At 43.4% G+C, this 57,674-nt stretch overlaps 1 protein-coding gene, 1 non-coding gene and 1 pseudogene across 2 annotated transcripts; 2 read left to right on the top strand and 1 right to left on the bottom strand.

Annotated features, from left to right (window-relative positions):
* Positions 1–215: 215 nt before the first annotated feature.
* LOC127221879 (cofilin-1-like) lies at positions 216–774 on the top strand (annotated as a pseudogene).
* Positions 775–32,777: 32,003 nt separating this feature from the next.
* Positions 32,778–55,556, top strand: Bbs5 (Bardet-Biedl syndrome 5). The gene is made up of 12 exons (XM_051184530.1): positions 32,778–32,860; positions 34,347–34,429; positions 39,352–39,417; positions 40,921–40,970; positions 41,083–41,210; positions 43,055–43,190; positions 45,563–45,658; positions 48,194–48,256; positions 49,911–50,045; positions 53,351–53,434; positions 55,220–55,243; positions 55,409–55,556. The coding sequence occupies exons 1-12, from the start codon at positions 32,802–32,804 to the stop codon at positions 55,508–55,510; spliced, it is 1,026 nt and encodes a 341-aa protein (XP_051040487.1). The 5' UTR covers positions 32,778–32,801; the 3' UTR covers positions 55,511–55,556.
* LOC127222919 (small Cajal body-specific RNA 4) lies at positions 37,715–37,844 on the bottom strand. Its single transcript, XR_007834599.1, has one exon. It is a non-coding gene; the product is annotated as a small Cajal body-specific RNA 4 (non-coding RNA).
* Positions 55,557–57,674: the final 2,118 nt, after the last annotated feature.

Below are 57,674 nucleotides of genomic sequence, written 5' to 3'. Positions count from 1 at the left end.
CTACCTCCTGAGTGCTAGGATTGCTAGACTCGCCCAGTCTAGGTAGTGAAGGAGATGGAATTCAGGACTTCAAACAATCTACCAATCGAGTTACAGCCCCAGCCCCTGAGGCGAGTACTTATCAAAGCCTTGCCTGAACAGTTAGTAAGAGTGCTGTCCTGTTCCTGCCCCCTACAGTGTCCAACTGACTCTATCTGACTTAAGCAGAGAAATTAATGACAGCCAGGTCCAACAATTGCAGCAGTTGGGATCTTCCAAGGTTCTCCTTGCAGAAACATGGTTTCAGGTGTGTGGCTTTCTCTGACTGTGTCACCAAGGTATTAAATGACTTGAAGGTGTACAAGTCCTTAAATTCACAGAGGAAATGAGGGAACATGGGAAGATAGTGTTCTTCCGCCTGAGGACAAGGAGAGCATCATCCTGGAGGAGAGCATGGAGATCCTAGGAGGTGATATAGGGCAAACTGTGGATGACCACACATTCCCTTTTGTCAAGACACTGCCAGACAAGAAGTGTCCCTATGTTCTCTATGATACAACCTACAGGAGCAGGGAGAACACGGAGGACCTGATGATCATCCCTGGGGCCCCTGAGAGTGCTCCCCTCCAAAGCAAAATGCCAGTTCCAAGGATGCCATCAAGAAGCTGACAGGCAACAAACATGAATTATGAACAAACTGCTAAGAGGTCAAGGGCCACTGCATCCTGGCAGAAAAACTTTGCCACAGGCAACGCCATCATCTGCCTGGAGGGCAAGCCTGTGAGCTGCTTCTAAGCCCCTCCCTGGAGCATCTAACAGCTCTAGACTCACTCTTGGGTGCCACAGGATGCCCCTCTCCTGTGATACCCCAGCAAGTAGCAGACAAGGCCTTCACCCCAATTAGTAACATCTCCATCGTTCCTGCTCCATCCCTGATGGTTCTTGCCCTCACAAACTGCTTTTGATATGATTCCTCTTGGGTTGAAATAGGTCAAGGTCCCCTCAGGCATGCAGTTTGGGAGAACCTGTGTTTTTTAATTTTTTAAAGACACGGTTTCTCTGGGACGCTTTGGAACCTGTCCTGGAACTCACTCTGTTAACCAGGCTCACAGAGATCTGCCTGCCTCTGCCTCCCAAGTGCTGAGACTAATGGCAGCCAAGCCAACTTCTAACTGCTATAGTGATCCTGTACTTGTCTGTTCTGTTCTGTATGCACATGGAAGGTTACAAAAATGACCCTCTGTACAGTCCCATAGCCTTTTCTTTTCCCCTGGTCTTGGCCACTCATCGAAGCAAGACTGTAAAGGACCTTCCACATATACTAAGGCTAACAAGGGAAAAGATTAATGAAGTAGCAGCGGGGAGGGGGAATAAATAGGTATGGGTCATTAGAATTCCAAAGCCAGGCATGGTGGAGGCAGAAGCAACCAGATAGATATTTGTGAGTTGGAGTCCAGCGAGATCTACAGAGTGAGCCCTATGACAGGCACAGCTACACAGAGAACCCTTGCCTCAAAACCCAAAGGAAAGAGTTCCAAGGAAATGGCTGGTATTCACTGATCCTCACCTTACAGTAGAAAGATCAAAAGGACTGTCCCAGTCCTTCACAAGTTTTGCTTTTCTCAGTGGGACATCTTTCTCTTCCCAAAGCACTCAGTGTCCTTATCATGCTCAAATCAAAATCTGTTACTAAATAGGTCTGTTCTCATTAATATGTAAAAGGCCATGGAGTCCCAATGTTCTGTTTCATAGAATGTTTGCACTTGCCAGGACATTTAGGTTTTATGGAGTCAATCTTCAGGTACAGGATGTCATGTATGAGAGTCAGGACATCAGAGCCTCCTCTGGACAAGGAGCAACAGAATACATCCCATCAGGAAGCCATGAAGGTGACCAACCCTTCACAATATCTGCGGTTCCATTTGTTGAGCACTTGCTCGCACCAAGCTCTGCAGAAACATTCTTTATTTCACAGAAGAAAAGACAGTATCCAGCCTTCTAAATAGCCAGTCTGATCATGGCCAATATTGGAAGTTCCTGGTCAAAACCAGAGTCCACAGGGTCCCAGAGCAATCCCAGAAGAGGACCCATTCTTCTGCATCGCTAATAGGAGGGTGCTGAGAGGCAAGGCCACCCACATCCATGCTCCTCTACTGGACCCTGTCAGATGTCATACTATTACTCTCAGGGCCTGGGAAAGGTCAACAGCAGCCAGCTCTAAAGGCAATGAAAGAACACTCCAGAAGTTCTACAGAGCAATGTGCCAGATTGACCCATAGTCACTCCTGGCTAAGATGTTTTGAAATTTCTGAGGTCAATGTGGATTTCATCTACAAACCAAAGACAACATCAAAACATGCCATCTGGTGTAAGGTACATCACTGTACAATCCTGACCTCACAGGCATTGCTGGTCACGTCTCCTAATGTTCCAAAATCAGCGCTCCAGCTGCTTCAAAGAGATTTTTAGCCCATTCTCTCTCTCTCTCTCTCTCTCTCTCTCTCTCTCTCTCTCTCTCTCTCTCTGTGTGTGTGTGTGTGTGTGTGTGTGTGGTCAACTTGGAATTCACTATTCATCCAGGCTAGACTCAAACATGCAGGGATGCTCCTGCCTCTTCTCCCAAGTGCTGGGATTACAGGCATGCACATTCACATATTCTGAAACTGCTCAAAAACCAAATGAATTCCTAACCTAGGTATAGCCCCTACCATGCTTGGGTAAGGGCAGGATGTTGAAAAGTAGCAGCAATGGAGGCTGGAGAGGTGGCTCAGTAGTTAAGAGCACTTGCTGCTCTTGCAGAGGACACAGGTTTGACTCCCAGAACGCACAGAATGACTTGCAAGTGTCTGTAACTCTAGCTCTGGGGGATCCAATGCCCTCTTCTGACTTCTGAGAACACTGCGTGTCTATGATGCATGACACACATGCAGGTACTCATACACATAAAATAAATTTTTGTTGGAAGGTGACACATGCCTGTAACCCCAGCACTCAGGAGGCAGAAGCAGAGGCAGAGGCAGGTGGATCTCTGTGATTTCTAGGCCAGTCTGCTCTACCGAGTTCCAGAACAGTCAGGGATACACACACAAATAAGAGAGAGAGAGAGAGAGAGAGAGAGAGAGAGAGAGAGAGAGAGAGAGAGAGAACCTTTATAGAAAGAGAGCAGAAAGGAAGGAGGGAGGGAGAGAGAGAAGAAGGGAGGGAACAGGGAGGAAGGGGGGAGGGAGGGAGGGGGAGGGAGGGAGGGGGGAGGGAGGGAGGGAGGAAGAAAAGAGGGAACAAAGGAAGCAAGGAGAGAAGGAATGCAGCAGCAAGCTAGACACAGTAATGCACAGCTATCATTCCAGCACTCCAGCACTCCAGAGGCTGAGGCAGGAGGGTTGCTGGGAGTTCAAGGCCAACCTCAGCTATATATTGACATGCCAGGCAATGCTACACAGCAGACCCTTTCTCAAAACACATTTGCCTATTATCCAAGAACTCTAAAGGTAGATGGAGAGAAGAAGAAAGAAACACAACAAAACAATTCAGTCACATCCATACGTCGGGAATCCTCGGCTACTATTGAAGCTGCATCCCAGCACATGGCGATTACACCAGCTTTGAAAGGATTACTGGCATTTTGTCTAGAACAGTGTCCATGTCAGTAAACACCATGGATGGATAAATTTGGGACCATGGTAACCCATGATGAATGTACAGAGTCTCATTTAAGGTCTCTCTGTGGGAAGAGAGATGTTTTTAAGTCTTTACTAAATTGAAAAAAAGAAATGAAAATATTTTCTTCCTGGTTAAGTACTCAGAAGTGAATGAAACCAAAATGCCATTATTTTAGTCAGAGTAGAATATTTTTCAGATTTACCTGGAACACCCTGTCTAATCTAATTTTATGGGATGCTTCCTTCTGGGGCTGTAACAGGTCTACTGTGTGTCTTAGGAACCACAATATGGTTGTGGCTTGGCATAAGAACTCCATGGATCTTATGCCATGGCTCAACGGTTAAGAGCACTGACTGCTCTCCCAGTGGTTCTGAGTTCAATTCCCAGCAACCACATGGCAACTCACAATTGTCTGTAACTCCAGTTCCAGGGGATTTGACACTTTCACACCAATGTATATAATATAAAATTTAAAAGAAGAAGAAGGAAGGAAGGAAAACCACCAGCTTCTAAGGAGATTATCAGCACATTTTAGATAAACAGAAGTCAGAAGTTGGTCCAGAGTAGGGGTGGCATGTGCAGAAGAGGAGGGGGAGGAGCATCTAAGAATCACAGTACTGAGCTCCACTGACTCCCATGTCCTCTAATCTGGACCAGATGAGCACATTCCACATCCAAGCACTGTTTGTTCTCTTCTGAAAGGAATTATCTCCATCCATAGGGAGACAGAGCTGTATTAACAGAGAGAAAAAAAAAAAATGTAGTGTTCAAGCCAGGTGTTATGGTGTGTATGGCAAATGGCAAGTTTACTTTGTATGTGTGTGCGTGTGTGTGTGTGTGTGTGTGTGTGTGTGTGTGTGTGTGTTTGTATACAGAGGTGGACCAGACACAGACAAGGCAATACTCCCTTGTAGTCCTATCACTCGGGACCTGAGGCTTTGTGAGGTTTGTAAGATGGAGGCTAACCTAAACTATATAGCAAGACCTTTTCTCAAAAAGAGAGGAAAAGAGACAATGGGAATGAAACCATATTCTCAGCTACAGCAGAAGCTGAGGCAGGGGAATTTCTTGAGCCAGTAGCTTTGAAAGTTGCCTTGACCACATAGACCTCTATGTGAAAACAAGAGAGGACAATGAATGGGAAAAGCCAGGGGGACTGCCTATCTAGCCAACGCTGGTGCACGCAGAGTTTGTTTTCAAGCTAGAAGGGAATGCTTAGAAGAAATAATGATGAGGAACTAAGAGACTATGAAGTGCTCCATTATATAACATTTTATGGTTTTATCCTCTCTGCAAGTTGAAAGGATAATCAGAAACTACAGGGCACTGTGGTACTAAGAGCTAAACTTCCAATGCTAGCATTTGACCTATGGGACTTAGAAATGTTATACAGCTGGATGATCACACAGATGGAAAGTCTTACACAGTTGACAGAATTTCAGCCTGGAAGATTTTGTTGAGACAGGATCTCATTTTGTAGCCTAGGCTATCCCAAAACACACCATGTAGGCTGCTCTCAAAACAACCCTTCCGTCTCTATTCCCGAAGCCTGGAATTATAGGCCTGAGCCACCATGACTGACTTCTGCCTAGGGAGAAGTGATTTGATTTGATTATTGAGGCAAGGTCTCATGCAGCACAGGGTAGCCTTGAACTCACTATGTAGAGGGAAATGACCTTGCATTTCTGACCCTACTGTCTCTACTTCCTAAGTGCTAGGATGACAGGTGTGCACTATGGGGTTATTTGGTGCTGGAGAGGGAATCCAGGGTTCCATTCACGCCCCAGCAGCAGCAACCAGTCCCATTCCCAGTCCTGTTTTGTTATCGCATTGTTGTTAATAGTTTGTGTTTTTTTAATTTTTCTATGACAACCTTATGTAGCCACACTGGCTTCAAACTCACCGTGCAGCTGGGGCTGACTTTGATTCATGTTCTCTTGTCTCCAGCTCCCAAGTGTGAAGATTACAGGTGCCTAAAACCAGGCCTGGCTTCCTCCCCAGATTCCGGTTGAATAAAATCTTCATAGAGGCAAAATAAAAATCATAAAGGCTGTGAAAGAGGTAAACCTATCCATGATGAATAAAACCCCTCCCCAGCCCTCTAGAGTGACAATTATGAAGGCAGGAAGTTGCCCCTAAGCACCTTGACTGTGGATCAAGATTGACACCCAGTGGCCAAGTTTAGTCTTTTTCACTGAAATTTCCTTTCTGTATAATTTCCTTTCTGTCTTTTGAATTTTTTTTTTTCCTTTGAGTTTTGGACACAATCTCACTCAGTAGCCCAGGCTGGTCTAGAACTCAACCTGTAACCAAGGCTAGTTTCAGATTCTCCCTGCACTTGACTCTACCTACATCCTGACTTCTGGAATTACAGGCATGAGCCACCACACCCAGTTAATTACCCATTCTTTAGAATATGCCTAAATCTGTTCTTGCTTTTGTTCTCAATTGTTTTAAAGATTTATTTATTTTTAGCCAAGTGCAGTAGCTCATGCCTTTAGTCCCAGCACTCAGGAAGCAGAGGCAAATGGATATCTTCCAGGCCAGCCTGGTCTACATTGTGAGTTCTAGGACAGCCTGGGCTACCTAGTGAGACCCTGTCTCAAGGGGGAAGAGGACTTTTTTACTTTTATTTTATGTGTATAGATATTTTGCCTGCGTGTATACCTGTGCATCATGTGTGTTGTCTGGTGTTCAGAAGAGGGTGTCCCCTGGAACTGTAACTACAGATACTTGTGAGTCTCCATGTTAGTGCTGAGAATTAACTCAGAGATCATTTCGTGTGTGTGTGTGTGTGTGTGTGTGTGTGTGTGTGTGTGTGTGTGTGTATACACTTGAGAAGTATCCTCCCTGCTCAAAAAGAACTGGCTCCTGTAGAGAAGAGACAAAAGACCTCTTCTTAGCCACCAGGTAATGTCAACAACTTGACATTTCCCATGTTCTCCGACCCTAACAGGGATGTGCCCTAGCTAGGCCTGGTCACAGAACTATTCCTTATCAGCAGCCCCAGGGCTCCTGGCCTGCACCAGGGTGGAATGGATGCTTAAAAAGGGTCCTGGAATTCCAGGTAGCTAGTCACAACATCTCCTATTCAATCCTCCCTGGTCAAGTCATTTTATTGCTTAGGAAAGACACCATAAGAATGAGAGAAAGAAAGAAAGAAAGAAAGAAAGAAAGAAAGAAAGAAAGAAAGAAAGAAAGAGAGAGAGAGAGAGAGAGAGAAAGAAAAAGACAGAAAGAAAGAAAGACAGAAAGAAAGAAAGGGAAAGACAACACACCCAGCTAAAATTAAACTTAAAGAAAACAAAAGTAAAAACAGATTTAGGAATATCCTTTAAAATAGATAATAACTGGGTGTAGAGGTATGCACCAGCGTCTTTGGGAGCTTAGACAGAACCTCTGGATGTTCAAGGCCAGCCTGAACTACATTATCTAGACCCTTCTCCAAAGAAAGTGGGACTAAGGAAGTGGCTTGCTTGGCAAAGTGGTAAAATGTGTGCCATGCAAGCATGAAGATCTGAATTGGATGCCCAAGACCCACAAAAGACGGCAAGAGTGGCTACACAGACCAGTGCTGGGGCAGCTGGAAGAGGGAGCTCTGGGACTTGATGGCTCAATCAGTCGGTTCCTGATTCAGTAAGACACTGTCCCAAAAATAAGGTAGAGAAGCAACTGAGGAACTACACACACACACACCACAGGCACACACACACACACACACACACACACACACACACAGGTACACACACAACACACACACACACACAACACACACACGTGTGCACACACACGCACACACAACACACACACACCACAGGCACACACACACAGGCACACACAACACACACACACGCACAACACACACACACACACACCACAGGCACACACACACACACAGGCACACACACACAACACACACACACACGGGGTGGGGGAGGGGGGTAAGCTAGGATAGAATTACTCTCCATATTTTTTTCTGTTTTCCTTTCCAGCTCCCTACTCCCTCTCCGCCCCCCTTTCTGAGAAGACTCTGTGACCCTTGCCCTTGCATCTGACTTTTAAAAAGCATATGCATTGGTCTTGTTTATTTGTTTTTGTGTTTATGTTTTGAGAATCTGAATCTTGGTATGTATGGTATGTAGTCAGGCTGGGTTCACCTCCTAGGCTCATGATACACACACCTCACCACAGCCTCCTGAGTGGGACTGTGTGTGCCTATGCCATTTCCCCTGGCTGGAGGCATAGATTCTAATTTTCTTACTCATAGAGTATCAGTTTCCATGGTACCTATTCTTTCTGTCTGGTCCTTCTCCTCTTTCTTGTTTTTCTATATTTTTCTAGGTTCTTCTCTGTCTTACTTCTTTTCCAAGTGTTTGATGGCTCAGCTCTGTCTCTCCACATTTTTGTAATCAAGAGATTTGGGACCAGTGAGTTGGCTCAGTGGGTAATGGTGCTTGCTACCCAAGCCAGGAACCCTGAGTTCAAGCCCCAGATGCGATGCACTTAAAGGTGGATGAAGAGACCCAACCTCATAAACTTATCCCCTGTTCTCCATGTGTGTGGTGTGACAAACATACCCATCCCCACACACAAGAAAACCCCTAAGGTTCATTTCTATTTAAGGATGCAATCCTAAACAATTACTTTTAAACCATGAGTATAGGAGAATGTCATTAGGGATCATTTTATTGATTTTTTTTAGACTAGTCTAGGTCTCTGGGCTGTCTATCTAGTCTGTTTCCTAGTTACCCTGGGTTCCCTTTTGTGGAGTGAGCCTTCAGTCAAATCAGATGTTGGTCGGCTATTCCCACAAGTTTTGTGCCACTATTGATTAATTAATTATATCTTTTGAAGAATTATTTCACTTTGGGTATATGAGTGTTCTGCCTGCATGCATAACTGTGTACTATGTGCATGTCTGGTACCTGTGGAAACCAGAAGAGAATGTCAGGTCCCCTGGAACTGAAGTTACAGGCATCTATGACCCCACACACACACACATTTGGGTGCTGGGAACTGAACCTAGGCCCTGAGGAAGAGCAGTGAGTATTCTTAACCACCCAGCCATCTCTCCAGGGTCCCCAAAATTATTTATGTTTTATGTATGAGTGCTCTGTCTATTTATACACCTGTGTGCCTGAAGAGGGAATTAGATCCCTTTATAGATGCTTGTGAGATACCATATGGTTACTGAGAAATGAACCCAGGGCCTCTGGAAGAGCAGCCAGTACTCTTAACTACTCAGCCATCTCTTCAGCCTCTGCTTACCTAATATATTTGAGCTGGTCTCACTATGTAACCCCTGGCCTCAAACTCCCCATATAGAACAAGCTGGCCTCAAATTCAAAGATATACCTGATTCTGACTCTCAAGTTCTAAGATGAAAAGCATAACCCTTATGACAGGCACTATTTGGGGGGGGGGGGTTTGGGGAGGTGTTTGTTTATTTGAGACAATTCTTATATAGCTCAGGGTGGCCTTGAACTCCAGACTTCCATACTCCAGCTTAACAACCCTGAAGCATTCTATATATCTTTCATCTCACTGTCAGAGCCATACAAGTTCTTGTTAATTAGAAGCATGGTTGAAATTCCTGGTCTATCCTTGCATGATCTGCTAAAAACAGCCATAGAATACTTTGCTGAGTTTACTAAACAAGAGCTACAGGTGTGTCCTTTTGCCTTCTCCCTGGCTCCACCGACAGGCCACGAACTCCAGGGTGTCCATGTCCTCCCAAGACGCAGCACATTCATACCTGTAATTCCAGTACTCTAGATGCAGAGGACTGAGTTCAAGGCCTGCCTAGGATAGTCCATGTTAACCTGAGTTTCTTGCGACACTGGAGAGTCTGTGAAACGTGGTGGTACATGGAAAGACCCTGTCTGGGGAAGAGAAAAGAGAAAAAAGGAGAGAGAGAGAGGAAGAAGAAAGGAGAGAGAACAAAGTGAGAGAGAACTATGGCCTTCCCCTTTTGTTTCAGCTGGCTTCTGATTCAGTAAGCAATAGAAAGTGGCAGAGGTGATGCTGTTCCTTTCAAAACGAAGTGGCTTTCAAAGGCTATGTTCCTGACTACCACGTGCATTCCTATGCTGTGAGGAACCAGTCACAGAAGAGGCCACGGTTAGAGTCTCAGTCCCAGCTAAGAAGCTGGGAACAAGTATCACCAGTGAGCACATAGTGAAGACATCTCCTAAGGATTCAGCTGCCTCCCGCCCCCAAACCATGCCCAGCTATTGTGACTCCCATCAGAGGCCCCAGATGTCAGTGGCAGGGGTGGGAGTGGGGCTGCAGGGACAAGTCTGTCTTACTATGGATGCTGAAAGTCACGCATCCATAAACACAATAAAATAGGTGTCCGAAACTACTGCATTTTGGAGTGATTTGCTACAGGCCAATAGTTAAGTAAAATAGGAGAAATTGTGGGAGGAGATATATAGGTTCCCAGGGACAAAGTTAACATGGGGGGAGTAACTTATGTTGAGCAGAGGTGAAGTTTCCTGGTCTTCAAGCAGACCAGAAGCAAACCTCGGTGTGATAGCCTTAAGTGCCCCGGGGCTCCCCGGAAACCTCCTTGCACAGGTATCACTTTGACAGGCCACCAAACAAGAGCAAAGACTATTTTTCAGCTGTTCATGAGTTCCTCCAGTTTTCACAAACGATTTCTGGTGACATAGTTCTCCTTCCCCTCACTCCTGGTGGCATCACACGGGGTTTGTAACACTAGCATACACATGTGGTAGGAAGATGAATAAGCAGAGCCATATCCACAGTCCCAGATCACCCTCACGCAGAACCTAAACTGTGCTGCCTGCTTATCTTGCCTAGGAACACCTGGTCCACTGTTGTCTCCGGATGCCAGCAAGTAGCACATCTCGTAAATCAGAACTTTCTTCGAGTTCATTATTGCTCCTGGTCATGTTTTCTTCCTTCCTTCCTCCTTTTCTTTTTCTTTGAAAGTTTTATTTTATTTTATGTGTATGAGTACCTGCCTGCATGTATGTTAAGTGTAACCACATTCAGTGCTGTTAGATGCCAGAAGGGGGCATCAGATCCCCTGGATCTCGAATTAAAGTCATTGTGAGCATCTGTGGGTGCTGGGAATTGAGCCCAGCTCTTCTAGAACAGCAGTGTGTGCTCTTAATTGATGAGCCACTCCCAACTCTCACTACCCTTTGTCTATTGCTGCAAATGTTTACCTCTTTCTTTCACTGAAAAGCAACCTAGCAGTGGTTACCAACTGATCAAATTATTCTCTGTCTTAGAAGACAGAAATACAGATGATGCACAATATTTTTGATGTTTACAGAGGAAAGAAATGACCTCCCCCTCTTTTTATTTATTTTATTTGTTTGCTTGTTTATTTTTGTTTTTGGGACAGGGTTTCTTTGTGTAGCCCAGGCTGTCCTTTAACTCACTCTGTAGACCAGGCTGGCCTCGAACTCACAGAGATCCGTCTGCTTCTGCTTCTGCCTCTTCCTCCAGAGTCCTGGGGTTAGAGCACCCCATCTGACTAAGAACAGACTTCTTTTGGTTCTGTGTATGGAGTCTAACCCATGGCCCATGCTCACTACTATTCCACTATACTAAGGAGGCGGGAGTACTCTCTTCTCCTCCCAACTTGATTCCCAAGCATGACTGCAAGCTAGAGGAGACAGTCAGCCCATGGTGTGGAAACAGGAGAAGCTTGTTCTGCTCTTAGGGTACTTACCTACAAATGCCCCAATCAGAGTCAACACTTTATTGATTGGTTTGTTAACTTACTAAGACAGAATCTGAAGTAGTCCAGATTGGGTGGAAATCCTTGATGCAGGTACAAATGACTTTGCACTCCTCTTCCTGCCTTATCTCTGGAGTATTGCGATTGCAGACATCAACCACGGCACCCAGCTTATGTGGTTTATGCAATGCTGGGAATGGAATAGGCGGCTTCATGTATGCTAGGCAAGCACAATAGTAATTGAGCACACACACACACACACACCATGCACACATGCACTGATAGCACTGATATGAACTTACCACCTCAGATCTCTTTTTTTTTTTTTTTTTTTTTTTTTTTTTTGAGACAGGGTCATAGTTCTGGCTGTGCTGGAATTCACTGTGTAGATCATGCTGGTCACCTGCCTCTGCCTCCCAAGTGTTGTATTAAGGGCATGTGCCACCACACCACACCAGGCACTTCAAGATGTCCCTTTCTAATAAGGAATTTCTACATTACATTCCCTCCCAGAATTCATAATGAGTCTGAGGTGACAATTAAAAAAAAAAAAATCATGTGTCTGACAGTGGGAAAGTCTAACAGGACCAGAGCTGAGCCGTGTGTTTTGGCCTCTGCTTTGATGGGATCTGCAGCAGCCCATTCTGAGGCAACACATGACCATGGGTTTCCATTGCTGGAGTAAACATGACCTTTTTTATACCAGGGGATTGTGGTTTTGTTCCATTGAAAGTCCTCTGTGGACAGCTAGGGATCGGCATACAGGATGAGAGGTGAGCAGTAAATATGCCAGTGTGTTAGCATCACTCAGTTCATAAGAAAAGCGCTGATGCAAAACGGACATCGGGCTTCACAAAAGCAGATGACGTACGCTGTGTTTTAGAGATGGATTTATGGCTAATTAACCATCCAGGACTATTCTAGCTCCTGTGCCTAGGAAAGCACGCGCTGAGACAAAGGAGTGATTGATTTGAGTGGGAAAGTCCTGTGTTGTGAAATGAGAGAAGGGAGGCTGGCCAAGGCAATCACTTGGACTTTCGGGGCTTACACGGCTTTGCCATGGAATTGGGATTTTGCAATAGACTGGCTTTGGTTACTGCCGCTATTGTCCCGATTGTTATTATTGTGTTGTTTTAAACTATTTTGGAGTAAGGTGATAGTTAAATCTGTCGTGGGAGGGTAGCTGAGCCACAAGATTTACTGGAAGCTTTTGAAGTTGCTATCGCTGGAATCCAGAGGGAGAAGATATCGATCAGCTCTCATTGTGTAGACATAGATATCATCACGCTCTTACTAAGAGAGGGGAGGCGCTTTGTCCTTCAACGGTAATTACCTGCTCGGTATGTGGAGCCTTAGCACGATTTCAAGGCTGAAAAGAGTCCACGCGAGGATAGTTTAAAAGTGCAATTCCTCTTCTATTTTTTTTCTGTCCTAAAATAAGTCATCTCTACCAATAGCTGCACACGCATCTATTTCCATTGATTTGAAACCTAGAAACAGCTGCAATCAAAGCACTTGGGAGGCTGAGGCAGAAGGACTGGATTCAAGCTTCAGTCAGCCTGGTCGACATGGTGAGATCCAGACCAGCCAGGGTTGTATAGCAAGATCGTATATCCAAAATAGAACAAAACAATGCCGTAGAGGCTAAGAGCACTGACTGCTCTTACAGAGCCTGGATACAGTTCCTACCACCCACATAGTAGCTAACAACCATCGGAATTCCAATTCAGAGGATCTGACCCCTACTGGCCTCTGTCAGCACTGCATGTGCAAAACACCCACACACATAAAATTAAGATAAAGTAAGTCTGGGGGGGGGGGGAGCCAACAAGAAACAAAAGAAACATGATCAACCAAGAATGTGCTGCTTACACAGCTTGACATGGTGGCATGGTGTATAATTCAGCCCTGAGGAGGTAGAGGCAGGAGGCTCAGAAGTTCAAGGCCAGCCTCGATTCTATGTATGTATGTACACACACGTACACACACACACACACACACACGGGTTCACCCTCTTTTCTACTCTTCCTTTTATTTTGTTTACCTTTACATTGTCTTTCTCTTCCTCTACCTCTCTCTACTCTGTCTTGAGGTCAATTGCTATAACTGTGGTTACCACTACCTCCCTCTAGAACAGTGGTTCTCAACCTGTGTGTCAAGACCTGTTGAGGGGTCAAATATCAGATATCTTCCATATAAGATAATTGCATTACGATTCATAACAGAATCAAAATTACAGTTATGAAGTAGCAACAAAAATAATTTTCCTGGGCTGGAGAGATGGCTCACAGGTTAAAGAGCACTGAGTTCAATTCCAAGCAACCACACCACACGGTGGCATACAACCATCTGTAGTGAGACCTGGTGCCCTCTTCTGGCCTGCAGGCATACATGCAGGCAGAACACTGTACATAAGGAACAAATAAATCTTTTTTAAAAAATCATTTTATGGTTGGGGATCAGCACAACATGCAGAACTGTACTAAAGCGTTGAGGCATTAGGAAGGCTGAGAACCGCTGAGCCAGAGGTTCTCTGAAGAGGGGTGAAGGAGAAAGAAGCCCAAGGAAAAGGAGAGGGGGGCTGAGTCTTAAAACCGAGAGGACCTGAACAATAGAAGATGGAGGATCCGCAAACAGGTAAGACGGGTTGGATGGACTTTAAGTTGGTAGAGAGTAAGATTAAAAGGTAAACAAATAGCTTGCGTTTCTGAAAGTGGAAAAACTGGATTCTAGCTAGATTCTGCCAACCAATGGACATTAAGCTCTGAAAACATGAATACCGCCAGACCAGACATGGTTGCTCATGCCTATGATCCCAGCACAGGAAGCAGAGGCAGAAGGATTTTCAGAAGTTGGAGGCCTGCCTGATCTACATAGAGAGTTCCAGGCCACTCAGGGTCACACGGAAAGACCTTATGGCAGTTTGAGTAAGAATGGTCCCTATAGACTCAATGTTTAACTCCTTGGTCCTCAGTTGGTAGAACTGTTTGGGACAGATTAGGGTGTGTGGCCTTGTTAGAGGAAGTGTGTCACTGGTGGCAGGATTTGAGGTTTCAAAAGACACAAGTGCTCAGCTGTCCCTGCCATTATGCCTCTGCTCCACCATCAAAGACTCTAACCCTCTGAAAATGTAAGCCCAATTAAAGGCTTTCTTTTATAAGTTGCTTTGGTTATGGCATTTTGTCACAGCAATAGAAAAAGAACTAAAAAAAGATCCTATCTCAAAACTATAAACTTCTTTAAACAGAGTTCATAAGTTTTGTGGGGTTTTTTTTTAAAGCTTTATTTATTTTTATTCTGCACATATGTGTGTTTTGCCTGCATATATGTCTGGGCACCACTTGAATGTAGTACCTGTGTAGGACAGAAGAGGGCTTCAGATACCTCAGGACTGGAGTTACAGGCAGATGTGAGCTGCCATGTGGGTGCTGGGAATTGAACCTGGGTTCTCTGGAAGAGCAGCCAGTACTCTTAACCATTCTCCAGCCTCAACTGGGAGAGAATACTTGGGAGAGAAACTGGTGCTAACTGAGAACAAGCTCCACCTGCTAGGTTGTCTCTACTAGTATATTACAGGTCATTGGTGTTCGGGGTTAGAAAGCCACTTGCCAAACTCTTTCATGATAGCCTGGGAGGCAAAACAGAGACCTGGCTATAACAGCATGTCAATGTCACAAGGGAAGATCATACCCAGTTTGTTCCCTGATACAGCTGATGTATATCTTGGGTATAGTAAAGCTACATGCTCAGACTGATAGGGTCTTGTTATGTAGCCCAGGCAGACCTCGGGCTCACCAGAGACTTCTGTCCTCCAGGTTGTCTTCCTCGTCTGTGCCAGGAGACTCGGCTTTACTCTCACTCACATCTCCAGAGCATGTACTAGACATTTAATAAAAATTAATGAGTGAATAAAAGGGATAGGTCTTTTATGACATCCAGACACCCAGACACCCAACCACCCAGACATCCAGGTACCCAGCCACCCAGACACCCAGACACTCAGACACCCAGACAGCCGGCCACCCGGCCACCCGGCCACCCGGCCACCTGGCCACCCAGACACCCAGATACCCAGACACCTAGCCACTCAGCCAGTTGTGGAGTTAAAAAGAAAAGAAAGATATACTAAAGTATGAAAGATAAAAGCCCAAAGGAAAAAGGCAAATGAGATAATTTAACAATTAAAAAAAAAAAGCTGAGTAGAAACAAGTCAAGCTAAAGCCAGGCACTCATAACTAAGAATAAACCTCCCTGTGTGATTTATTTGGGAGCTGGGTGGAAGGCCCCCCCAAAACCAACAGTAAGACAACACAACACACAACATGTCTCAATAAAAAGAAAAATCAGATTTACTGTGTGTCAACTCTTAAACGATGAATATATGGGAAAAGAGTCAAGTAGCCACTAAATTGCTTGAATAGGCAAGGGCCCATTTCTTCCAGAATACACCAACACACATTTGCATACAACTGCGTGATTGTTTTACAGTATGGACACAGCATGTTAGTTTAGTCCCTGATCATCTGAGGAAAATACAGAACAATACAACAAAACACATCTATGAAAGAAATGGCATAGTCCCCATGCATGGCAAGTTTCCATAAACTCTCAGAATTCAATCTGAAGTCTGGTTGATGTCACTGCTGTTCTAAGAACTAGACACATGGTGTCACTGTTGTCCTAGCAAAAAACTTGAACAATGCTCCCTTCCACCCTTTGGCTTTCATAGGGGAGGTTAGAGGCTGCCAAGGCAGATTATAACAGTGATTTCTCAACCTGTGGGTCATGATCCCTTTAGGGTTCACATACCAGATTTCCTGTATATCAGATATTTACATTATGATTCACAACAGTAGCAAAATTACAGTTGCGAAGCAGCAACAAATATAATTTTATGGTTGGGAGGGGGGGTCACCACAATATGAGGAACTATCTCAAAGGGATTAGCAGCATTAGGAAGGTTGAGAACTGCTGGTTTAGTGGTTAAGAAGGCTTATTGCTTTTGCAGAGAAGCTGGGTTTGATTCCCAGCACCCACACAATGGCTCACAATCATCCACAACTTCATACATGTGTTACTCATACACACATGCTGGAAAAATATCTCATACATATAAAAATAAATGTGTAGTATGTGTGTTGTACCCATGTCCCTATGCCCTAGCATAAGGTCAGAGGACAGCTCCGTGAAGTGGGCACTTTTTGTGGGTTCCTTCCAGATGATCAGGCTTCCAGGCAAGCTCTTAGCTATGTCACCAACCCAGAAAACCCTCCCCACCCCACCCCCAGGTTTTTCAGACATGGTTTTTCTGTCTTAGAGCCCGATACTCACTCCGATGACAAGAACTCACATAGATCTGCATGCCTCTGCCTCCCAAGTGCTGGGATTAAAGGTGTGTGCCGCCACGGCCCAGATATTTTTATTTTATGTGTATTGTTATTTTGCCTGCATGTATGGCTGTGCACTATGTGTGCATCCAGTGCCTGAAGAGTCCAAAAAAGGGCATCAGCTCCTCTTAAAAATGGAGTTACAGACCGTTGTTAGGCACCACGTGGTACTTGGTATCAAACCCGGGTCCTCTGGAGGAGCAGCCAGTGCTCTTCACCACTGAGCCATCTGCCCAGCATGTCCCTCCCCTCTTTCCTCACAGGGGGATATAGTAGGCACACGCTGTTCAGTCTGGCCTGTGGAGGTCAGGGAATGATTTTCAGAAGTTGGCTCTCTCCTTCCACCAAATGGGTCTCTATATCAAACCTTGGCAGCAAATGTATTTCCCAATAAGCCTTTTCATCAGCCTAAGAGCACTACATTTTTTTTCCTAGGAGTTGTGTGGGCTTTTAAATAAGCATAATGTTGATTTAAATAAACATAATGTTGACATAATCCATAGCCCAGGCATAGGAACCTGTCTTCGCCTCAGAAGCTGGTGCAAAGATGATCAATCAAGCGGAGCCTTTAAGGCTGGCCTGGGAAAGCACAGACACCTGTCTCTAAATGCAAGCAAACAGTGCTGAAAGATGGCTCAGAGCATGTAAGTATCTGCTACTCAAGCCTGGTGACAAAAGCGGCACTTGATTGAGGACCCCATAGAGATAATCACTGAGCCATCTCTCCAGGCCCCTTATTTTTCTTATGCTCTTCCTGCTATTGTTTTTTGAGGGGTATTTATTTATTTATTGTTTTTTTGTTTGTTTGTTTGTTTGTTGGGACAGGGTTTCTCTGTGTAGCTTTGGAGCCTATCCTGGCACTCACTTCATAGACCAGGCTGGCCTTGAACTCACAGAGATCCACCTGCCTCTGCCTCCCGAGTTTTGGGATTAAAGGTGTGCGCCACCACCGCCCGGCTTTGCTATAGTTTTTAAAGATAGAATGTCACTATAGCTCAGGCTAGCCTTATTCTAGTTCAGGACATCATCAAACCCATAGCAATTCTCCTGCCTCAGCCTCCCAAGTGCTGAGACTACACCATGATCATTCCATCTATAGGGGAGAAGGGCCAGCCAAAGAAACACACCCTGAGCAGAGCCAAAGAAACACACTTTGTCCCCAGAATCAAAGCCAGTGAAAGAAATAGCCCTGGCCCTAAACTTACAGCCAAAAGTGAAAGAAACACACATTGGCCCTGAAACCAGAGTCAAATCTGCCCCTGACCCTGAGCAGAAACCCAACCAATCCCGGAACACAAGAACTAGCCTATCTGAGCTCAGAGACTGAAATCTGACCAATCCCCACCTGGAACTCTCCCAAGAAAAACTCCACCCCTAAGAAGCACTATATAAACCTGGTGCCTGTTCAATTTGCTGCTGTCCTCTTCCACCCTGGCAGAGGCAGTCACTCTCCTGGATTCTTCCCTCCCAATAAATCTCTTGAATGAGGTTTGGGCGAGACCTTCCTTCTTTGGAATGGAGAGGGGAAGCCTTTCCCCAGAGCAGGGCTGTAAGCCACTAGGCTTACTGTGACCTCTGGTATTCCTTGGCTCCCGAGTGTCAGAATACTACATTCGCCCATCTCCCTTGCTCACCCCCATCTTTCTCTAACCTTTCCTCCCTCTCTTCTCCCTCCCCCTCTCTCGATAGATAGATAGATAGATAGATAGATAGATAGATAGATAGATAGATAGATCCCTCTCATTGTCCTGCACCCTTCTCACTCAACCCTTCTCTTGCGGGCGCTCACCCCCTCTTTCTATCCCTCTGCCGCCCCTTTTTCTCTCTCACCCAACTGTCTGGCTGATTGCCTGGTGTGGGAAACACTCGTGCTCCTCCAGTAGACCTTTGCAAGGCGCCGGATGTTCTACTCAGAGCCAGAGTTCCTTCTAATGTGTGTAAATACCCACTAGAAGGAGGACATGCTCTTTGTTAGTGCCCAGGCAGCCCTCTTTCTAATGAAACACCTGACCCATGCGGCTCAGAAGGGAAAAGGCACCAGCCGCCAAGCCAGACAGGTGACCTCTGTTGAATCCTCAGGACCTACAATAGCAGAAAGAGAAAATTGCCAAAAATAGCTCCTTTACCTCCCCACCCCAAGGCCATGGTGTGCTCTCCCACTGCTACACAAACACACAAAATAAATGAAAATAAATCAACAACAAAAAACCCTTTTCCACTCATGGAAAATTTAGCTGAGCTCTGGAATTCATCTGTAAAGTTAATTGCAGACAAGCATATGCATTTTGTGAAGCCCCTGGACTAGAGGTTGGAGGTACAGAAATCCCAGCTCGAGGCCTAGCCACCAGTAGCCAATCGGAGAGCAAACCATCTGGAAACATGAAGTCCGGTTTCTGGGATGGACCTTAAACTCTTCATTTCGGAACTCATCAGCAGAGAATAAAATGTTTAACACCTCAGTCTGCGCACGCCTAAGACAGGTGTGGCTGATTTCAATCGCTCAGTAGAGGATTTGGCTCCTGTGTGCCCAGCTTCCGGCCACAGTCCTGCCTTCCTTACCCCTCGGTGCCTGGGCCCCGAGGCATTCAGTTTTCCGCCAATTGGCGGAAGGTAGCTAAGATGGAGAACTGGAAAGCAGGTCCGACACTGTGCAAACCTAACTTCCACTGGTTTGGGAAGCAGCCAAGGGTGTGGGGTTGGCACTTCTACAAGCACATGACTTGTGGGAGGAACACACACCACGCAGACGACCACATACACACACTAGGCACATTTATTCATAATTAGCGGCTACAAAGGGAAGCATGCGCACAAGGATGGGCCTTGAAAGGCCTCTGGCGCCAGTCTCGGATATCCATCCACTGAGCAGATGATCCAGGCAGAGAGGCCTCAGAACCAGAATTAAGAGGGTTGGTCCACTCCGAACTGAAGAGTGAACTCTTCTGACCTCCTCCTGAACATCTCGGGGTTCTGAGTCAGAAGGTCAGGAAGCTTCAGCCATACAGGCTCTTCCGGAGTTGGTCTACCCACCGGCTGAGGCTGAGGGCCTCCAAGACTGGAGACAGGGGACAGAGCAGGGCATCAGGGCCAGGGAGAATGAACCATGGGAGAAGGTCAGATCTACTCATCCCCAGATTTCCCTGAAGCCACACAATAGTTCCTCCGGGGACCCCAAGCGGCTTCCCTCACTTAGGATGGCTCCACAGCCAAAGCAGATGGTCCTCTCATTGTCTCTTCATTTTACACAGGGTCTGTCTATGGAGCCCAGGCTGTCCTCAGACCAGAGCCCCTCCACCTCCTGTGTACCAGGACTAGCAACACGCACCACCACACCTGATTCTAGAGCTGCAGTTTTAAAACAAGTATTTGTGGTGGCTTCAAAGAAGCTTCTCATTAAGTGAGATTCCTGGTCCTCACTTTCAATCTTTTTCCCCCTTTTATTCTTCTCTCACCCTGACCATAGCCTCCTGTCCCTCTACTCCTCCAAGTCTCCCCCTACACCTCCCCTCTCCCCCTTACCCCTTAGGAAAAAGCAGGCCTCACAGTGATATCAACCAGACACGGCATAATAGGATGCTATAAGACTAGGCACAAATCATCACTCATATCAAGGCTGGACAAGGCAACAGGGTTGGAGGAAAAGGGTCACCTGAGTAGGCAAAGGAGTCAGAGACAGCCCACTCCAACTGTTAGGAGTCCCACAAACCATCCAGCTGCAGCATATATGCAGAGGACCTGGCACAGACCCGTGCAGGCTCTGTGACTATCACTTCAGCCTCTGTGAGCCCCTGTTGAGTCCTGCACTGTTGATTCTGTGGGCCGCGTTCTGTGGGCCCCTCAGACTCCTTCAATCCTTCCTCCCTATCTTCCACAGGGTCCCCCAAGCTCTGCCTAATGTTTGGCTGTGGCTCTCTGCATTTGCTCTCTTTAGCTGCTGAAGGAATCATCTCTGATAACCATTGGGTATGCTCCAATTTTCACTTTTACTAAGAGTCACTCTGGTTTTTCTGTTTTCTTTTTAAGGTGTGTGTGTGTGTGTGTGTGTGTGTGTGTGTGTGTACGTACTCTTGGAGGCCAGAAGGAGGATTTGGATCTCTTAGAACTGGAGTTACAGCAAATTGTGAGGGGCCTAATGTGGGTATTGGGAACTGAACTGTCCTCAGCAATAGCAGCAATAATTGTTAAGTGATGGACCATCTCTCAAACACCCTGGTCTTCTGTTAGATTGGGATTTCAAAGAAACTTTTACTTGGGGTAAAGGGTCTCTAAACTAAAGTCTGAAAACCATTCTTTCTCAACTACTTTTGGGAACCTGGGGAGGGGGCACTCAATCCTCCTAGGCAGGGACAAATGTCTATGTCCTTATTTACAGCTCTAGTGGAGAGGGCACCACAGGCCCCTAGGGCTCAACCAAGACCCACTCCTTGTGTCTCCCCTGCCCCAGGGATCCTTGTCCCCCTCAATTAAGAATCCTGAGCAGGCCAGCCAGACACAGGTTGGCACCCAGGCTGAGTCCACAGACTTCAGAGCTTTACTGTCCAACATGGTCACCACTGCTTTCCTGTTATCTAAGTTTAAATTCATGAAAGTTTAATACAATTAGGAATTCAGTTCCAGTCTCATTAACCAAAGGCAAACTGTAGTATCAGTCCTTGGAGACACATCCAACATTTCCAGCACTACCAAGAGTTCTGTTAAGGCTCAGAGTCAGATGTGTCCAACTTGGGGACAAATGCTAAGTTATAAGCTTACTGAAAACATGATACTTACTTTTACCCCTCTTGGGGGTAGCTTGATAATGCAGTTCTCAAGCATGAATTTTGCAGCTGACAACCTCCTTTTACAATATCAATAGGTTGGGTACAAGTCTTAGGGTTTCTGTGGCTGTGATGAAAGCCTATGATAAAAAGCAGCTTGGGGAGGAAAAGTGTATTTCAGCTTACAGCCCTCAGGCCACACTCCATCATTGAGGGAAATCAGGATAGGAACTGAAGCAGAGGCCAGAAAAGAGCACTGCTTACTGGCTTGCTCATCACAGCTTGCTCATCCCAGGGGTGGCACCATCCACTGTGGGCTGGGTCTTCTCACATCAATCTTCAATCAAGAAAATGCCAGGCAGGCTTACCTATAGGCCACACTTACCCACGGAGGCAAATTCTCAAAGGAGAGTCCCTCTTCCCAAATGACTCTGGCTGGTGTCAAGCTGCCATGAAACTAAACACCTGACACCTGCTAGATCCAGCCAGGCTCTGCCCTTCCACACCTGTAGGGCTTAATTCAATGGCTTCACTCTGCCTACGTTTCAGTGTCTCTGTCCATTCAACCAGGCTAACGGTGACATCTTCTCATAGGAAGAGATGATGGTCTCCTTATGCCAAGCCCTTTTCTCTACAGGCAAGCTCCCTGTCCTCAATCTCTCTCTCTCTCTCTTTTTCTCTCTCTCTCTCTCTCTCTCCTTTTCTTCTCTCCTTTCTCTTTCCTCTCTCTCCCACTCTCTCTTTCTCTCTCCCCCTTTTTCTCTCCTTTCTCTTTCCTCTTTCTCTCCTTCCTCTCTCTCCTCTCTCTTTCTGCTCTCTCTTTAGCTCCGCTCTCTCCTCTCTGTCCTTTTCTCTCTCAGCTCTCTCTCCTCTCCCTCTTGCCCATCTCACTCAGCCCCCCTCTCTCATTTTTTTTCTGCCTGAAGTGTTTGTTTGTCCCTCACCCACTATGGGATCCGCCAAGGTCCCCCTGTAGGAGCAGATCCCAACAGTATATGTGTATGCCTATGTATACATATATACATCTGTGTATATATGTACATGTATGTATATGCATAATGTGTGTTTATGTGTGTGTGTGCATGCATTTTTAAAAAGTAAATCTAACACATAATATTAATTCAAGAGTGATCCCAAACTTCTGGAGTTTGTTCCTTTGGGATCAGGAAGAAATTTTGCTGGTTTCAGTTTTTATATTTGGTTTTTATTCATAGTGAAGGTTACAGTCATAATGAGTACTATCTTGGTGACTGCTCCAGCTGTCAGTGCTCCTGTGAACAGGTCTGTGCACCTAGGAAAGTTTCCACAGGGGTACAAACACAACCTTAGCTGACCATGAACTCCCCATGGGGAATGTCTGAACTTGGTACATGGTACACTCAGACAAAAGCAACCCAAAGGATCCTCTGAAACAGTTACCTCTGAAGTGTGTTCTGCCAGACCACAGAGTCTGTTTGGAGATGAGAGAGGTAAAACCACAAGCTCCTTTGTCTACCTTAATTAACCATTAAATAAGCACATGCATTTTTCCATCCACGTGCACAAGGTAGATGGAGCTAATTGCCAACCAATGAGCCAGACATTTGCTGCCCATCAGCCTTTCAAGAGAAATGCTATTAGGATGAAGAGATGAGACTGTGGGTTTCAACAGTGTAGCCAGGGGCAGCTGTATCCTTTGAATGTAGAAATGCTAAGTAATGGTTGAAAGCAGAGCAGAGAAGCCAGGTTTTCTGTGCTCAAAGCTTAATTTTGAGGGGATGTGCACAAAGTTATGTGAACTTTCTTTTTTTTCTAAACAATGCTATTATCATGTAATAATATAATATAAAAGTTTATATTATTGTTGTGGGGTTTGGGGTGGCTATGCCATGGGACATGTGCGGAGCTTAGATGACAATTTTATGGAGGGTATTTCCCCTTTCCCTTTATGTGGACTCCAGGGACTCTGTTTTATCCCTGACCAAACCCAACTTGGCTTCCAGGTTACAATCCATCATCAAGGAAAACCAGGGCAGGAGCTCAAGGTGACAACCTGGAGGCAGGAACTGAAGCAGAGACCGTGGTAGATGCTGTTTATTGCCATGCTTCCCAAGTCCCACTAGCCCAGGAATGGCACATGAACTGGACCCTTGTACCTCCATTAACAATTTAAAATGCCCCACACATATTAATAATGGACAGGCCAACCTGATGGAGACAGTTCTTTACCTGAGGTTTCCTCTTCCCAGGTAACTCTAGTTTGTGTCAAGTTGACAAAGCAAACAAAAACCAGTACATTCTTTTTTATTATTATTATTTTATTTTATATAACAAAGTCCAATTAAATGAAAACAAACATTTATACACAATATTTGGGAATTTGGGCGTCGTTCTTTCCAAACTACTTCCTGCTGGTAAGGGGTGCTGTCATGGGGGATTTGAAGAAGATTCAGAAATCCTGGCTGTAGTCTGTAGGGCTGCTTTGTCCAGCTGTTTTGAATGTAGGGTCACCTTGTACTCTGTTTCAGGCGGTCTGGCGTGATCAAACCTCATTAGTCTGGAAGGAATCCACATCTTTTCATTTTCAAACCAGTACATTCTTTGGCAACCGAATACATGTGTATAATATATTTTTATCATATCCACCTCCATTATCCTTCTTATGCCCCTCTCATTTCCTCTGAACACCTTAATCCCAATTCCTCCCCCATCTCACTTCATGACTTCTTTTTCATGACCTACTGAGTTTAATTAGGGCTGCTTGCATGAGTAACTGGACAGGTCTTCAGCGGCTGTACCACTGAAGGAAAAACAATGACTCCTCCCCTTTCAGCAGTCATTAACTCTCAATAGCTCCTCAACAGGAAGGGGGACCGTTGGAGCCCCTCCCCATCATGAAGGACTGGCAACTGGTCCCACCGAAGGTCTCCCACAGGCATTCACGGCTGCTATGAGTCCACAGTGCCACAGCCATGTCACATCCAGAAGACAGAGTTCCACGGCTCGACTCCCCACCCTCCCACTCTCACATCCTTCCCACTCCTGTGATAATCCCTGAGCCACGCGGCCTCGAGACAGATGCCCCGTTAGGGCAGAACACTCAGCACTTTGACCACTTTGAGACTCTGCATTAACTAAAGCTTGAAGGAATAGCACACTACCAGAGTGATGTAGTTCTGTCTTGTGAGACAGGAACTCCTGTGACCTAGGCTGTCCCCCAACTCACTCTGCAGCCAAACATGACTCTGAACACACCTTTAATTCCCAAGTGCTGAGATGTCAAGCATGTGTAGTACCATGCCCCATTTATATAGTGTGGGGGTGAGGGGGTGGAGGGTAGGGGTGGAACTCAGGGCTTCCTGCATGTCAGACAAGCACTGAAGAAACTAAGCTATAACCCAGCCCTACCCTGTATGACTTTAGACACATTCTTTTTGTTTATTTTTTGATTTTTGAGACAAGGTTTCTCTGTGTAGCTTTGGAGCCTGTCCTGCAACTCACTCTGTAGACCAGGCTGGCCTGGAACTCACAGAGATCTGCCTGCCTCTGCCTCCTGAGTGCTGGGATGAAAGGCGTGCACCACCACTGTCCAGCTAGACACATTCTTTAACATGGTGTTCTTAAGACTAAGTGCAGCTGGGTGGTAGTGGTGACTTAGTCCCAGCACTTGGGAGGCAGAGGCAGGCTGATCTCTGTGAGTTCGAGGCCAGGCTCCAAAGCTACACAGAGAAACTCTGTCTCTGAAAGCCAAAAAAAAAAAAAAAAAAAAGTTAACTCTATAAGGAAGGATGCTAATAATGCCTGATGGGGGATGTCCTTCTGTATGCTGTAAATATAAATATATGTTTCTTTATTGGCTGATGAATAAAGATGTTTCAGCTAATGGACTGGCAGGATGCAACCAGGCAGGAAGTATAGGCAAGGCTATCGGACTAGGAGAAGAGGAACACAGAGAGTGAGTTGCCATCAAGATGCCATGTAGCTACTGGGAAACTAGGATGTCCGGGCATTCTCCAGTAAGCCAAGACTGCATGGAAATACATAGGTTAATAGAAATGAGCTAATAATTAACAGAGAGCTAGCCAATAAAAAGTCTGAGCCATCGGCAAAACAGTTGATAATTAATATAATTATTTGAGACTTGTGTGTTTATTTGAGACTAAATGACTATGGGACGGGACAGGACAGAAACTTCTGTCAACAAATGGCACCCAACATTTAGCAAGAATTTCTACATAAAACCCGACAAAAGCTTTAAGAGGGTCTGAACATCCAGAAACAGAGCCACAGTGGACTTCCAGGTCTCACAGTCTCATCAGGCCATGGTGCAGAAGCACTGTGGCATTCATGCTTGAGCACAGCATGGTGCATGGCAGATTTACCTTTTACTCATACAGACAAAAAAGGTTTATGGGCAGTATGCTACAAGCTGCTTGATGGCAGCACAGACCAGAGTCCAGGTGGTGAGCACAGCTCCCAGAGCTGACGGTACATGTACCCCACCAAGTGGGAAAGCCTAACTGGTTGGAGCCAGCAGCCCAAACCTCCAATTTAATCTGAGCCATGCTGTTTAGCAGATTAAAGTCTCATGGTCCAAAAAAGATAGAGATATACAGTAAAGACTGATTCAGATGAAGAAAAACCTCTAAAGGGTTCACAGTGTGTTTAAAAAATATATATATATACATAGGCTTGGGAGAGAAAGGAAAAAGGACAGAGAAAGGCCTTAAGAAAATTAAAAAAAAAAAAATAGAGTAGCCGGGCAGTGGTGGCATATGCCTTTAATTCCAGCACTTGGAAGGTAGAGGTGAATGGATGCCATATGAGACTATAGCTTCCTTGAATTTCCCTACAGCTAACATTGTCACAGGCTTCTAAGTAGTTCTTATTGAGTCTCCTTGTGTGGCACTTCCTGTAAGATTACCGGGTATATTGAAGGTGGCTCTCTTAAGACCTTAGAGTGTTCATTCGTAGCATTAAAATGCAATGCTGATTTTGGTTCTCCATGTAACTCCTGAGTCTGGGTTTGAATATCTCTGTACTCTGCTTTAATAAGTTTTTCTAAGGCCTGCATTCTTAGCACTCAACCAATTTTTTAAAAAGATAAACCAAGAATTATCAAAAGGACAACAAATATTATCAAAATGACAAATAACAATATGTCAACGGTGGTTAAGTTGATTATCCTTTCATTGAATTTTTCCATTTTTAAACCACCCATTATGTAATTATACACAAATCTAATTTTCTCCATTTTAATAGTGTTTTCCATTTTGTGTGTGTGTGTGTGTGTGTGTGAAAAACTTTTTTAAAACTAATCCCTTCCTTTAAGAATTCCCAATAAACTTACCAAATCTGCCAACAATGTCAGTGAACTGTGAGGTGTAGCATGTCTGAATCTGAGAACTAGCTTGTGGCCATGAGCTGAGTGTTGGCCTGAGGAAAGAGGGGCTCTGGGAAAAGCCTGAAAGCCTCCAGAGTTTGGGTGGCAGCTGAAGACTTTAGAGAAGCTACAATCGAAAAATCCCACACTTGCTCAAAGATTTGAAGAGAAAACAAAAGAAAACGGAGCTGGTAGGCAGGGACTCACTCAGCCTGCAGCTTTTTCATGAATTCGTACTTTAACACTGGGGGCTAATATGCTAGTAGGATTTACTCAGGAGGCAGAGGCAGGCAGATCTCTGTGAATTTGAGGCCAACCTGGTCTTTTTTTGTTTTTGTTTTTCAAGACAGGATTTCTCTGTGTAGCTTTGGAGCCTGTCCTGGAACTCACTCTGTAGACCAGGCTGGACTCAAACTCACAGAGATCCTCCTGCCTCTGCCTCCCAAGTGCTGGGACTAAACGTGTGCACCACCAAGCCAGGACTTTTACACAGAGAAACCATGTCTTGAAAAGCAAAAAAAAAAAAAAAAAAAAAAAAAAACATAAACAAAACATTGGCTCCCAGTCTGTGCCCAAGAAAGACCAATGCCATTGGTCAACATAGCAACCCTCCTCCCCTAAAAAAGGCAGAAGTCTCATTCGAACCTCTTTCTACTTCAGCATCTCTCAAGGCCATTTGGCTCACCTTTACCTTATCCTTGAAATACTTCTCCAAAGCAATTTTCCATAGTGTTCAGGTTTTTACTGCCACAGATGCTATCACCGTTTATAAAAATGGAGTTTGTAGCCTTCCCGGCTGTGTATAATCAGTAGGTAACAAATTTAAAAAAAAAAAAAAAAAAAAAAAAAAAATGACTATCTCTTCTTTCCACAGCCTTCTTAATTCTGAAACTTAACCTGGTTAATGTGCTGTAAATAGCTCTAGCATCATCAGATTGCTTCTGTGTTTTGGATTTGCATGAAAACATAATAGCTATCAAACTCATCCTATTCACAATGTTTACATTTAATGCTGTAAGGAGTTGTACTCTTATCAGCCCATTGAGCACTAAGACTCAATTTGAGTACACAAATCATGTTGCAAGACAAAATAATATCCTTTGAAGTCTGTTGCTGTGTACTATGAGTGGAACGTTATCAAAATAACTGGGCACCACACTAGTGCATCTTTTCTTGACATTTGAATGTAAAATGTTCCATAAAAATGATTAAGAATGGAAAACAAATAATTACAGGTATTTTCCTTGTCCTTTGTTTAAGCAGAAAATATTCAGGAGTAGTAATGAGGATTTGTTTAGGCCAACATAACACAATGATACCACAATAAATGTTCAAAGTTTTGGTAGTGTGGCTGGCCCAGAATTGCCTATCACTTTGTCAGTGAAGGTCAACATAAAATGACCAGCCCATTTTCTAACTGGCAGTTGGCATAACATTGTAAGTGTGAATTTAGGAATATAACTTGACAATATGATAGGTTTAGATGAAAGACGATGTATCCAGAAAGAGAAGAGCAAACAGAGGAGGCTGGGGCATGACTGTGAGTGATGGGTTTAGTGTATGGCTGGCTACTGATGGATAGGGAAATGTAAGCCTAGAATGCTGGGGTAATCTGGCTTGATAACAGCAAGGATAAAGATAAATACAGGGCCAGGCATTGATGGCACAGGCCTTTAGTCCCAGCACTCGGGAGACAGAGGCGGGTGGATCTCTGGGAGTTGGAGGCTAGCCTGAAAAGACCCATCTGAAAATTAATGAATAAATAAATGAATGAATGAATGCTAAGATAAAATCTAGGTGTGATCTACACACCGGTAATCCCAGAGTTTGAGAGCCTGGGGCAGATGAGGAGTTTGACCACTGGGCTACCTAATGAGGTCTGTACCAACCTCACAAAGCAAGAACCTGGTTTATAAATAAATAAAAAGCAAACAAGCAAGCAGGGGAAGAGAAATTAGACTCATTGGTTTGTTATTAATTGGATCAAATTGGAAGTCAAAAGAGCTTCTGCCATTAAGCACAGAAGAGGTGTGATTCCTCTCACAGCAGTCACAGCCACGGTCAGACAGGCATCTAGGAGAGTGCATGTGGTGAGGCGTCCACAGCCTTCCTCAGTTCTCTACCTTACCCTCCCTTCATTGTCCTCCAAACCTGGGATCTACCTCTGTAGCCATCACCACCCTTAGACTAAGTATCAGCTCAGTTCCCCCAGGCAAGAGCGTGTTCATGAACATGATCTCATCCTCCTCTTAATGTATAGCAATTGCGATGACTTTACTCAGAGACTCGGAATTTTCCTGTTTCATTCAGCAGTGCATTCCTCCTCCTTTTACTTTTTTATTATTACTTATTGTATATAGTATTCTGCCTGGGTGTGTGTCTATATATCACATGTGTGCCAGGTGCTCTAGGTGACCAGGGAAGGCTGTCATAGCTCCTAAAAGTGGAGTTACAAATAGTTGTGAGGCACTATGTGGTTGCTGGGAATTGAACTCAAGTCCTCTGGAAGAACAGCCAGAGTTCTTCCCTCTCTCCAACTCCAGCACATTTCTTTTATGGTGAAACAAAAAGTCATAATTTGCTATGTGTGGTGGTACTCACCTTTAATCCCAGAAGGCCAGGGCAGGTGGGTATCTGTGTGAGTTTCAAGTAAACAAACAAACGAAAAGTAATCCTGCCCCCATGATGTGCAGAAACATACCCACATAGAACTTTTTTAAATAAGCTATTATGTTTCAGTTCATTTTTGCATAAGCTTGAAGCGTTTTAAATGGGTACCACTGTGTGTATGAGCATACTAGTGTGATGCTAAACAAATGTTGGACCACTGAGCTATACTAGCCTTCTATATTTTAAAACAATTTGCACTCGGGCATTATTCAGGTATCTGTGATGTGTGCTTATTAGTTGTTTTCACATAGAGGTTAATGAGTATATAGTAGCTAAGACATACATCAAAGACTTCTAACAGTCTAAGTGTGTTCCAGACAGCTGCTATGCAACACACCACCAATAGGATGCTGAGCACCTCAAACTTTGTTGAAAGGATGGATCAGGAGTATAGCACAATGGTAGAGTGCTTACCTAGCATGTATAAAGCCCTGGGCTCCATGCCCAGCAAGACTAAAGTTTGTTGTTGTTGAGGGTAGAAGTCATACTCAGTGTTCTTAGCATCAAACATACAAAACCCACAAAGAAAAACAGAGACATTTGAAGATAATGGATTTGTTCATTATCTTGATTGTGGTGATAACATGTGTATATATGTTTTAACTCATCAAATTGTATAATTAGTTAGCTTCAATTTCTTATAGACCATTTATACTTCAATGAAACTAGAAAAATATATTTCATTATTTACCCCTTATTGAACAGAGCAAAATGAAAGAAAAAATTTTCTGAGATAGCGTTCCTAGATAACCCTGCTTGGCCTAGAATTCACTATGTAGACCAGATTAGCTTGGAACTCACCGTTAGGAATAATGCAGAGTGGGTTGGGACCACAGGTCCAGGTTCCCATCCCGAGCTGGGACCATGAGGCGAGGTTGGGGGGCAGGTATTGGATGGTGGGTGGATGGGGAAACAGAGACCTGTAGACGTGAGTCATATTGAAAGTTTTATTGAGGGGAAGGTAGGAAAATAAGGTAAAGAGACAGAGACAGAGAGAGGACAGAAGAAAAGGAGGCAGGAAAAAGTCTTTTCTGCCCCAGGAGAACAGCGGGAAAGAGAACATAAACGGGCGGGGGGGGGGTCTGCTTTTAAAGGGTCCTTTGCACCTATGTGTAGACTATGTAGTCACGGAACCCTGGGCTGACCAGGGTACTGCTTGAGTGCATTCTGCCAGGTGCCAGGGGCAGGCCAGCATAATGCCTGAATCCTTACACTCACCAAGATCTACCTGTCCCTACTTCCCAATTGCTGATCTTAAAGGTGTGTGTCACTACTCTCAGCAACATACATAACCTCTTAAATAATTATATTCTCTAACATATTTATGAGAATAATATTGATCTACATTCTTGAAAACAAAAAATTATGCTTATGAGTATGAATGTTTTGCTTGCACATGTACCACGTGTGTGCCTGGTGCCTGCGATGTTCTTAAGAGGGCGCCAGATCCCCTGTAATTGGAGTTACAGACAGTTGTGAACCATCGTGTGAGTACTGGGAATCAAACCCAGGTCCTCTGGAAGAGCAGCTGATGCTCTTAACCACTGAGCCATGTCACCAGTCCCTCTAACGAAACCTTTTGGTGCCTAGCTTAATAATAGGCAGCTGCAGCCAGCATGGTGACACAAAGCTGTAACTCCAGGACTTTGAAGGCAGAAATGTGAACAAGGACTGCCTGGACTACAAAATAAGAGCATATCAAATCATACCCCCACACACACACAGCCTCTCTTAATTTTTTTGTTCTGTTTTTGTTGTTGTTTTTTGTTGTGGTTGGGTTTTTTGGGTTTTTTTTTGTTGTTGTTGTTTGTTTGTTTTTTTTTTGTTTGTTTGTTTTTTTTTTTTTTTTTTGAGACAGGGTTTCTCTGTGTAGCTTTGGAGACTGTCCTGGAACTAGTTGTTGTAGACCAGGCTGATCTCTAACTCACAAAAATCCTCCTGCCTCTGCCTCCCAAGTGCTGGCATTAAAGGTGTGCACCACAAACGCCCGGCTGCCTCTTTTAATTTTGAAAAGGTGAGCATGGTGGTTCACACGGTAATCCCAATATTCAGGAAGCCAAGGCAGAAAGATTAATAATGTTAACATGATTTGAAGGATATAATAAATCCTACAACCAAAATTCCACAGTACATAAAAGGAACAGCTAGGTAGAATGGCGCAGGTCTCTAATTTCAGCATTCTGGAGTCAAGGTAGGAGGGGTTAATGTGAGTTCAGAACCACTCTGGTCTCCATAGTAAATTTCAAGCCAATCAATTTGGCAAACAATATGAAACTCTGGGAGAAACCAACAACTAGAGTCTTCTATCGGCTTCCATATGCAACTATACATAATGTGCACCCATGACCCAATTAAGAGTTTAAAAGGCAAATGTTTTCACATTATTATTTAAGTATGTGACCATGAAAAGCTCTTGAGCATGCCCAGGAAACCCCAGACCACTCTGTGTGAATCAGCAATTTATTTAATATTTTATTTGTTTACTAAAAATTATCACGAGCTTAAAGAAAGCACTTTGATTTATTAAAAAAGTATTCATAGCCTGGGCAAGATTCATGTTTGTAACCACAGCAGGAAAGAAGCTGAAGCTGTTCGATTTCCAGGCCAGTCTGGGTCACAAAGTGACATCCCCCCAACACCGCATACCCCACACTCCTGCCAGTCTCAAAACAAAAAGACAAGAAAAAGTGTTTGCCCAGCGCTCACTCTATATTGCGCATTCCTTAAAGCGTTCACCTTCTGTTTGCTCACAATAGAGGGACTCCAGAACTGACTTGTGAAATAAGGCTCAAGGGCTGGCTGTGGTGCACACCTCCGGGAAAGCAGTGAGTCCAGACCAGACAGTAGAACCTGTGCAGGTTCTGAGACCCCAGACAGTAGAACCTGTGCAGGCTGGAATGTAGCCAGAGAGAGCTGGGACCTCCAGTGTCTGCGAAGTGGGCAGGGCCAGAGCCCCGCCAAACCAGAAACGTAATTTGGTGAAGTTAAGATTTCTTGATGGTGTAGGAAAATAGCAGGAAGGCGAAATGGCTAAAAATCTGCGTGGAGACCAGAAAAATGGCACAGAAGTCAAGCACCCTCCGAGACTTCCGCCCCAAACCGACCCAGTGACGCAAACCAGCAGGGGAAAGAGCGTACACTACCTTGTGGAAGCTTGGGGCTCGGCGCCCGCCGTAGACATCGTGACGAAGCCGGCGCGTTGCCCTGGAGCCCACAAGACGCCGCACGTCCGTCACCGAGGACATCGTCGGCCGAGAGCCTCTGGCGCCATGTCTGTGCTGGATGTGTTGTGGGAGGACCGCGACGTGCGCTTCGACGTGTCCTCGCAGTGAGTCTCTGGAGGCGCTGGGCCCCCGCGGCTGCGGCCCCCCGAGGTCCTTGGCCCGCTGCCTATCCCGAATGTGAGCCCATCGAGGCTGGGACCCCCCCTGGGTCCAGCGGTGGAGCGCACGTAGGGCAGGGATTCCCAAAAGCGGGGTTCTAGAACAAAATCAGGAATAGCATCCATTGCCCCCGAACGCTTGGCGTGACTGTGAAGTGAGAGCCGAGCGAGTGAGAGTTTTCCAAAACATCCGACCACGCAAACCTTGTGTCCGGGCTGAGCTATCGTCTAAATCTTTTCTAGCTTGATAAACAGAAGCCCTGTTTGTGCGGGAATAGGCTTTAAAGAGAAGATGGTTAAAGGCCTTCCTGCCCAGAAGTTGGGGGTGGGGCTGAGATTGTAAGTGTTGGAAAATATGACAGCTGAAGTTCTTGGATCAATAAATACCGTGGCGCCTCAGCAACTTCTTAATGGTACCTCCTTAAATGGAATAATGAAATATCGATACATTTTTTCAGCGTTTATGGTAATTGGATGCCTGTCGTGGTATTATTTCCTTTGGAAAATCAAGGGAAGGGATATTTGTAAAATTACAAACAACAGTAACTCATTACACACCTTTTAGGGATTTTCCATTGTGTGTGTGTGTGTGTGTGTGGCCAGGGGAGGTGTCTTTTAATCCAAACAAAACTCCAGTTTTCATGAACATTTTCAGTTTACCAGACAGTTACCACATGCTGGTTACTTTGTTGATAGAGACAAAAAAAAAAGGGGGGGAAATGCTGATCATACTCCCTCTTTCTAGTGCAGATTTACTTGGATGGCTGTGTAAATACTTGAGCAAAAGGGCCTGGGAGATAGCTCAGTAAAAGTTCTTTCTGTGCACAATGCAGGAGTGTTGGTCAGAAGTTACCTGTGGCAGTCACTTCTCTCCTTTGTTAGGGTCCCAGGGATCAAGCTCCGGTCATCAGTCTTAGTGGCAGCTACCTTTACTTGCTGAGTCATGTCACTGGACCCCTGAGGGTACTCCTTATACAACTTTTAAAAGTCATTCTGTCCCATAGCTGCCTGATGTCCTTCCTCTACTTAGAAACCTCTTGGGGCCTATTGTCATAGAGTTCCAGATTCTTCCATAGCTTGTCTCCTGAGTCCCTCAGCTACACTTCTCTCAATACTCAGTTCCCTTTCTCCGGAGTGCCTCTCTCAACTTACTAGTTCCCGTTTTCTTCAGTTGTGCACTCTTTGCTCTTTTCCTTGTAGGTATGCAATACTCCACTTCTTGATCTAGCTGATTCCCAAGCGGCCCTGGTCAGCTCAGGGCTCACTGACCCCCCCCCCCCAGGGTCTGGAAGTTATTTTCAACTGTACACGCACTCAGTGCTATATACTTTACACTGTTGTCTGCCCTATGCCTCTATGTCTCTCTTCCTTAATTAGATTGGTAGCAGATAGAGTTGAAGTTATAACCCTGACAGTATTATATTTATTTTAGACAGATGAAAACAAGACCTGGGGAAGTCCTTATTGATTGTTTAGATTCAATTGAAGACACAAAAGGAAATAATGGGGATAGAGGTGAGTAGATTTTGAGTTTTGTATTTGTGATTAAATGTATAAATGTTGATTCACATTAGCTGGAGAAAAAGCATCATATGTAAATTTAACTGTGAGAAGAAAGATGTTAAGTCCACAGGTTTTCTCAAATAAAGGGTAGATAGTAATCCTACAGATAGGAAACACAGATTCTCCATTAGTGTTAGCCTGTCAGTACTAAGTCTTGACTCATGACACGAGATTTTTCTAGTGTAATGGTTAAAACTCCAGGAGCCCTGTTTGTAGGCGTCATAGAATAGTTCCTACTGTTGGATCTGCCTGCCACCAGAAGAATACAGAGTGGTGAACATTAAATATTCGTGGCTGTGGTATCTGTAGCCACACTTCACCTTAGTCCTGAAGCACTGCACAGCCCCCTCAGATTGACCCCTAGAAGTGGACCTGTGCAAGGAGAAAATTTAGTGCTGCACTGAGAAGTCAGTCAGATAGTCAGTGAAGTAGCAGTAAGTCGTGTAGGAATGTTTGTTTTGTTTTGTTTTAGAGCACTGAGAAACAACTGGACCTCTAGTGTCCTGAAGCTAAAACCTTAATGCAGCTGTCCCTGGAACCAGTGGTCAGTGTGCAACATCAGGGTCTGAAAACTCATTGCTATTACTCACAGGTGGGGTAGAGGGGAGTTTGGTGTATCCTGAAATGTTTCTGGAGGAGAACTTGAGGAGAAATCAAGGATGAGGGAACCAGCCACCTCATTCAGATAAGGGGGTCAGTGCGTCCTGAGGAAGGGGCAGTAACCTTATTGCAGAACAGGCTTAATGTGGCTTTTAGGTGGCTGCATGCTCTCCTAGATTTTCTTCTGAATTGTCCTAAGCCCCCATTTTTTTGTGTGAGGAAGCTGTTATCACTAGCCAGGAGCAGGCCCTGTCAGTGTCTAGGGGCAATCCTTAAAGGCAGGCTTACATTTCTTAATGATCCCTGGTGTCTATTTGACCACAGGGAGAGTGATTCCTGAACACCTAACAGCAAATAAAAAGTCTTAGTTTGTGCTTTGTAGGACAGAATAATGATTTTGCTGTCATAGTAGCTAAATCTTAGTGAAAAAGTGAGTTACCTTGAGGAAGTCAAGATTTGGTTGTTCATATACTGTTTGACAAGGAGGCTTTTGTGTTTTGTGACAGTTCATTCTCTATAACAAATAGACTGTGGATAATAAAACATTTTTTTTTGTTTGTTTTTTTCTGATTCATCAAGTACTCATTGACTGCAGAATCCTGTATCAGTGCTTTGGTGTATAGACAGTGTCCTAATTAGCTTTAATTATCAGCTTGGCAGAGCCTAGAGTTGTCTGAAAGGAGAAACCTCAATTGAGGAATTGCCTAGATCAGATTAGCCTGTGGGCATGTCTGTGGGGGTTTGTCTATTAATTGTTGTAGGAGGGCCCAGACCACTGTAGGCAGCACCATCCCTAGGCAAGTGGTCCTGGGCTGTATAATAGGAAAGCTAGCTAGCTGTGAGCTTGTGAATTAGGGAGCCAGCAGGCAGTATTGTTCCATGGTTTCTGCTTCAGGTTCCTTTCTTGACTTCCCTCAATGATGGAGTGTGACTGCCCTCCCCAGGTTGCTTTTGATTCAAGTGTTCTTTCACAGCAACCGGGGTCAAACTACTACAGAGGGCGAGAGGCTTCCTGGGGTTGGGGAATGTAGCTCATTGGTAGAATGCTCTCCTAGTGTGTTCAAAGCCCTGGGTTCAATCCTCAGCACTAAGTGGTCATAAGAAGATGAGAAGCTTGAAGTTATCCTATCCAGGGTTTTTCTTTTGCTTATAACAAGGGAAGGAGTGGGGAAACCTGGCTACAATAATCCCCTCATGGTACCTGAATTCTGTTAGAGTTCTGTTAGAATTCAGGAAGCTTTGTTTCACTGAAAGTTTACAGGAATGTTCAGAGTGTGTAGTTTATATGAAGGTGGAGAGGACACGGTGAGTTCTGCCTTCCAGCCTTGTACATCTGCTCCTTTCAAGCAGTTTCCAGGTGACCAACTTTTAAGGCCATGCCCCATTCAGGACCCCCTATTTTGAAGCTGTGAGTACCTCAAAAGATTAGCACATTTAATCCACTTCTAAGTACTCGGCCATGAAATCGTCAGATTAGCATTGGGCACTGAAGCCACAGAGGGTAAAATGGGTCATGGAGATTTCATATTTGGGAGATTAGAAAAAGAAACAAGGACAGAGAAAAAAGTCCAGGCCTGGAAGAATGGGCTTGGAGCTGCAGGGAGGGATCCTTCCTGAGAAAAGAGGCTGCACGAGAATCTTAAAAGTTGTAGCAGATAAATAGCAGAAAAATGAAGAGAGTTGGCTGAAAGTTTTGTAAGGCAAACTCTTCCCACTTCATACTTTTCTTCTGGAGATGCTAATAGAAAAGTATAAAAGACAAAATATCACCTAAGTGAAATGATTCAAGGAAATTGGTGCCCCTGTAATTTTTAAGTCGTAAAAATTAGTTTGTAAAGCATTAAAATACTAAGGCAGGATTAGAAGTTCACATCTCTAGTCCCAGCTTGGGTGGCCCAGGCAGGAGAATCCGTGGAACCTGTGAACTTGAGAACAGCCTATGTGCTAGTGATACTGTCTAAACAAGGGTGGCTTCATGGAACCTGGTATAATAAAGCTTTTCAGTCTGAAAGAGCAGGGTAAGAAGAAAGGAAAGGAGGGAGGGAGGGAGGGGAGGGAGAGAGAGAGGGGAGGGAGATAGGACTGGAGCTATAGCTCTCTGGCAGAGCACTTGCCTGTCAAGTGTCAGGTCCTGGGTTCAATCATCATTGTTCCCCCTTTCAAAGAAAAAAAAAATACTACTATTAACATTGTATAAAATAAATTAATTAAAATATGATTGCATCATTTTCCCTTCCTGTCCTCCCACCAACCCTCCCATGTTTCTTTACTCACTCTTAACAGCTTTTTAGTGTTTATTATTTGCCAACTGCTACTTTTATATATAATTTTTATATATGTAATCTCACTTAGTAGCGCTAATTTAAAGTGAACTTACCATTTTCTCATAGGAGGCAGCTGAGAGGCTACTTGGCTTTTCTAATATCACATAAATCAACAATGAACTGAACCACGTTATGTTTTCTGTCTTAGTTAGGGTTTCTATTGCTGTGAAGAGACACCATGACATGGCAACTCTCTTTCCTTTCTTTCTTTCTTTCTTTCTTTCTTTCTTTTTCTTTCTTTCTTTTTTTAAGTGTTGAGTAAACATACCCATTTCTCTTCAATGGATGCTAAATTATTTTTTTAAAAAATAGCAAATACAGTGCTGTAAAATTTTCAGCCTTGTGGTTTTTCTCTGATTTAGGGCTGCTCTCTCCACCCCTTTGTCTAGGAGGAGTGTGTCAGCACAGTCTTGCTTCATCAGACTCGGCCTTGGTCTTCCAGTGACCACAGCAACTCTTATAGGGAAAACATTTAATTGTATCTGGCTTACAGTTTCAGAGGTTCAGCCCGTTATGTCATGGCAGGAAATGTGGCAGTGTGCAGGCAGACATGGTGCTGGAGAAGGAGCTGAGAGTTCCACATCTTGATCCACAGGCAACAGGAAGTGAACTGAGTCCCACACTGGGTGTACCTTGAGCATATGAAACCTCAAAGCCCACTTCCTCCAACAAGGCCACACCTTCTAATAGTGCCACACTCTATAGGCCAAGCATTAAACACATGGATCTCTGGGGCCATAACTGTTCAAACTGTTCAAACCACCACAGTATCTGTCTTTTCTTTCTTTCTTTCTTTCTTTTTTTTTTTTTTTTTTTTTTTTTTTTTTTTTTTTTTTTTTTTTTTTTTTGAGAGTTTCTCTATGTACCCCAAGTAGTCCTGGAACTCTTATTATAGACCAGGCTAACCTCAAACACAGAGAGCTACATGCTTCCTGAGTGCTGGGATTAAAGGCATGCACCACCCTGCCATGCCTTCTCTCTCTCCTTTTGAGACAGGGTCTTACTATGTAGCCATGGCTGGTGGCCTGGAACTCAAAGATCCCCCTGCCTTGGCCTCCACCTTCCCAGTGCTGGATTAATTAAAGACATGCACCACCACACAGATTCTTCTTAAAATTGTTTCGTCCTCCCCAATTTTAAGCCTAAACTCCAACTCAGTTTATTGCTAGTAGGCTTAACTCTGAACTTCTTGGTCTAGCGTTGAAGAACTACTTTGTCTGCAGTCAACCTTTCTTGCCTGCTGTGGCAGGATTGGGTACATGGTTCACTTAAATGAGAGCTGTGGGACTGGAGAGATGGCTCAGCACTTGAATGCTTCCTATGTGTGAATAAGGACCACAGTGGTCCTCTGAATACCTGTAACGTCAGCACAGGGCAGGCTGGCACAGGAGGGGCACTGCAGCTTGGAGAGCGGTAGAGGAGGCCACCTGGTTCTCTGCCATGTTTTCTGTACTTTGTGCATCCACAAACACATAAACACAGCACACAAAATGAGAACTGCTAAGAGACACCTGTATGACACCTGTGTGTTAGTTACTTTTCTCATTTCTGTGGCCACGTACCTGACAAAAGAAACTTAAGGAGGGAAGTGTTTATTTTGTCCCTCAGTAGAGTTCATCATAGCAGGTAGGGCATGGCAGCAGGAGCTGCCTGCCCAGCCCATATTTTGCTTTTTTTCTTTTAATCATCTAAACCAGACTGGCCTCGGGCTTGGTATGCAGCTAGTTTTGGCCTTCAACATGTAGTCCTTGTGACTGCACCCCTGAGCCCTTGGATCACAGGCTTGTAGGAGCACCATGTTCACCCTGAGCACTTGGGACACATGATGCAGCTAATACAAGTGCTGGGCATCCAACCAGCAAGCTGTGGAGCCACAGCATCCATCCCCACCTCAGACTGTGCTTTGAAAAGGGCCGTCAGCTAACCTGTTCTTACTTGCTTTGCCTTTAGGTAGACTCTTAGTAACAAACTTAAGAATCATCTGGCATTCTTTGGCGTTACCCAGAGTCAATCTCTGTAAGTATTCTTCTTTGATAAGAAGCTAAGGGGGAAAAATTCCTTTTTCAGGAAAGTTGGATGGTATATTTGGTATTTAAAATAAACAAAAAAATCTAAAGAACTGAGGACAAAGCTCAGTGATAGGCACTTGTAAAACACAGGAACAATTTTCTTTTGGTTTGTTTGCTTGTTTTGTTTTTCAAAACAGGGCTTCTCTATGTAGTCTTTTCTGTCCTGTAACTCACTCTGTAGATCAGGCTGGCCTCGAACTCAGAGATCCACCTGCCTCTGCCTCCCAAGGCATGGGATTAAAGGCATGCACCACCATGCCTTTATGCTTATACCATGAAGTATGTGGAAATATAAAATCCTTCCAAAATCAAAGATTGATCACAGACTATATCCTGTGTGAAAAAAAAATAATGTTATTGTGTTTCAGCCTGTGTTTTGTCTTGGTTATGGGGGACTGGTGTTTTCATGGGTATAGTTTTTGTCTTTACGTTTTTGTTTTGTTTTTTTCCTGAGATAGAGTTTCTCTGTAGCCTTGGTTGTCCTGGAACTCTGTAGGCCAGGCTGGCCTCAAACTCGGAGATCCATCTGCCTCTGTCTCCGGAGTGCTGGAACTAAAGGTGTGCGCCACCACCACCCAGCATCTTTACATCTTTTGTTGTTATTTATGTATGTGCATGATGTGTGTCTGGGGTGGGGCTCTGTGTGCCAAGGGACAGCTTTGTGGTGTCAGTTCTCTCCTCCCTCCTGTCCATGGGTTCTGTTGATCAAATTCAGATGCAGCGGGTGCCTTTACCAGCTCAGCCATCTCTGTTCCTTCTTTGCTTTTGATTGTCTTTGAAAACATAACATAATCGTGGTAAAGTTTTTTGTTTTTTGTTTTTTTTTTTCTCTTCCCATGTTAGAAGTATTTTATTTGTTCAAGGAATCACAGTTGACCCTCAAGTTCTTATAATTATTCCTTCATTCATTCTTTCCTTTTGGGAGGGGGCTCTCACATGTTCCAGGCTAGCCTCTTACCTGCTGTGTCACTGAAAATGACTTGAACTTCTGCTTTCCCTGCTTCCACCTTGTGAGTGCTGGAACTCCAAGTGTGTGCTCTGCACTGCTTATCCAGTGCTGAGGATCAAGCCCGCGTCTTCATGTATGCTGAGAGAGCAGTCTACCCACTGGGCTACATTCCTAACTTCAGTTTGTAATTCATACAAATTTTAAAAGTTGTACTTCTGCCCGGCAGTGGTGGCACACCACTTAATCTTAGCACTTGGGAGGCAGAGGCAGGAGGATCTCTATGAGTTTGAGGCCAGCCTGGTCTTCAGAGTGAGTTCCAGGCCAGGCTACAAAGCAATACAGAGAAACCCTGTCTTGAAAAACAAAACCAAAGTTGTACTTCTGTTTATGTTTACTTTTCAAAACTTTAAAGTTCTAAGTTTTAAAATTATTTTACAATATTATATTTCTCAGTTTACAATATCATACTCCTTATATTCTTTGTCTTTCCTTTAATTTTAGCTATTGGTTACAACTGCATATTGAATATTACAACAAGAACTGCTAACTCGGTAGGTCTGGAAAGTCCTGGGGAAGTGTATGTATAATGGAAACAGCTTGCTTCCGCTTTAAATGGGAACTTGTCCTTTAATTCTGCACTTTGTAATAAATTTGTCCTTCCAGAAACTACGAGGCCAAACTGAAGCTCTTTATATTCTGACAAAATGTAACACCACCCGATTTGAGTTTATTTTCACAAATCTGGTTCCTGGGAGCCCCAGACTTTTCACCTCTGTGATCGCAGTGCACAGGTACAGAAGCATCTGGTGGAGTTTTGAGTGTGAACATCACTTTGTTGTAATGGTGTGAAGCAGAAAATTTAGGTGTTTGACAATGTCTTCTAGTTGCAAATACCCCAGGTATTTAGAATACTCCATTGTCATATGTCAAGCACATTGAAAGAGTCTATAAAGTGTATAAGCCATAGTGTGCACACTTGTGATCCCACCACTCTAGAGGACAAAGCAGGAGCACTATTGGGTCCGGGCCACCCTGGGCTACATATCACCACCTTTGCAAAATGGAAGACTACTGGAAAGAGTCTGCTAAATCAGCTACCAAGGTAAAAAAAAAAAATTCTAGTCATGAGTTTAAAAGATATTTATAGCAGAAGTAGACATTCAGATGTTTTCCTTGAGTAACTTTTCTTTATAATTCTTCAGATTATTAACAGTGCTTCTCTGAACATCTATGTACAAATGTCTGTCTCAGGGTGTATGAGGTATAGCTTGGTGGCTGAGCACTTGCTTGATGGGCCCAAGGCCTCGGGTCCCAGCCCCAGCAAGATAGCAATAGCATATATTTTTCAGTTTTCATGGTCATACACCTAAACCATAGCTCTTTATTTGACTCTAGAAGTGCTGTAATCAAGACTAGAACACATAGTAAGCTCAAGGCCAACATCTAATCTTCAAAATGCAGTAAAATGAAAAGCTTGAAATGGTTCATAAAGGGATCATAGGAGCTGCTTTCTATTAATAATATAAAAATATTGTGTCCTGGGCCTGCAAGATGGTTCAGCAGGTAAAGGTGCTTCCTGCCAAACCTGATGACCCAAATTCTGCCCCCAGAGCCCACGTGTCAAGAGAGAACCTACTACTATAAATTGTTTTCTGGCCTCTTCACGTGCACTGTGGTGTGGATGAACACCACACACACACACACACACACACACACACACACACACACACACACACACACAAATATGAAAAAAAAAAAACAGAAAAACACTTATGTTCCTTCCTAAATGAGTATAAGCCGTTCTATTCTTCTCCTGGTTATGTCTCGATGATAAAGGAAATTAAGATTTATAGACAGAATGCTCAAACCCAATTGCTTAACAATATAACAGAATCCTAACTAACGGAAAACCAGGTTTTATTTTTTCTCCCTCTCTGCCCTAGATACTCTTTAGCACTGATAGCACTGATAGAGTTTTCTATGCATGGATAGATGTAAACATAATATTTTTAGGTCATATTAAAATAGTAATTGGACTTTTGTGCCAAAAGAATACTAATGACATTGACTAACACTGGGAAATGAAGAATGGATATGTCAGTATTTTGCCACCATGACAGAAAATGAGTCACCCATCCTTACTGAAAAGGAAACTAATTTTTTGTTCTTTGGGGTTTTGTGTTTGTTTTGGGTTTTGTTGTTGTTGTTGTTGTTTTTTCAAGACAGGGTTTCTCTGTGTAGTTCTGACTGTGCTGGAACTCACTCAGTAGACCAGGCTGGCCTTGAACTCACACAGATCCACCTGCCCCTGCCTTCTTAGTGCTGGGATTAAGGGCATGCGCCACCAAACACTTGGCCTTGTTTTGTTTTTGACATGGTCTCACTCTATAGCCCTGGCCTAGAACTCAGTATGTTGTCCAGGATGGCTTCAAACTGTCAACAGTTCTCCTGCTTCTGCCTCCCAGGTGATGAGATTACAGGCATGGTGCTACCACAGACAGCTGAAGAGTGAATTCACCACAGTAATTGAGTGATAATCATTAACAGCTGTGTGTCTAGGAGATGAGCAAGCACAGCCTAAAGCACCACAGTTTCTGTCTGGATTGATTGGTCTTTGTTTTATTCTTTTTCATAGAGCATATGAAACTTCTAAAATGTACCGGGATTTTAAACTGAGAAGTGCAGTTATTCAAAACAAGCAGCTGAGATTATTACCACAAGAACATGTGTATGATAAGATCAATGGCGTATGGAATTTATCCAGCGACCAGGTATTGTGTAAAGTCATGAGCCTTTTTGGATTGTTTCAGCAGCCATTTTCCCATTCATCATTGGGTTTGTGTAATTGTTAACATTAGCAATCTGGATAAATTAGGGATTTAGGTATGAAGAACTATTCTAGTCTTCATGGTCTTATGCCCTTTCCTCTACTTCCATTCTTTATAGAACCAAGAAGTGCAATGGGCCTCAGAGATGCTCTAGTTCAGTCTGTTTTCTTCCATCAGTGAGAAATACAGAGCCACACATCACTTCCCACTGTTCTTCATAACACACTGGTAGAGATGAACCATGGTGTGGATAGACTTAGCATCCCCTAAGTCAGGGTCTTGCTGTGTAGCCCTGGCTGGCCTGTCACTCACCGTGTAGAGCAGGCTGGCCTAGAGTTTGTGGAGACACTCCTAGTCCTGCCTTCTGAATGCAGGGTTTACAAGCATGCACCCAGCTCCCCAGAGATCTGCCATCCTGTGTGTGCTTAGCTTGAGATGGGGTCTTATTATATAATCCAATCTGCCCTGGAACTCAGCTTCTTCAGCTGAGGACTGGGTTTCAGAACCCTAGCTCCAGAGATATCCAAGACCTGTAGCCTCTATGGATACTGAAACTCACATGTATACATCCATATAGACACACACATATACAGTTAAAAATAGGTGTGGTGTGGTGGCCACAGCCTACCTCCAGCATTCAGCAGGCAGAGGCAGGCAGTTCTTTGTGGGCTTAAAACCAGCCTAGTCTATATAGTGAGTTCCAAGCCAGTCAGAGCTACAAAGTGAGCCCCTGATTAAAAATAAATAAATATAAAAAAGTTTCATTGTTTTTGTTGTTGGTAGTGTTTGCTTTATTTTATGTGTATAGGTATCTTGCCTTTGTGTATACCTGTGGACCACATGCGTGCCTGATGCCTCTAGAGGCCAGAAGGTAGAGGTTATTGGATGCCTTGAGACTGGAGTTACAGGTGGTTGTAAGCTGCCTTGTGGATACTGGGGATTGAACCTGGGTCCACTGAAAGAGTAACTAGTGCTTTTAACCACCAAGCCATCTCTCTAGCCCGAAGTTTTGTTTATTGAGACAAGGTCTCACTGTGTAGCCCAGGTTAGCTCTAAACTCATGCCTTAGCTGCCCAAGTCCTGAGATTGCAGGGTAAATTGCCACATTTGGCTGTAGTTTTATATAGATATTTGTAGGTTGATGGGGGTTATACCATGGATTTATTCTCAGTTGACATAACTCCTTTGCTCAGGCATATCTCAAGTTTTGAATAATAAATATAGAAAGATGTAATGCTTAAAAAATGCTGTGTCAGAGCTGGAGAGATAGCTCAGGGGTTAAGAGCACTGGCTGCTCTTCCAGAGATCCTGAGTTCAATTCCCAGCAACCACATGGTGGCTCATAGCCCTCTATACTGGGATCTGATGCCTTCTTCTGGCCTGCAGACGTACATGCAGGCAGATCACTCACACCTAAAACAAACACAGAGAAACCCTGTCTCGAAAAACAAAAACAAAACAAAAAAATGCTGTCAGACACTATAGTAAAGGCCTTTTTGTGTGTGTGTGTGGGGGGGTGTTTGTTTAATTGATATTTTTCAAGACAGAGTTTCTCTGTGTAGCCCTGGCAGTCCTGGAACTCACTCTGTAGACCAGGCTAGCCTTGAACTCAGAGATCTGCCTGCCACTGCCTCCAAAGTACTGGGATTAGAGGCATGGACCAATAACAATAACTGGCTAAGGTGTTTTTTGTTTTTTTAAAATGGGTTATTCAAATCCCCATTTTGCATTTGACAAAATATACCAAGTAGAATTTTTTGGGTAAGTAAAATGGGTGAACTCTATTCATATGCCCCTGAGCGCACGTGCATGTGCACACGTGCGCTCACACACACACACACACACACACACACACACACACACACACACACTAAATTTTTTAAAATTTAAAAAGAACTTGTCCATAGACAAATATACTAACTTAAAAAGTTTTAACTATACTGGTGTCCTATTGCTTAATGGTTTTGGGGTCCAAGCATTGAGTCCTCTAATTGTGCCAGCCTGTAAACAGTAGAGTCACTGGTATCCCATAATACCAATTTCTTGTATTAATCTACTGCTGGGATAATCAGAATTATTCTGGGTCTTAGAAAATAAACTGGAGCAGGCATTGGTGGCGCACACCTTTAAACCCAGCACTTAAAGAGAAGCAGGTGGATTTCTGTGAGTTTGAGGCCAGCCTGGTCTACAGAGCAAGTTCCAGGAGAGCTGGAGCTGTCTCGAAAAACCAATAATAATAGTAATAATAATTAAAACACCAGACTGGGAACACAAACAAGCAATTATTGATTTATCTCTATCTCTCTCCTATGTAGGGAAATTTAGGAACTTTTTTTATTACCAATGTGAGAATTGTTTGGCATGCAAACATGAATGACAGCTTTAATGTCAGCATTCCATATCTGCAAATTGTAAGTCTATGTGTTTTAGTTACTGCCTTTAAATTTAGAGTAATAATATTGTTAATAATTATTATTGTTTGGGGTTATATTATGAGTTCTGGGTTTGTTTTGTTTTGTTTTGTTTTGTTTCCTTTTTATATGCTATTAACTAAAAGCATTCTTTTGGGGGTCAGTGAGATAGTGCAAGTTAAGGTGCTTGCCACCAAACCTGAGTTCAATCACCATGACCCCCACGGTAGAAGGACAGCCAACTCCAAAGGTTTCTCAGACCTTCATACTCATACACACTTGGGCATATGTGTCCCTCCCCCAAATAAATAAGTATGTTTAGAGTATACTTAAGGATAAGTAAACAAAAGCATTGATTCAAAATGTGTTTATTATTTTAACAGAGAAAATACTTAATGTATTTATAACTCAGCATAGTAGATACTTTTAATCCCAACACTAGACAGGAGACAGGATGACTATGGACTATGAAATAAACCCTTTCCACCCAAGGTTGCTTTTGGTCACAGTGGCTATCACAGCACTAGAAGCCCTAACTAAAACAGTACCACTGTGCTCCAGATCAACAGTCAAGACTGTGAGCCAGCGTACAGCCCTGCTATTGAGGAACATTGTTCTGGCAGAGGAAGCAGCACATTAAATGGAAAATCAAAGTGTTTATAGGAAGGAAACCTAGAGAAGTATGATGGTTTTTTTGTCTGTGGTACTGGAGATCAAGCCCAGAGTCTTACCCAAACTAGGCAATAACCCACCACCGAGCTTTATCTCCAGGCAGAAATAATTTGTCATCAAGGCTGGGGAAATGTGATAGTCTGATAGGTGTTGATAAATCGATGTTTGTATTGTTTATTGCTTGGTTTCGTTTAGTTGGAGATGTTTTTTGAGGCAGAGTCTCTGTGGTCCTGACTGGTAGAACTCATCATGTAGCCCAGGTTAGGCCTCAAATTCGCAGCAGTCCTCGTGCTACACAACCCAAGACTTGGGGTTACAGTGTTTTGTCACTGTGTAGTGTTCGCTGCTGCTCTGTGTTCATTTATGTGGCTATGGCTTACCTAGGCTGACCCCTGTTATGCTGAATACTTACTGAGTGGTAAACAACCTTGTGCTTTCTGCTCTTCAAATAGAATACTTTTTTATTATTTAAGAATAGAGTTGCCAAATGCGGCTTCTGGAATGAATTCAGCCTGACCCAAACAGCTTGCAATACGATACATCACAGCTTGTCACTGTAGTAGTCATACTCCAACTTCAGCTCTAGCCTCAGCCACTGCTCTACTCCACAGTCCCGAGTATGTGTGTGTGTGTGTGTGTGTGTGTGTGTGTGTGTGTGTGTGTGTGTACATGCACGCACACACATGTGCTCTTCCTGTCTCACCAACTTGTGTCACCTAGTTAGATAGATAGGTAGAGATTGACATGTGTCTTAGTTTTCTATAGCTGTGATGAAACCAAAAGCAACTTGGGGAGCAAAGAGTTTATTTCTGCTACACTTCACTTGTTCCCAAAGAAAACAGCCCACTAGGCTTTGAGCACTTAATGGCTTTTCTAGCCCTAAGTTCAAAGGCCACCACAATCCTCCCCAAAACACATTGTCAGATCTGTCATAGCAGTACCCTGTGGGCTGGTACAAATTCTGAGTTAGGTTTCTGTTGCTGTGTTAAAACACCCTGATCAAAATCAACTTCAGGAGGAAAGGGTTTGTTTTAGCTTATGGTTGTAAGAACCAGTCCATCACTGAGGGAGGTGAGGGCAGGAACCTGGGGGCAGGAGCTGATACCAAGACCATGAGGGATGCTGTCTACTGGCTAGCACCCTCATGGCTTGCTCAGCCTGATTTCTTGTGGGTTCCTGGACCACCTACCCCGAGGTGACCCCACCCACAGTGAACAGGGTCTTCTCATACCAATTATGAGTTATGGAAATGCCATGCAGGCTTCCCAGCAGGCCATCTGGTAGGGCATTTCTCACTCAGTTCAGGTGGTCTTTCTAGATGACCCTAACTTTTGTCAGTTTAATAAAAAAAATAACCAGGGCAAGGTGTGAGAAGCAGAATAGTACACATAACTTTAATCTTATTTTAGGAGCCACAAATGACACTGGCCCCCTTTTGTGTAAACTACTCAGAAGACCATTGACTGTAGCAGTCAGGAATGGCTCTATATCAGATGGCTCCTCATAGCTGTTTTCTGTACATGGCTTTGTCAGTTCGCCATCTGTCTTAGTCTGATCTTATTGTTTACCGATTCCTACGGGATGAGGTTAGAGAGGGGCTTCTGCCTTTTAGACTATGAAGAGTAATTCTTTGGCAAAAGTGAATGTGGTGACTCACACCTATAATCTCAACACTCAAGAGGCTAAGGCAGGAGGATTTCCCAGAGTTCAAGGCCAGCCTGGGCTTTGTGGTTAGTTCCAGGCCAGCCTGAGGAATGAGACCTTTTTTCAAAAACCAGGGCTACAGCACAGTACATAATTAAAATGTGTTACTACTATCCGATAATAAAAATGTATGTTTTTTTTCTTTTTCATTTTATATAGCGTTCAATAAAGATTAGAGATTCAAAATTTGGTTTGGCTCTCGTCATAGAAAGCTCTCAGCAGGTAAGGTATTTTATATTTTTATTAAACTGATAAATTTTTAACTATGTGGCTAGGACTTTAGTTGTTATTCTATAGTCACCAGTTTACTTGCTAGAATATCAGCTATAACATGAAGACCTATGAAGTGTTTGAAGTCTTATAGTAATTGCCTCCACAGGAAAAAAAAAAAAAAATCCTCCCTATGTGTGTTTGCAACTACAAACTCAGTAGCTGCCTGCCTCAGCCTCCTTAGTGCTAGGATGATAGGTGTGGACACCATATCACCTGCCAGCTTGCTCATTAGATGTATATAATCATTGTATTAATGTGATTATGAGGGAAATCACTGTGCTAGCTCAACATATTTCATTTATTATCTCAATCTAATAACTCCATGAAATGGCTGTTTTCCCTTCTTACAGTCCAGGATTCTAAGGCCTGGAGGGTTAGGCACCTTTCCCAGAATCCTGAAGTTGGTAGGGATGGGAGTGTCTTTTCATCCCGGGTTTGTCTGACTCACACTTGCTTTGAGAAGCAGGGATATGTGGAAAAGCACATATACTCTGAGATGTTATATTCTCACAGACTGAACATCATCTATTAGAAACTGCTGAATACCCATTATGTTGTGTAGTTGCAGAAGTACATTTGAAACTTAAAAAAACCCTTTACTTACAGTCTTGAACTCAGGCTGGTCCTGAGCTTATGGTTCTCTTGCCTCTGCCTCCTGAGTGCTGAGGTAACAGGCCTGTGTGACCACGCCCCCAAATACGTTTTTAAGTGAGTTATCAGAGGCATCTTTCTAGTTACTCCCAGCCCTGCTCCCTCATAGTGTACTCAACAATTGTTCTTCCTCCTAAACAAGGGATAACATTGCAAAACCGCTCCTAAATTTAAAAATGAATGTCTATTCTTTCCCATGGCCTATTCCTGCCATTTGCTAGGTTCTATATCCCAGGAAGTGTGCCAGCAAGGTCTATTTATTCTGTTTAATACAACCACTTGATAACCATTTTATTTTTTAAATGGGGCTTAGAGAAAGAATATTGTCCAGTGTTAGTAGTTGATCCAGAACCGATCTCAAAAGTATGCTTTTAACATGAAAATATGCTCTTATCTCTTAGAGTATGCTACTTTAAACAAAGCACTACCTACCAGTCTACAATCAGTCAGTCATAGTCAAGATGCTCTGCAAGAAACCCTGCAAAGAGATATATAGCTTCAGATAGACCATTTTAAATCCATAGTCTATCTGTTCCTTCTCAAGTCCTAGTCCAAAAAAACAAAAAACAAAAACAAAAAACCCTTAGTTCCTTTGGCCATTGCACTCCACTGTGCATATTTTTTACCTGGGGATATCAGCTTGTGTTCAGAGATGAAATTATGTGCCATTTGGACATACTTCAGCATATGAGGGAGGCAGGGGTTCAGGGAGAGAAGTTAGAAAATGAGCTGCACACATGTTACTGCTGCCTGCAGCTCGTCCATGCCTCCCTAGAGGCTTGTTGTACTCCTCTGTTCTTGTGTTTGGAATTTTCAGAGCACAGAGTTTAATTTCTTAAGAGAGCTAAGCTGTGATTCTCTGAAACAAGGACAGTTAGCCTGCATTCATCAAATCCTCTAGGTATTGTTCCTCAGACTTGGTTTTTGTGTTTTCATTATTTTTTTCTCGCAGAGTGGAGGATATGTTCTTGGCTTTAAAATAGATCCTGTGGAAAAACTACAGGAATCAGTTAAGGAGATCAACTCACTTCATAAAGTCTATTCTGCCAGTCCGATATTTGGAGTGAATTATGAAATGGAAGAAAAGGTAATTTGTTCAATACATGGATATAGAGTTTGCTGAATTGCTTACATACTACCTATAAAATTCAAAAATAAACTTACTGTGTACAAACTTTAAGCATATATGTAGACTTTGGTCCAGTGAGTATGGCCTCAGACTAGCCATCTCTAACTGGTGATTGTTACTGACTTCTAGCCGATTGCTTCATCGTTCATTCCTCTTGCCCAGTCTGGTCCCCATTGTCCCACAATGCAGAAAATCCAGAATTTGCTCCATCAATGTGTTGATAGTGCCTCTGACATGCTAGGTTTCTGTTTGTTTGCTATCTAGTTATTTACTTGGTTTTGAGCTAGGGTTTTTGGCCAGGATTTTTGGCCAGACTGGGCCTCAAACTCCTACCTACCTTAGACTCAGCATCTATACTGCTGGTACCTCAGACACATATAACTGTGCCCAGTTAGTTTTGAGATGTTTTGAGTGTCATGTCTTTTTCATCTGTAGTACCAACCCTTACTCTGCAGGTGCATCAGCTCTCTTTTGGTCTGATCGTCTGTCCAGCTGCAGCCCTCATCATCTGATCTGTCACTAGCATCCTCACTGTCTGCACTGGTACCCTTGCTCCCCCTGTTTCAGTTCCATCACCGACCACTCTATCATGGGTTCCCTTGTTCTCTGCTTCCCTGCTGGGGCCCCAGTGTATGCCCTAATGTCGGCGTCCCAGCCACCCACTTTCATCAGCACCAGTGCTGGTATACTGACTGCTGAACCATACCACATCCACTACCTCTTCCATCTCCTGCTCTCACACTTCAGTGTGCAGCCAGAGAGAGCCAAGAATCCGGCTGGGGAGTGGGCAGTTCATGTTCACTGAGGTACTCTGCCCTTCTCTGCATACTCCTCAGTAATACCATTGGCTACTCCAGCATCGTGTTTTGTTTTAATAATTTTGTGGATGGGTGCTGTGGCACACATGTGGAGATCAGAGAACAACTTTCAGGAGTCAGTTCCCTCCTATCAGAGGGTGCGGGGACAGCTCATCCTGCTTACCAGCACATGCCTTTACCTACTGAGCCATCTCTCCAGCCCCGCCAGCTTCTTTAACTTTGATGTTTCTGGATGCCTTGTACATCTATTTTTCTGGTGCTGACACTGTCAACTGTCCTTATTTCAAAAAAAAAAAAAGTTCTTGAATATTGTCATATAGATAAGCATCTCAAATAATAGAAATATAAATTTGTATTTGAAATTTTTTGCATTGTGTGTATGTGTATACACACACATACACACACACACACACACACACACACACACACACACACACACACACCACAAAGGATCTGGGGATCTGGGATCAAACTTAGGTCATCAGGCTTGGTCTGGTATTGAATTTCTTTTAGTTTTTAAAAATTGTGTTGTTATATGCAGGGTGTATAATTTTAATCCCAGCACTCAGAAGGCTGAGACAAGTGGGTATCTGTGTCAGAGGCCAGCAACTTCCAGTCTGATCTACACAGGGCAATCCTGACTCCAGATAAATTATTTGTTAATGTGTGGGTATGTGCTTGTGTGCACAGGTGCCTTCAGAGCCCAAAAGAGAGTGTTATAGGTAGTTGTGAGCCACTCTAAAAGAGCAGTGATTATTCTGAACCACTAACCATCTCTCCAGCCCCCTAGAACTGAATTCCTTACTTCATAATTTCATTATCCCCGTCAGTAAGATATATCAGACCTCAAACATGACATTGCTGATAAGAGTCTCCTTGTCATGCCCTTCTCAGATGCAGTGTGCTGCTGACTTAGTATTGTTTCCTGCTTCTAGCATTGCCAAAGGTAGCTGTGCTCAAAATCTTGGGGACTTCCTTTATTTTCTCCATTATCTCATCTTGCATATTAACTTGATTATACCTGTCTTCCCTGTGCCTACCCCTCCCTTTCCATTCAGACTGTGATTGCTGTTGCTGCTGCTCTATGAGGAATGGTGTAAAATCAGCAAAGTCTGGAACCTGACTTTTAGTCCCAGATTCACTGTATCCTATGCCCCTAGCTTCACTTTCTCATGGCTATGTGGACATACCCTTCTCATAGCTACATGAACATACCCTCTGACATCTGCATGGACATACCCTTCTCATATCTGCATGGACATATCCTCTCACATCTGCATGGACATACCCTTCTCACATCTGTATGGACATACCCTCTGACATCTGCGTGGACATACCCTCTCACATCTGCATGGACATACCCCCTCACATCTGTATGGACATACCCTCTGACATCTGCGTGGACATACCCTCTCACATCTGCATGGACATACCCCCTCACATCTGTATGGACATACCCTCTGACATCTGCGTGGACATACCCTCTCACATCTGCATGGACATACCCTCTCACATCTGCATGGACATACCCTCTCACATCTGCGTGGACATACCCTCTCACATCTGTATGGACATACCCTCTCACAGCTATGTGAATGTAATGCAGTGTGCACAGGAGAGGTTTGGTGGCATTCCACTTCCTGTCCTCTCTGGCTTTCATTTCTTCTCTTCTCCTCTGTCCTTTGAGCCCAATCCTCACCCATAACTAGTCATAGCCACCCACTCTTTGACTTCTCAGATGTTTTCTAAGTCTTCAGGGTGACCTTCTGACTAGCCCTTTTCTGTCTGAAAAGTAATTAAGAGTTTTTTTCTTTTAAGAATATCTTGGGACTGGAGAAATGGCTCAGCAGTTAAGAGCACCGACTGCTCTTCCAGAGGACCGAGATTCAATTTCCAGCACCCACATGGCGGCTAACAACTGTCTATAACTCCAAGATCTGACACCCTTACACAGACATACATGCAGGCAAAAAAATGCCAATGCACATAAATTAAAAATAAATTATATAAAAAATAACATTTCAGCCAGATGGTGGTGATACACTCCTTTAATCCCAGCACTGGGGGTGGGGGCAGAAGCAGGTGGATCTGTGTGCATTCCCATCATGTTCCCAGCCTGGTCTACAGAGTGAGTTCCAGAACAGCAGGACTGTTACACAGAGAAACCCGTCTCAAAGAGAAAAAAACAATCTCTAAATACACTAAATATGTATACATGAACATTTCCAGTTTTAATTATTTTGATGATGATGTTGACTTCATATTTAAAACTTTATGCTTAACTTTTACAACTCAAGTTAGTTTTAATATAAGAATATAAATTATAGAGTGACTTGAGTGGTTTTCGTTATTATCCTTTACTAGTACTTGCCATTCTCACAGTACATTTTTCTAAAAAAAAAAAAAAAACTTGCTTCCTATTGACTCTGACATCTTAATTTTTAGCCACAGCCACTTGAAGCTCTGACAGTTGAACAAGTTCAAGATGATGTGGAAATCGATGCTGATGATCACACGGATGCTTTTGTGGTGAGCACCAGAAAGCACTATTGAATTTGTGTGATGTGCATCTGAGTCATGCATGGCTAATAATGGTGTGACTGTGTACAGTGTGGGAAAACTTGAGACTTTTGACATGAGTTCGAGGGCAATTTTTTTAAGCAAGAGAATTTCTTTTGTGAGAGCACTTTTAAATTCCCAACCTAGTAATTAGTTTGAGAACAGTTATTTAGAGGAAACAATTTTTCTTTAATTTGCATTCTTTTAGGATATGTATCTGAGCAATATGATTTCCTGTTTCTAAATAGGTATTATTTAATTACCCAACATACTAATGATATTGGGCTGGATGTATTAGTGCACGCCTTTGATCCCAGCACTCAGGAGATGGAGGCAGGTAGATCTCTGTGAGTTCAAGGCCACTTAGTGAGAGATCTTGTCTCAAAAAAATAAAGTAGTGCTTTCTAATGTTTCCATATCCTGCAGTCTTATGAATCTGACCATAACACATACCTTCCCTCCAGCAAGAAATAGTTTCAATTAAAGATGTGAAATTGGCATAAAGCGCCCTCAAACTGTATAGTGACACTTTGAAGTGCTACTTCTGTTTGGTTTGTTTCTGGGTTTGTTTGTTGTCTCTTTTTGTTTTGTTGTGGTTTTGTGTTGTGATGTGTTTTACATTTATTTATGTTTGTTATGTGCACATAGTAGATACAGGTGCTCTGTATCTGAAGCTGAAGTTAGAGGTGGTTGTGAGCTAGCTGGTGTGAGTTGGGAATTAAACTCAATGCTCTTCACAACCGAGCCATTTCTCCAGCCCCTGAACTTGATCTCTTGACCTCCTGCCTCATGTGCTCCTATTAAAGCCAACACACTTTTTTTTGTTATTGTTGTTATTTGGTTGGTTAATTTTGTTGTTGTTTTTATTCGGTTTTTATTTTTTGAGACAGGGTTTCTCTGTGTAGCCTGGCTGTCCTCGAACTCACTCTGTAGACCAGGCTGGCCTTGAATTCAGATCCACCTGACTCTGCCTCATAGCGCCACCATGCCCAGCTCTAAGCAATTACCTTTTTTTCTAATGACTTTTTTATTTTTATTTTATGTGCATTAGTGTTTTGTCTGCATATATGTCTGTATGAGAGTGTCAGATCATTTGGAGATGGGTTACAAATCTGCCATGTGGGTTCAGGGAATTGTTTGTGGGTTTTCTTTTGATGTGCAATGGTGTTTTGCCATGGAAGTTGGGTCTCCTGGAACTGGAGTTAGTTATGAGCTGCCACGTGGGTGCTGGGAATTGAACCCAGGTCCTCTGGAAGAGTTCTTAACTGCAGAACCATGTCTCCAGCCCCTCTGCCATCATCTTCTAAAGAAGAAGCAGAGAAGTCATCTTAAATCTCCTTTCAGGTTAACAGTGCTATACATCAATTAAAAAGCCTGTTTGCTTAGTGCATAATGCAACTTAGAGACTTTAGTACTGCCGTAAGAAATTTTAAAATGTTTGTTGTTTTGTTTTTAAGACAGGGTCTCACAGTGTAGCCCTAGTTGAGAAACTCACTATGTAGACAAGTCTGGGTTCACACTTACAAAGTTCTAATCTGCTTCTGCCACCCTGAATGCTAGGATAAAGGGCCTGTACCATCACAAGAAATAAGCGTTGATGGTAGTATTATAGGTAGAGAAACTATGAAATGCATGATAACCAAATGTGAAATATACTTAGTTACTAAATCTTTCTGAAAATTAATTACCTGTTCCTTAGACCCCTGACTTATTTTTGTATGAAGCATGTAAAATATCATTTTCTTTATCTCCTAGGCTTACTTTGCTGATGGAAATAAGGTAAGGACATTTTACCTGTAGTTTTGTTATTATTGTTGCTCTTTTGTTTTTTTGAGTTTCAAAATGACAGCATTTAGCATTCACTAACTTAGTGAAACATTTTTTTGTTTTTCCTCTTCCTGGCCCATCTTCCATTCCCACCTCATCTTCTTACCTTCCCCAAAGCAACAAGACCGTGAACCTGTATTTTCAGAAGAACTGGGGCTTGCAATAGAGAAACTGAAGGATGGATTCACACTACAGGGACTTTGGGAAGTAATGAGTTGAGCTTGAGTTGAGCTGGATTCTATTTAAATATACCTCAAGATTAAAAGATAGAATAGTTTTTATATTTATAGTTTTTATATTTGATATCTTAAGAAGTTTTTAATAATTAAGAAAAAACTTCTTAATCTTAGAAAACTGGCACTTTTCTAAAACTTATATTCAAAATTGTAACTGAAATGTACCTGGTTTGTAAATGTTTATATTGTATCTAATACTTGTAAAATAGCAATTTACAGATATTAAATGACTATGTCATGTTGGATTCAATAAAGATTTTTATTCAGCACCATTTAATGTTTTGAAAGTATTATTTTAAAAAAAATCATTCTTAAGAAATAGTCAGGTCGGGCAGTGGTGGCACACTTGGTCCTAGCACTCGGGAGGCAGAGGCAGGCAGATCTCTGTGAGTTCGAGGTCAGCCTGGACTACAGAGTGAGTTCCAGGACAGCCAGAGCTACACAGAGAAACCCTACCTCAAAAATCAAAAACAGGGGGAAAAAATTCAAAACACAAAGAGAAAAAAAGAAAAGAGAATCAAGTACTTCTTAACACAAATCTTGCTTAAATATATTATCACAGGACTCTAATACAAATACACTGTTTGTTTTTGAGACTGGGCTTTACTATTCAGCTCTAGCTGTCCAAATTACAGTTCTTAAGCACACCATTTGTAGGGGCTCATTTTTGTAAAAACTGATAATTTAACTATTGTATATATCAGTACAGAATGCTAGTCTGTAAGTGATACTATGATTTTGACAAGAATGCATTTGATTTATAAGGAAATGTTTTGTTCATTCATTGACTATCTCCTTGTTTGTATTCACTGAGACTCCTTTGAACATTTCTCAGATAATATCTTTTTGGACTCCACTGACATCATGCAGTTGTTTTGGCTACAGTGGCAGTCTAAAGAAAATTGATGGAATCTTTCAACAAACAATTGTACTTAGCCAAAGGCACCCTTTTTCATTAGGGAGAAATGAGCACATAAATACATTCAAAATAAGATGTAATATGTATAATCATAGACATACAATACAACCTAGTGCTGCCCTGATTCACTAAAAAATGGTGGGGAAAAATGCTACATGTGGTTTTGTTCATATAACGGGAACGGGTTTCTAGAGATCACAAACAAAATGCGTCCATAAACATCGTTCACTGCTGTTGAAGCAGACGGGACCATAAAATGGACCACAAGCAAGGAATCGTCTCAAGCATCAGACCCTGGTATTTGTATCTGACTCACTAATCTTTTCAAATGTTATGTGTTACGTGTGGAGAGAAATGAATCATTTATGGTTTAAACAAGGGGAGCAGCTGTTAGCTTTGTCCAGTGTGTTAAAACCTTTCATGGCATCTATAAATGGAAAAAGAACCATTAGTTCTCCATTCAGCTGTCATTCTAGCAGCTGACAGTATCATCAACTCACTGTGATAGAAAATAAAAGAAAATGCCCTGCGTGCAAAGACAATTTAAAGCTTGAGAATACATAATACCCTGATTTGGGGGTGTTTGCTCCTTCAACAAATAACCGTGGAGCATCTATGGGGCCTAGAGACTGTAGAGCCTGATCACACAGACCTACAACACAAAAGTCCAGTCTTCACTGTATGTTGGGGGCACATTTAAGAACACCAGCCATTGAAACTTCAGCATCCCTGTAGCTCTCCTGAGTTCAGAATGTGATCATGACTGTGTAATAAAGGACTTCATGAAAAAATTTATAATACCATCTAGATATAAATGAACACTTGGGAGACGTGACAGGGTCTCGCATAGCCCAGGCTGGCCTTGAATTCACTGTGGAGTTGATAATCTTCCTGCCTCCACCTCACAGGTGCTGGGATTCCAGGTGGGTGCCACTATGCCTGGCTGGATTCTTTACATCACACTTTCATTCCCTATGGTGCTCCGTCATCATCAGCACCATGAGGTGTGGCTCCAGTTCCATGCTGTCCTAGACAAGGGCTGCTTTCTAAATGGTTTGGATGGGGCAGCGTGCAAGCTGACTGCATTGTCTGGGACAGCGTGGTCCTCATAGGGTTGCATCTGATCCACTTTTTAACCTTTATTTTGTGAAAGGTCCTTTTTTAGCACTTAAAGTTACAAAATATTCCCAGTAGTCACATGTTTCTGGGTCTTTCCTTTCCCCGAAGA

Source organism: Phodopus roborovskii, unplaced genomic scaffold (genome assembly GCF_943737965.1).
Source record: "Phodopus roborovskii unplaced genomic scaffold, PHOROB, whole genome shotgun sequence".
Taxonomy (NCBI): Eukaryota; Metazoa; Chordata; class Mammalia; order Rodentia; family Cricetidae; genus Phodopus; species Phodopus roborovskii.
This window is presented reverse-complemented; position numbering and strand designations above follow the sequence as displayed.

Bases quoted from the DNA above. Each gene is read 5' to 3' on its own strand.
- Bbs5 (XM_051184530.1), top strand. From the start codon at position 32,802: ATGTCTGTGCTGGATGTGTTGTGGGAGGACCGCGACGTGCGCTTCGAC. The intron at 40,971-41,082 runs GTAGGTCTGGAA...TTGTCCTTCCAG, and splicing joins CAACAAGAACTGCTAACTCG to AAACTACGAGGCCAAACTGA. The intron at 53,435-55,219 runs GTGAGCACCAGA...TTTATCTCCTAG, and splicing joins ATCACACGGATGCTTTTGTG to GCTTACTTTGCTGATGGAAA.